General features: G+C 42.3%; 3 protein-coding genes across 7 annotated transcripts; all 3 read right to left on the bottom strand.

Annotated features, from left to right (window-relative positions):
• Positions 1-6,718: 6,718 nt before the first annotated feature.
• LOC306921656 (uncharacterized protein) lies at positions 6,719-8,511 on the bottom strand (the record flags this gene model as incomplete). The annotated part of the gene is made up of 2 exons (XM_079498888.1): positions 6,719-8,028; positions 8,355-8,511. The coding sequence occupies 2 exons, from the start codon at positions 8,509-8,511 to the stop codon at positions 6,719-6,721; spliced, it is 1,467 nt and encodes a 488-aa protein (XP_079355014.1).
• A 13,752-nt stretch (positions 8,512-22,263) lies between these two features.
• mogs (mannosyl-oligosaccharide glucosidase) lies at positions 22,264-33,726 on the bottom strand. Of its 4 annotated transcripts, none has more exons than XM_079499249.1 (6): positions 33,577-33,726; positions 32,806-32,863; positions 31,885-32,248; positions 31,235-31,458; positions 30,282-30,472; positions 22,264-24,938 (listed from the first exon to the last, which is right to left on the bottom strand). In XM_079499249.1, exons 3-6 carry the CDS (start codon positions 32,231-32,233, stop codon positions 23,168-23,170), a joined length of 2,535 nt encoding a protein of 844 aa, XP_079355375.1. In that variant the 5' UTR covers positions 32,234-32,248; positions 32,806-32,863; positions 33,577-33,726; the 3' UTR covers positions 22,264-23,167. The 4 variants fall into 4 exon arrangements, with proteins under 4 accessions (XP_079355375.1, XP_079355376.1, XP_079355377.1 ...); XM_079499250.1 differs by having other exon boundaries at positions 32,806-32,858; XM_079499251.1 differs by lacking the exons at positions 32,806-32,863; positions 33,577-33,726 and adding an exon at positions 33,234-33,486.
• Positions 33,727-34,341: 615 nt separating this feature from the next.
• pdcd4a (programmed cell death 4a) lies at positions 34,342-63,392 on the bottom strand. 2 transcript variants are annotated; one of them, XM_079498624.1, is made up of 11 exons: positions 62,957-63,392; positions 54,219-54,506; positions 53,035-53,132; positions 48,402-48,521; positions 47,675-47,896; positions 47,224-47,321; positions 46,759-46,873; positions 40,978-41,085; positions 39,192-39,302; positions 37,016-37,155; positions 34,342-36,529 (listed from the first exon to the last, which is right to left on the bottom strand). In XM_079498624.1, the coding sequence occupies exons 1-11, from the start codon at positions 63,000-63,002 to the stop codon at positions 36,478-36,480; spliced, it is 1,398 nt and encodes a 465-aa protein (XP_079354750.1). In that variant the 5' UTR covers positions 63,003-63,392; the 3' UTR covers positions 34,342-36,477. The 2 variants fall into 2 exon arrangements, with proteins under 2 accessions (XP_079354750.1, XP_079354751.1); XM_079498625.1 differs by lacking the exons at positions 34,342-36,529; positions 37,016-37,155 and adding an exon at positions 38,029-38,210.
• Positions 63,393-66,600: the final 3,208 nt, after the last annotated feature.

The following is a 66,600-nucleotide window of genomic DNA, read 5'->3' as shown; positions in this document are numbered from 1 at the left end:
GAGACGTCCTATTTACTGCAGCTATCCACAGGGAAATAGAAAGTGGTCCACAATATAGCCTATAGTATACCTGACATGACAGAGGTAAATTACCTGGTCTTCTCCAATGAACCTGTAGCCCTCAGCAGACCGTGTGCACACCAGAATTAGTTTTAAAAATCCAGTACAAAATAAAATGTAAATAGGCTAAAGTAAACAGCACAAACGCCAAACTTCATTCACGTGCTACGTATACTGCAATCCTATGTTTGTCTTTTCCAGAAACGTACATGTAAGGACACATCGTTCTGCTATGATGTTGATCCAACGGTTTCAAGCCCATCTAATCCCCTTCTCTGTTTCATTTAGAAGGATTCTTTTTTTATTTAATCCTGTGCCAAAAGCCTCATTTGGTACAGCAGATAAATAGACCCATTGACTTATCCAGATGCAATCCCAACTCATGCGATTAATTGGATGAGACAATAAAAGAGTCAAAATGCATTTTGGTTATAGCTTCCTGACTGGTAACGTGGAATACTTGAATCATATATAGAACCACTGAAGTGGGTGAAATACCAATGCAAACAGTCTAAGGTTAACATGTTTGCATTAGTAAAGTGATGGCAAAGGGTCTAATGGACTTGATGGGCTACTGTTCACAGCAGATGGACAGGGTCACACGTTCTGAGATATCATAGGTGCTTAGTAGGGGTCATGAGCCCTTCCAATACAATTACTTAATGGCCTCTACAATTACACACATTGTATAGTGGTCGCGCCTATAAATGTCAGTCAGTGGAAAGGAAGTGGGTTGTGGTGTGTTGGAGCGCGAGTATAAAAGCCTCATCTGGTCAAAGATGTTCAGTAAGGACGACACAGCTGACGAAAAGTCCAAACAGCACTTCATGTACAAATCTATCAAGAGCCATTTTATCAGTATGCAAATGAGAATTTCAGTCGCACCGATGCAGGATTCCATCAGCAGTCACAGTTCAATAACTCTTCACTCTTCAAGTGTCTGGATAATGGTGACTGCACAGCATGCAATTCAAAACCTCAACCATCCTTCACTGGACAATGCTAGCCAACTAACACAATGCATGAGGGATTATATGCCCCCCCTCCACACACACACACACACACACACACACACACACACACACACACACACACACACACACACACACACACACACACACACACACACACACACACACACACACACACACACACACACACACACACACACACACACACACACACACACACACACACACACACGCCATCATTGGACCCCTATTTCATTGTCAGTGATGATAACTAAGTGAGTGATGGACAGGAGAGAATGAATTCACAGCACACTATCCATTTGCATACATTTTCATACTGATACTGTACTACTGTATGTCAGCTGAAGACAACGCAAATGCTTACGCACTGCCGTGGGCAAGCAAGAAGGGTGTTATGCCAACCGGCTGCGTCACAACATCATAGGTGTGACTGTCCTACACATACCAGTGCCAAGGAGTCCCTGCTACTTCCCGTCTGCCGGCCACCCGCTTGCCTGCCTCACTATGACAGATTGCAAGAAACTGGAATGCATGCTAGCACATAGTTCTCAACAGGCCTGAAAAACACAGGAAAAACATAGCTCCTGTTCTGCTAAAGTTAGAGCCCTATTAAACAAGTATACCCGGATGCCTGAGCATTTGGATACCTATCAGAGTATCACGACCAGTGGACCAGATAGATACACTTTAGCAGTTCTTACAGATGGACATGGACGATGAAGATGATGGAAACAATGATGGTGATGAACAAAGGAAACCAAAATAAATACAAGGGAAGGCAACTTAAAGGAGCATTCCGTGATTTGGGTGATTTGGAAAACTCCCCGGTCTGCCCCGGTAACAAGATGTACACATGCACGCACTACAACTTGTAGTCTACAAGTGGGGTGAGACGCGACCGGCCAACAGCACACACACCAAGGCCCGCCCCCGCTCGATCATGATTGGTGGAAGGCCCCTCTCTATCCTGATTGGATGAAGGCTTTGCCACCTAGCCAAAAATGAAACCTAAGGTTTTTTGACCCTCAGGGGTTAACTGAGGACAGGGAGGAACTCCTTATATGGTCAGCACACTCTATAGTAGGGAGGATTATCACAACAAAACAAAAAAAGAAGTGATATTTGAATTAAGTGAAATCACTGAATATACCTTTAACTAACAACCAACCAACTAACAACACACAGATGATAAACAGTACTTACTCAAATATGCATCAAGATCACATTGAACTGATGAACATACAGGGGACCAGCAAACCAAACACGGATAGCTGCATCTCTAACACATGCTGAAGTGGGTGTCTTTTAAAGGCCTTCTGTAACCCGGTCAGGTGTGTTCCAATCACTCTTCTCAGTAAACTCAGTGCAGGGGTGTTACAAATTAGGCAAGTGCCGAGTCTGGCTCCTCCTACCCAAGGCTAGGCAGGAGGGCATTTTCTACAGATGTTTATGTAATAATGGTTGCTGTGGAAGATTTGCGGTCAAAACCAAAACACAGAACGCAAACGGTATCCTTTGATGGTTCACAGTTCAGAGTTGGTGCATACAGGTGAGGCTGGCAGCCAACACTATCAGTATGCTTTCACTCAACTCCCTCCCCATGCATGAGATCGGGAAATTCCAGCAGGACTACCATTTCAAAGAACAAAGACGAGCCGAGTGCTGCTGAGAATTCACAGGGTGATGACTCCAGTCAAGGTGGTGATGAGGTGCTCACAAAGTTAAAACAGGTTTATAAAGAATATAGAGGTCCCATTGAGACCAGCTTCAAGCACACTCGGACAAGGTTACATTTAAAAATCACAATTGTGTGAAGTGAGGGCACCCAATACATCATAGTAAAAAGTCCATAGATGTGGCTGCCACATGGCGTCACGGGGAGCATGCATAAAGGCAAACATAAAGATCCATAGACTTGGCTGCCACTGTGCCACATGAGAATGGAATCGGTCAAGAACTGAAGCTCACAGTCATTCGTCAAAGGACCTCTGACCTTTAGATCTCCAAATGAATTAATTACCGGTATATGATCTGCTCTATCGACTCTTGACGTCAAAAAAGCGACGTCAAAGATGTTCGTATTGCCTGGTTAACCACTCCCCCTTGAAATCGCATTTCCATGTGTGAAGTCCGGACACTCATGCTAATGCATAGTTGGTTGAGGAATAGACATATATAAAGGCTAGATGGCTCAAGGCGGAGTCTCTGACGTAGTTCACCTGGCAGCCATCTTGCTGAGGGACTACAGTATGTTCAATGGCAGCTCAAACAAAAATAGTCATAACTCCCTCAACTCTTGACAGATTTACAAACGGGTTGGTTTATTACAAACGTTGTCAACGTGGCTATGATACAGGACGCTTCTGCTTAATTTTGTTTTTTATATGAACGTCGTATAAAAGCATATAAGTATGCGGACGTCTCTGACAGAGCGCGGGTGAGCCATCTAGCTTTCTTATATATATCTATGGGTTGCGGGAGTACAGCGTTGACAGACAACCCCTGACGTCATCTCCAGTCTCCAATCAGTGAACGATACAAGCCCGGAACACGGACCCTGATTGGGTCCAAAAACTGGACCCTGCAAATGCATGGTTGATTTGTGGGCGTAACAAAAAAACAACCTAATTTGGAAGGCGGGTGCATGGTGGCTCAGACCATTAGTGCACATGCAGACCTCCCTTGTGAGTTCGAAGACCTGTCTCGAATATCCTCTGACCTTGCTTTCCTGCCTCTCTGAGTCTACACTGACCTATATGAAATAAAGCATAACAAAATGCTAAAAGAAAATATTATTTTAAAAATAAATAAAAAATGTTATGGTTAACAACTTTGGTGCCAGGCATTTGTCAGTGCCCTCCTTATCCAACATTAGACACAGCTCTCACCATTGGCTCAGGCTAATTTATTATCAGTTGGACAATTTTGTGCAACGATAATGCCCCAATCTGTGTCCTTAATTCATTCATTCCAGCAGTTCTCAACCTGGGGCTCACTCCCCACATGATTTTGTGGGTCACCAGATGACAATAAAGTGACAATTTAAGGACTTTTAAGACCTTTTTAATAGGCTACCTAAAACAATTATACTGCGTCAATAGTAATCAACAAACTGTACTATAAAAACATGGTCAAACATTGGCCAATTTGTCAAATAATAAACAAAAAATAAACATAGCGAGGCGTTGTGAAAACTAAATGTAATGCCTCAACTTCTACAATTCCAAAGTACTTGTCAGGGTGTGTGTGTGTGGGGGGGGGGGGGGGGGGGGGGAAACCAAAGAACACCTGGGGAAGGACAGTGATGATGGATGGAGCTGATGAAGGGGATGTGACTCTCCTGGGACAAAGTACAGTCCAAAGCATGAGACAGGGTTCAGTTGGCACTGTATGATTCAGAACAAAGTGTCACCTATAAAATAAAGGGTAGGCATCTATATACAACTCTATGGTAGGCCTATACAAGGCTGAGCCATTATGCTCTGCTTGCTTACTATATATAACGCCCCCTGTATAGGCTGACATTTGCCTACATTCTACATGTACAATTCACTTCATTTGTTTTGGTCAATGCAAATAGATTGTCTCAAGGTAGCATATTACCAAGTTATATGGTAGTTATATGTTTACTATATCATGTTTGGTTTCTATGGCACATAACATTTCAAGTGGATTTATAATTGTATCATGAATGATTTAACAGTCTTTTCTCCAAAAGTTAGTAGTTAAAAAATATAATTTGTTCTTCTACCCAGTGATTTTAATCTCAATAGGTCTATGGTTCATGAGAAATAGTAGAAATACCCCCCCCCCCCCCCCCCCCGCACACACACACGCACACGCACACACACACACACACACACACACACACACACACACACACAGTCACACACACACACACACACACACACACACACACACACACACACACAAAATTCTAAATGGACGAAAAACTTGACTCTGAATTAAAAATGAATGTGGGAGGTAGAGGAGTTCTTGACTTTCTCTACCTTTCGCTACGTTTTTAATTTACCAAAATGTGATGTTTGAATAAGCCGTGAGGAGCTTCAATGTGTTTGAGTCAAATGCCTATTGTGAGTCATCGGGACCGGGCTATGAAATGAGAAATGAGCTGAAGATAAAAAGAAAGGAGCAGTCGCTCGTTGGTTCAAGAAAACAATGACTTTTTATTCATAAACCTTTTTTCCTCTCATAAAAATAACAACATCAATATTCATTTAAGATAATGTAGAAACTGTTATGTACAAAAACTCTTTAAATAGTTAATATAACTTAATGCGAGTTCAGTCACTTTATTGGCAATACCCTGTTAGTGACAATTTCACCAAATTCTCACCATTTAGTTTTTTGCTAAGTGAAACATCACAATATATCTCCAGGGAAATAATACCCAGAGCCCCAACCACCCAAGGTAAAAAAAACCACAGCACAAACTCTCAGCAATGTGAGCTACTTGATTACTTCAAAGCAATGTTTGTATCCTCTAGTTCAGCTAGTTATCTCCAGCTTGATTATACATTACTTAATATACATAATATAAAGTAAAACCACATCATGAAGAAAACTAATAACACCAACTGTAGTCTATAAGTGTACTTTGTGTGTGGTCCCTTTCAGGTAGATAGTAGTTCAATGAAATAAGAATTTATCATATCAACAGAGAAGTGAACAGATATATATTTAATATATCAATTTCGTAATATTTAAAATACTCTGTTGTGCTGAACAGTAGCACCCATATTAGTAAGAATGCAATTTGTCCCTTTAAAAATGGAGTTCAAAAGTGTTTGATGTAAAATATACAGTTAGCTATAAAAATACAAAGAAGTACATTCCTACAAATATATTTATTTCCCATTTATGATAGGCTATATTTTTCAACAACTGTAATAATTCATACAATTGGAACACAACACAGGGGACTAAATGACGAAAAATATCAATGACAGCCAAATAATAAAAAGTTAAACAAACACCAAATCTTGGCAAAAGATTGACAGCTTATGGTCAAAGCCAATAAAATGTTCTCCTACAATCATGTCATAAACGTTGTCAGTCATACCGGCCTGTACGCCATTGAAAGAAAGAAGGAACATTGACATAAACATGCATTTTACAAACCATTTTTTCCAAATCATTGCTCTAAAAGTTCTAAAAGCACAAAATAAAATAATCTTATGTGGAAACGCAATAATATATATTTGTTTAGTGTTAAGTGCAATCCATCCTCTGTTTAACAAGGCGGATGGTAAAGGTTCTCTTGCTGAGGCTGGAGCTGTCCAGCTAAAGCGGTGCTGAACAGTATAGCCATGCAATGCCGCACGGCACGGGGGTTTGCTTTCTGTTCGCTGGAACAGCAACAAGTCACTGTTGATGTGCTGCTATTAACCCACTTTTTTAACAGTTTATGCATATTGCATAGAGTCAGCAGCATCAACAGCAGATCACAATAAAGACTGGACAGCAATGCCTTTACCCTCACTCTAACCCTCTCGCAAAACCTTCGCAAACGTGTCACACCACAAACGCTGAGACACTGACAAAGTGTTAGTGATTCAGCTCGCATTATCTTCCAAGACGGAAAGATTCTAATGTGGACACACATAGGGCTATTGTAGCCTACTGAGTGGACGTCATTAGGTTCCTCAGATTCCCTCGGGAAGAGTGAACGGCCACGTGTTGATCACTTGTGGCTTTAGTTCCATTTTCTCCTTCTGTTTCAGATGCACGCGCCCGTGTCGTTTCCTCTCGTCGCTCCTCGCGAACCGTTTACCACAAACATCGCAGGAAAACGGCTTCTCGCCCGTGTGAGTCCTGGTGTGGGTGGTCAGGTGGTCGCTCCGACTGAAGCTACGCAAACAGATGCGGCACTGAAAGGGTTTGTGGCCCGTGTGGATGCGGATGTGCCGGTTGAGCTCATCCGAGCGAGAGAAGCGCCGGTCGCAGTTCTCCATGGGGCAGGTGAACGGTTTCTCTTTGGCTTGGCCATTACCGGCGGCTGGGGCTTTTCTGGCGCGAGGGGCTTTCGGCACACGGGTGTAACTTTGGGCAAAGGAGTCTGGCAATAAGGAAGAATACAGGATGGAGTCTATGGTGCTTGGTACAGCAGATGGTGTGTATGAGGAATCACATTGATTATTGGGAAGTTGACGTTCAGTGGGGAACGGTTTCAGGTTAGATGACAGGCCCATTGGTGCTGGGTAGTTAGTGTATATAGGACTGGAGTAGCTCTGAGAACAAGTTTCAGAGAAACACGGCTCCTGTTTGATAACCCCTTCCACATTAAACTGCATCTCTGGGTTGGGGCAAATAGGAGAAAATGTGTCTAAGAGTTCCTTTACATCCATTTGCTGCTCGGGGGGGAAGTCACTCGACATCGGGAAAGACTCGGTTTGGAAGCCCGTTTCCATATACTCAGATTTGGGGAAAGTACCCCATTCGTAACAGCTGCTCTCAAACTCGTTCTTGACCACCACGGGGAAAGAAGCGGCTTCTGACTTCGGCTCCACAGTCTTGTGGTCTGGAAGCTGAGAGGCGCAAAAGTTCAGCTGTGAGCAGGCCGTATCTGGAGCCTCGTGGCCTGCGGTCTGCTCTGGGGAGTACACCACGGGAGGAGCGGTGGAGTTGAAGGACTGGTGCCTCTTGGCATCGGGGTCCCCAAAATCGTCATGACCGTTTTCACCTGGCGATGGTGATGGATACGTTCCACGGCTGCTGACAATATGCTGCAGACCCACTTCGGTGATTGGCACCGTAGATATGCCGACAATCTCTGTAATCATGTTGAGCAGCGTTTCTGTGCAGCACGACGCCCCTTGAGAAGCTTCCACATAGAAACTGCCGGAGTAGGCGACAGAAGAGGAGGGGGTGCTGTAGCTGTCTTTTGGGTTCTCGCAGGAGTTAAAAGCGAATTCTGAGTTGGATGCTTCGGTTTTGAGGGTGACGGGGGCTCCCTCTGTAGAATAAAGAAGGCAACTTTGTCATCATCATCATCATCATCATCATCACTAATGTTTTATTCTGATAACAATCAATCAGTGCGGCAGTGCATATATGAAACGAAAAAGGGTGCATGCACCGTTACATAAACATGCACGCGTGTGATCGCCTTATCACCCTTATTACAGCTGCCAAGTGAAGTAACAATTAAAGTGCTATGGCTGGTATTGAAATCCCCACACCTGACACAGTTTGATTTGATTCACTGCATGCATGCATGCACGCACGCACATTTTACATGCACTGCTTGTGCGCTGTTATTGCAGTATAATGCGAACTCACCATGGCCAAACTGAGCCGGTACCCCCCGCTCTGCATCCACGTAGACCTCCTTGCTATCTTTCCGCACGTTATTTTCCATTCCCATGGACGAACTGTTGCAACTGTCAAACTGTGGGTAGAAAGAATCCTTGGCATTCAAATCCATGTTGTTCAACATAATTGCGAGGTTAGAAGTCCGTATCTCCAATGTGGGTAAGTGTTAGAAAACTAAATAAAAAAAAAGCTAAATTCTTTCACAACGGATGCAATTTATCCAAGGAGTGTAGGCTAATATGTCAAAAGGTGTAAAAAACAACAACAACCACCCAAAACAATTCCTTGTCGTCCAGTTAATTTTGCTGGTTCTTCGATATCTGTTGCTGTGAATGTCAGATCAGCGACTACCGTTGTCTCTCCTTATATACACCTTGGCTGTTCTCTCGGCCCTCCTCCCCATTCATCACCTCCAGTGAGAGGATTCCCCGCTGCGTGTAAACTTCATGCCCATACATGGACAGAGGATGTGACAGGCTTCCCCCCGAAAAGGAGCGATGGTTTGCTTTGGCTGCTGCATGCTGCAACAAGTGGCCGCCTGGCCGGTGCAGGTAGAGCCGAGGGAAGAAGAGTGTTTATGTCTGAGCATCAGCGATTGAACAGTAACCATTTGTGATGTAAACAACATCACACATGCCATGCTGGCTTATGGTGCACATTTTGGTCAAAATTATATTTTTGCCATGGACATAATATTCAAAATGAGTAGGACAAACACAAGAGCTTTAATGACCTGCACTTGCAGGTCTAACTCTGAGTGTGCACAAATGGGTACACTGTGTACAATTGTTATGGGGTCCTTGGAAATAAAATGTTTGAGAACCACTAGTGGACTCACGCACGCACGCACGCACGCGCGCGCGCGCGCACGCACGCACGCACAGACAGACAGACAGACAGACAGACGTAATCATGTAATGGTTTGAAGAATCTCATAATGCCCTGCTGCAGTATACTGCCCATAACAAACCTGGGACTGGGGGGAACGGACAAATCAGACACATCTTCGTTGTCACATAACAATGCTTGCCAACGGGAACGCAAGGATTGAATAATGTATTGACTGAAAGACAGAGGAAGAGGGGATAGCCAGTGGCAAAAGTGCAGATTATATCAACATAACATGCTGCCATGCTGTGCCTGTGCATGATACCGTGGAACTTCACAAAATAGTAGGGCTATAGGATCCACTTAATTGAACCAACAATTTGTATATACATACACTTTGAAGACATGTTCTATATTTCAGGACTCAGGCAATTACGCTTTGGATGTAGGCGTCTTTTCGGCTATACAATTCGTATTACAATTTCTAGCCTATGCAACGGCTCTGTTTTTGTCACCCACTCAATATCGCTACCAGGTGCAGGGTCACTGCAGAACGTGATTGCTCACATTGCGGGCGAACCCCCTTTGTATTTCAGGAGTCTGTCGATAACCCCTGAGGTGTTCAATGGTTGACATTTGGGCCCAGGCAGAATCGTTTTTTATTTCATGTGCAGTTTCACACCTGTTTCCGGATGCACGCTGAAAGTGGTCGTATTTTGTGTAGTTCTGTGTGACAAGTTGCTCTTTCAGCACCACGGAGAGCGCCAGTGTGGTTGCGAGTGTGACTTGGGTTGTTGTGGGTGCATAAACCAAAGGAAGGTGTGTGTGTGTGTGTGTGTGTGTGTGTGTGTGTGTGTGTGTGTGTGTGTGTGTGTGTGTGTGTGTGTATGGCCTATAAATGGCCTACTAGTGCGCAAGCAGAGCGCGCAAGTACTGTCGACCGCTATACAAACTGTCAAATCTCAGCTTCTCTTTGAAAGAACGATTGAAATATTGAATTATTAGGTATATCTCGATCAGTGTCGGGTGGATTAAAGGAAATGCCTCTATGTATATGTATATGTAATTTGTAAGTTGATTAGCGGTATAATGTGGTTGCTTTTGATGCTTATGCACTGTCCCAGCATATGACGTCAGGGTATAACTGGTATAGCTAGCTCTCAATGATGACTAGCTCTCAATGATGACATAATAAAGATGTGGATTAAAGGACCCAATGCCTTCGATGGTGACGTATATCTCGATCAATGTCGGGTGGTTTACAGGAAATGCCTCTATGTATATGTATATGTAATTTGTAAGTTGATTAGTGGTATACTGTGGTTACTTTTGACGCGTATGCACCGTCCCAGCATATGACGTCAGGGTATAACTGGCGTCATATGCTAGCTCTCAATGATGACTAGCTCTCAATGATGACGTAATAAAGATGTGGATTAAAGGTCCCAATGCCAGAGTGTAATTGGTTTTCGATGGTGACGTAATGACGATATGTTTTAGTGTCGGGAGGATTAGAGGTAATGCTCCTACATGTATGTAGTCTGGCACCACTGCCGTATCAGGCACAAGTAGTCATTACGTCATTTGCTGGGACGGTGCATACGCATCGTCCTGGGCGAAACTAGTACTTGCCGCGCTCTGCTTGCGCAAGTAATTAGTCTTGTGGTTCTCAAACCTTTTCATTTCAAGGACACCCCCATAACTCTGAGTGTAGCTACAAATGGAACCAAATGGGATGCATTCAAGGAACTCTGAGGGTCCCTGCATGGACCCTTGAGAACCACCAGTCTACATCATTGTGCTGGTCTATAAGATCTATACAGTAGGCCTACAGTAATACTCAGCTCTAAATGAGCACCATTGAGTCATCTTTTTGAAGTTACCACCGTGTGATAATAGCATATACGCTCTTTCATTTACAGCGTTGACATTCTCCGGGAACAAATTGTTTTCACCTCTGATGTGCCCTCTAATTCTAGGGCCCCGAGATGTTTAGTCTGACGGAACTGCCTTTAAAGTAATTCAGCTCTATCAAAAACCAGCTGGATCACCGGGAGTTCACGTCACGAGACGCTATTATGATGACCGTGGCGCTGCAGCTTTCACCTCTCTTTCCTCCCATAAATGCCAGAGCACAGGACCAAAGTAAAAGCATTTATGTAATGTTACCACTTACTGACATTATAGCGCAAGGGCAACGGCATAGCACCTGTAAAAGTAAAAAGAATGCCTTTATTGTTTGTAATTTTATGTAAATTGCGCGAGTGGGGGGAGGGCAGGGGGGGGCGAGGAGGCACTTTAGTTTCTGGCACTTGAGATCTTGAGACAGTGAAACTAATGACTTACTCAGGCTACTTCCATGATAAGAACGTTGACTTCAAAAGTGTTGGCCATGGGAGGACGATGAAACATATATTGCCTAATGAAAGAAGGACTCATTTTGAATGGATAATTTAACAAACAAGTGAGACATACAGTATAGGCTATTGATATGATGGACTCAAGTAGGCTACTTACCGGTATTAATAAGCCAAAACCAATAGGCTATTCCTTTGAGCTCATAGAAGCCAATCATCTCTAAATGGTACAGTAATATGTGCAACAATGTAAGCCAGCAGTTATTATAGGCAAGGATTTCATTCTGTAATGGTGAATTAGTAATATCATATATTACATAAGTAATAAGTCTTATTCTACATAATCTCATGGTTATTATACCCCATCTATGTGGTGAAAAGCAATACAATTCAGTATGGATTAACAATACAGATGGCAGTACAAACTGTCATCTTACAAATGGTCTCTTAATGAATGTGCTTCTTGTTACTGTGTTAAACCTACTTAGTTCATTGATTGAGGAAATGCATTGGATTAGTATGTCAATTCCAATGCCAATGTCCAATACGAATAGATAATAGTAGCAGTTGCATTTGATGTAAATAATATAATTTTAGCTATATAATTCAGTACATCACATTTTTGAACAACCTTTTTGGTTGATCTTAACTGCGCATAATAATATCAGATGCCAATGCATAAAGAGAATAACAATATTCTACATAGATATGGGAACACACATTTACGACTTAAATGCTTTGCTGAACATTCCATATGGTAATGACATTCATTTCATATGCATATTAATTTAAATTCATCGTCAAGAGCTCGGGTATTCTCTTTCCATTATTGCTATTCCAACTTTCCAAGATACATGGCAGATTATTTTTTAGCAATCCTACGATAAAGCAAAGGGTGGTTGGTATAAGATAGGGAGAAATGTGTACCCTACCCCCTCCCAAAATTACAATGTGACAACATGTCACATCTTAAGCCCCCTCCCTCCCCAGGCAATAGATGAGGGAAACAGCTGCATTTTAAAGCCTGGACACAATGCAGCTGGTTAAGAAACCGCAAAAAAAGGGATTGAGAGTGCTAAGAGCAGAGAAACCTCTGCCGGAAACACAACTTGCTATAAATATAAGATACTCGCTTCAGCTGCCAAGATGCTCTCTCTCTCTCTCGCTCTCTCCCTCTCTCTCATTCTCTTTCATGTTGGGTAATGCAATGTTACAAATATATCATTTAAATGCTGGACAATCAAGAAATGCAGGAAGAAAGAGAGACAGAAAGAGAGAGAGAGAGTGCATGGAGCATACTTCTTTCTCTCTTTTGAAGAAACCATGCAGCATCTCTCGCATTCTCCCTTATCGCTCAATGTGGGAGTGCATGGGTTAGGGAAGCCCGGTACCTGGCCCCCTATTGGATCACTGTTGGCAGTGGCAGGTTTCCCATTGCGTTCCAAAAATACTTACCCACATCGCCCACCTCGGTCCCCAGCCGCCTGTACGCTCTGCTTCTCCAGCAGGGATAGGTTAGAATCATATATTCCGCTCTCCACTAATCGTGACTGCGGTTGAGGGCATCAGTGATTCTTCAGCCATGCCCCCAGACTCCCCCACACAGAGCACTGTTCTAACATGGCTCCCCCACCTTGGCCCTCTTCTCTGCAGGATCCATACAAATTCTGTAGGCATTTTTGACAGAGCTGTTCTTGGGCCTGAGCGACCTGCTGTTATCTGTTTTGAAATTATTAATAGATAAAAAGTGACATTTAAATCATAATCTCATGTCAGGTATTAAATGCCATAGGAAATATGTTGTTTAAAATACAAACTGTCCTGTCATACGTGTGCTTCAATGGTCAAGATGCAACACTCATGTTTCCTCTAGCTGAGAAATATAACCAATATTCAGTCTTTCAGTATATCTCTTTACTGCACTTCTCATCTTGTTTAGTAAAGCATTTTGTTTTGTGGCATGCTTTCATTCCACTTCAATTGAATAGGGAGTAGCACGTATGTGACAAAAATGCGAAGACTGTATTTTCAAGTAATAACATTTATAGGCCATTAAAATTCCAACATGGGACCAATCAAAGACACATTTTGCTAATTGTATTGCCATGATTTGTTTATTAGGATGCAACACTGCCAACTATTATATCACACATCATCCTCTTTCTCATTATGCAATGTGACTCTATATTTGTAAAAAAAAACAAAAAATGAATAAACAGAACATTAAAGGTATATTCAGTGATTTTACTTAATTCAAATATCACTTATTTTTTCTTTTTTTCTGGATAATCCTCCCTACTATAGAGTGTGCTGACCATATAAGGAGTTCCTCCCTGTCCCCAGTGAGCCCCTGGGGTCAAAAAACCCTAGTTTCAGTTTTGGTGGCGGGTGGCAAAGCCTTCATCCAATCAGGATGAGAGGGGCCTTCCTCCAATCATGATCGACTGGGGGCGGGCCTTGGTGCACATGCTGTTGGCCTGTTGCACTTCCCCCCACTGTAGAGCGTGCATGTGCACATTTTGTTACCGGGGCGGACTGGGTGGTTTTCCAAATCACCCAAATCACTGAATGCTCCTTTAAAAAAAAAGTAAAGAAAAAAACAATGTGACAAAATGTCAAGAAATACACAGTGAACACCGGGTCCTGAAAAGGTCCTGAAATACAGTGAACACCGGGTCCTGAAAAGGTCCTGAAATACACAGTGAACACCGGGTCCTGAAAAGGTCCTGAAATACACAGTGAACACCGGGTCCTGAAAAGGTCCTGAAATACACAGTGAACACCGGGTCCTGAAAAGGTCCTGAAATACACAGTGAACACCGGGTCCTGAAAAGGTCATGGAAAACCCAATGTTTCCTAGCTTAGCGTTTATTCATGACCCCCTGGAGGGAGACATAATAACAACCAATTTCAACATCTTAAAACAAACCAGGAAAGCCAGGAAACAGTTGAGGTGAGAAATTAAAGTAAAGACCAACATAAGGTGTCTTTGTAAGGTTTTGGGCCCACCACAAGCTGTGTTCAATAGGGTTACGATCTGGTCACTGCGAAGTCCATAGCATATGGCCTTCGGCATTATGCCATCTAATAAATCAATCAAATGGTAAATGGTGCATTTATATAGCGCCTTTATCCAAGGCGCTTTACATAGCTTGTGCATCAATTCACCCATTCACACACACATTCATACACCAATGGCGGCGGAAACCATGCAAGGCACTAGCCAGCACATCAGGAGCAATTTGGGGTTCAGTGTCTTGCTCAAGGACACTTCGACACTAACTCTGGGGGAGCCCAGGTTCGAACAGGCAACCTTGCAGTTACCATCCAGCCACTCTACCCCTGAGCCACCGCCATCGTGATTCACATAATTTTGATTATCATGAAACAATTCAGTGACGCCTCGTACCCTGTTGATGCCGGCAATTATATCCGGGATCCAATCAGGATGGAAGTGTTTCATCATGGCCCTTCCCTCTAGGGGACAGGTGAATCAAACCGAACACCCTCACTGAAGAGTAAATGAGTAAATGGTGCATATATATAGCACCTTTATCCAAGGCGCTTTACATAGATTGTGCATTACATTCACCCATTCATACATGGCGGCGGAAACCATGCAAGGCACCAACCTTACACCACACATGCACTCACCACTTGTGGAGAATATGGTGAAGGGTAACTAATCTGACCGTATCACATATTTCATTGAATGCAAACCCTATTTACTGATGTTTGTCCTATAGATGATTCAGATGCATGTAAATCACTACATGGTCCCATTGAAACACTATAGCCAGTTGAGTCTGTGACTAAACCTCCTGCCATCAATGCCCAGATTTATTTGGCAAATGCAAAGTCCTTGAGCCAAGCAATTGCCTCCTGGTCTGCAGTATGCAAAGGCGAGCTTCAATGCTCCATTGTTTTCTCCTCTCCACAAGCACACATTGCGCTTGGGCTACTGCCCCATTTATGACGGCTGGCCAAGCAGGGGCCATGTCTGGTCCTGAATCTATTCAGGGTAGACCACTGTCTCATTGCGAGGTTGATGCCAGGGACCTACTGGGTGGGGTCTGACACCAGGTGCTTGTTTAGGACATCCTTGGACACCCATTCCATTTCCCAAGCTGATTGGATGGGGACGTCAGCTGGTGGGGTATTCTTCCCAATTGGTCTTCTAGATGGAATGCGAGCAGTGTGTGGGTTGAGGATATCTGCATGGATTGGTTTTGTTGTTGCTGCTTTCGTCTTGTGGACTGTGACTAGGAATCTTTGACTTGGCTCTCAGGCATCATCTCTTAGACTTTAGTCTGCTGGAAGGATCATTTGCTTCCCTAGGTGAACCTGGATACTGACAGAGGACGCGACTTAAGTCTCGGTTCGCGTCCTGGCTGGCTGGACCATTTGATGCATGTCACTCCCCTACTCTCTCTCTCTCCATGTTTCCCGTCTCTACAATACCTATCAAGTAATCACTCCTGTATGTGTCACACAGACACACACACACACACACACACGCACACACGCACACGCACACGCACACGCACAGAAGTAAGACATAATGAACGAATGTTAGTGAGTGAATGTGAGTGAGTGTGTGAGAGAGTGCAGGGAGCTTGCAGCTAACAAAAGTAACTATGGTAACGGGCAGCTCTACATTGCACTAGCTTCCACAGCTCTGGCCAGAAATAAAAAATGTTGGTGCTAAGAGCGAATCAGGTAAAGACAAAAGATCCAGGGTGAGACTATTTATAGTGATCTTTACGTAACACACACAAGCACGCGCACACATGCATGCACGCAGGCGCACACACGCAGGCACGCACGTGCACGCACGCGCACACACACACACACACACACACACACACACACACACACACACACACACACACACACACACACACACACACACACACACACACACACACACACACACACACACACACACACACAGTAGTAAAGACAGAAGACACAGTAGTAAAGACAGAAGAGGAAGCAGGTTACATTGAGAACAAACAACAAGAATTGTGTGTCATTCATTTTGTGTCCATAATATTCAAGAACACAAGGACACAACTGTGCATGCTTCTACAGCCTGAAACCCTAGAGGAGAATGTACTTCCGGGGTCAGCGGGGGCTGAGCAACTTTTATTGAAATGAATGGGCGGGGATTTTCGGAGCTCTATGGGTGGAGGTAGCCATTTATTGTAACATGATGCAACATGATCATCATCATAATGAAACCATGGTAAATGGTTTGTCCATTTGTAAATGACCTCTGGTAGAGGCGTAGATCTACACAAGCCTAAACTGTGCTCACATGTTTGATAATGTCCACTTTTGTTTTGTTTCACAAATGAATGTAATGGATATTTTAAATGTTTTTTTTTGTGGCTTTCGCCTTTATTTTATATTTTTCATGGAGGGACAGACAGTAGGCTGACAGGAAATGGGGAGAGAGATGGGGGGAAGACATGCAGTAAAGGCCGTCGGGATCGGGAGTCGAACCCGCGGCACACTGCCAGACTGGATTACCAGCCAAGGTGCCTGGACCGCTGAGCCACGGCCCAGATGGATATGATTTTGATGTAAATATTACTAGTATATATTCCTTTTTCTCATACGTTTTTAGACTAAAGTGTTATCGTAATTTTTGAAAAGTCTCCTGTGGACAGAGAGAACTAGCACTCGTGCTAGTACTATAAGCAATGCATCTACAAATTGTACAATTATGTGTCAAATAAATAAACATACAATTTACAATTTAGGCATTTAGCAGATGCTCTTAATCCAGAGCGGTTTACAGTAAGCAAGAACAAAAAACATGGTAATACATCATATACATAAAAATAGTCATCATGAATCATACATAAGCTAAGAACCTAACAGTGGAATATCTATAAAATGAAACTATGCATATACTATAGTGCTATGTCTACATAAAATGCTATAATGCTATATACGGTAAGTTAGATAAGTTGAGCCTTTAATTGCATACACCTGTAAGGTCGTCAAGGCTAGGGCAAGTGCTACGGCAAGTGCTATGGGCTACAATGGAGTCTGACGAGGTGGGTTTTCAGCCTACGGCGGAAGATTGGGAGTGAGAATGCAGTTCTGATTGCAATGGGAAGTGCATTCCATAGTTTTGGAGCCAGAAGGGAGAGTTTGGGACGCGTGGAGCATTGTCCCAGCGTTTTTAGTGAAGGTACTCCCAGCTTCCCTGCGTTGGCTGATCTGAGCGTGCGGGAGGGTTTGTAGGGTTCGATCTGACTTGCAAGATATGGGGGTGCCATACCTTTGGTTGCTTTGAATGCCAGCATCAGAGTTTTGTACTCTGTGCGGGCAGCGACTGGGAGACAATGGAGGGAGCGGAAAAGGGGGATACGGATACATGTGAGAATTTTGGCTGGTTGAAGACCAAGCGAGCTGTGGCATTTTGGATTAATTGGAGAGGCTTAAGTGCGCATGCCGGTAGGCCAGTAAGGAGGGAGTTACAATAGTCAAGTTTTGACATGACTGATGTCTGGATAAGGAGTTGGGCTGACTCCTGGGTGAGGAAGGCTCTAATTCGCCGGATGTTATAGAGTGTAAACCTACAGGATTGAGTGACGGCTGTAATGTGTGCTTTGAACGAGAGCTGACTGTTCAGGATAACACCAAGGTTCCTGGCTCTTGGGCAGAGGTTACCAAGGCGTTGTCTATGGAAATAGTTAGCTCCCGCATGGGGCAGGACTTAGCTGGGAAGAAGAGAATCTCAGTCTTGTCTGGGTTCAGCTTGAGGTGGTTAGAAGACATCCAATGTGAGATGTCAGCCAGGCATGCAGTGATGCGCTCTTCCACCTGAGTAGCAGAGGGGGGGGGGGGGGGGGGGGGGGGGGGTTGAGTGTTGTGTAGATACATACATGTATCTATGTAAAGCGGTGCTATATAAATGCACCATTTACCATTTCGGGGGGATGACAGCGAACCTTTCCAAGAAACCTGTTAGGTCCAGTCGGTTAGGTAGGAGGAGAACCACTTTAGTGACTGCCGTCCCTGCCGTCCCGCCTCCTGGTGGCACTATAATAGGCCAATGTGAAATGGGTGCCGTTTCTTCTTACGCCTTGGATGGCAATTGGATGATTTGAGGCATTTTGTTCCAAAAATGTGTTATGCAAAAACCACCTGTTGGTGGTGCTATAACAGGCCAATGTGAAAAGGGTGGGATATATTCCTCTAAATTGCACGCTGCGTTCATTATTTGAGGCTTTTTGTTCAAAACGGGCCAATCCTGCCAACTTTGAAAGCCCATGTTAGCCAATTAGGATGGACAGATCCGGCTTGAACACATGACTATAGAGATAGTGTGTAACGATTTGTGGATTTTGGATTTTTGGACAGAATCTGGAGGAGTAATACCAAAAAATGTGTTTTTCAAAAGTAGGCCTTCTGGCCGTTCTGGAACATTTGGGGCAGAGGTTCATCGTTGGCATCCAGGGAGTGTGTATGCAAAATTTGGCATCGACCGGGTTAACGGTGCTGGAGATTAGCTGTACACAGACGGACAGACACACACACACACACACACACACACACACACACACACACACACACACACACACACACACACACACACAGACAGACACACGGACGGAGTGCAAAACACATACTCTCTCCCCATGCGTTCGGCCTGGTGGAGACAATGAAGTAGAACCAGAGGACAGTTTGCACGCACGCGCACATGCATGCATGCACACACACACACAACACACACACACACATGTACATACACAGAACCTGCGTGAGGAATGTGTAGAGATCATCCATGAACAGCAATTTCCTACAAATACAGCCTGCCATCATATCTTAAACTCCAAATGGAACTATTAACAAAATGATCCACTTACACCTCTGCAATGCTATGCAGCTCTCTATTGTCAGTGAAATGATAGCTGAGCTGTATTCAAATAAGGGCCCTATCAACCTTTCAAATGCCTTATTAATTAGCTCCCTCTAGCATAAGTTCTCAGTAATTACATGATAAAGTGTAGCCAGTGCTGAAGGACTCTTAATCCACTATTAAGGCAACTTCATGAACTGAAATGTCTTTTCTTTCTTTTTTCCCCCTATTTTTTAACCATATATATAACTCTTCAGGGCAATATTCTACAGCTGTATGTGTTGTATGTACAAGCCTGTTAGTTGTTACAGGGAAGTCGCAAAATAGCCAACATATTCCTCTAAGGAAAAGCTCTGATAGGATGAGATGATATGCAAATTGGAACCTCTCCCTGACTCATCTGTTTATTATGCAGTCACATTAGTTAGATCTGATGCCGCCTGGCTATTATCCCATCGCACCATGGAAAAAAGGGGTCTTGGGTGAGGGGGTTGGATTGTGGAGAGTGCTTTAGTCACACAGAACAGCCATACTCTTCAAAGGAATAAATGCATTTTTCCCTCTGACAGTGGTTTGCTTTGAGGGGATGCAGCATCCATTTCCTCAGAGAGAAACAGTAAAAAAGTCAGATGATATGGCTCACCAGCGCTCAAATCCCATGATGATGTGTTTTGTGTTAACAGGTCAAAGGTTGAACGATGGGCTGTGGGTCTCTGGGAGGTATTGATCGCACAGTCTTCTGATGGTAAACAACTTGTGAAGGCTCTGCTATCTTTCTGAAACCAAGTAGGCTATTTTGTTTAGGTTTTCTTTCTTTCTTTTACTATTTATATGCCATTGTTGTACGACAAATTGGGTATACTATTTAGTGACTACTACATTGGGTATAGTGACTACGTATTTAGTGACTGCAAAAAAAAAGGTACATGACATTTTCTTGGTCACATTGGTTCAGGAACTACTACAAAAAAAGTCTCACATCCATTGCAACTATGAAATGTGCAGGGCAACATTGGATAAACAATTTCAGCTATTTAACATTTTGATGGACAAAATAATGTCTGCGGATAGAGCTTGTTATATAAGCTACTGAGATTTTGTTTGCCAATCTGTGCCTTCACGATCACTACCAGAATGTAGTTAGTCGAGCACTATATTTAGCCCTGCTGCAGCATGCTGGACCTTAAACTAAGCTACTACATCTACTGTATCCTATTGAAAGGATTCATAAAAGACGGTGGAACTCAGTGGTCAACCAAAGCGCGCACGCGCACACGCGCACACACACACACACACACACACACACACACCTTTCTTTCTCTCTGAGAGCCAACATGCACCGCCACGAGACACTGGTTATGTCATGTCAAAGTATTAATAAGAAACCTGGCTACTTGTATGGCTCAGTGTGAGAATGTATGTCAACATGTCAGCGAGTGAAAAGAAAATGCCATCCCTCCGTGTTCCCTCCGTGTCTTTTGATGCAATCGAAGTGCTCACAACAATGATGTGCCATGGAAACCGTGCGGGTAAAAACAAATCACTTGCAGCAGATTGACGTCAACTAGTGACCTTCGGTTTGTGGCTCTGACAAAAGGAGAAAGAGCCAAGCTGCAGCGTTTAAGGTCACAGACAGTATGCTCAGGATGTTGATACGTCTTCCTCCTGGATGGTGGAAGACTTTCTGCAGAACACTAAGTTAAATAAGGGATCTTGTACCCATATATTGCTGCATGAGAGCCCTGCTATATAACAGGAATATGTAAACAACAATGAAAGTGTGCAAAACATAATCTTGGCCACACACACGGACAGGGTGTAAAACAGTCTCGTCGGCCATGCCTTTCGGCAGCCAGTTATAACCCAGTTATAACCCGACATTGAAACATATCTTAATTACGTCACCATCACCATCATATACCTCCGAGCATACGCACATTCGTACCAGCACGACCACAATACTTGCGCGCTCTGCTTGCGCTCTGCACTCTTGCGCTCTGCTTGCGCAAGTAATTAAGGTGCTTTGAATTGCAAGTATCATGGAAAGTCAATTACTGTGCAGTTAAATAAAAAAAATCCCACTCTTGTGAAGTGAGGGGCGCCCACTGTGACTGCCACATGCCTAATGTATTTATTTAATGTATTTATTTAGTCAATGCTCTGTCTGAATGTGCCTATTCTCAAACCTTTTTTGCTGGTTCAAGTGGGGAGGGAAGTCCTGGAAGGTCACTTTCCCAGGGCACCACTCCACTGGTGGGGTCCAGGATTTCTTTGTCAGGGGAGCTTGCAGGGCCTGGGGCCCCGCCTCTCATCTTGGCCACATCAGTTCCTCAATATCCTTCATTGCAGTTTCACTGCCACTATATACGTTACGAGACATGAATGCAGTGTTATTGTGTAAAACGAAATCAGTCACAAGTCGTCTCACATCGTCAATGGCTTGGCTGACTTGGCATAACGTAATTTCAAAGGCCAGGCATTGGAGGGGCTAGCGCCCCTCAAAAACAAGGATTATAACATTGGACTGTAGACTATGTGCTGGTATCCACTATCCAGTGCTGCACACATCACTTATTGCTATTTGCACTTGTTAAGTACAATGCTGATACTGTATGTATCCTCTCCTATATTAAAATTGGCTTAAGGGAGGACAAGCCGGCCAGAACTTTTGTATGGACATGAGAGCAATGCAGCAAGCCAAATTCTTGATATATAAACAAACATGATAGTACATTACTTGGACAATAAACAGATTCTCATTTTAAAATTTGCTGCACCAAGACTCACTGATTATTTCTCATTTTATTCTATGCTCAGTGAAGAAAAAAATCTGATTAAACAATTAATTAGATAATTTATTGTTTAACAAAACAATCCGTCAATGATATTTCATATTATTCCTTGGCACTCAACACACAAGTTGTGTCACACCAATTTCCTGGTGCTTCTCGAGACAATTCAGTCAAAGCTAACCAACACTGTACAGCAGTGGTTCTCAAAGTGGGGTCCAGGCACCCTCAGGGCTCCTTGATTGGGTTCCATTTGTACACTCTGAGTTATGGGCGTCCTTGGATTTAAAAACATTTGAGAACGGCTGCTGCACAGAACTGACAAACGGTAATATATAATACAAACGGTTTTCATTCCAAGATCATCAATCGGGAATGTATAGTTCAGACAGCATAAATACCAAAATTCACTAATTTGTCAAATAAGTTCATGGTCTGATCTGATGTCGAGTGTACTAGTCTTTCTGCACAGCTGTATGTAAATTGTATATCGTTGCTGTCGGGAGGAAACCTCTTAACAGTGCTAATGAACATCATGTTACACATTATGTTACCTTTATCCTTTCCTATTAAACAAAATGGCCATTTAAAAATGTATCACAATCCATATCATACACACTATTCAGAAATACCAGACTTTTCAAAACAAACATCTGCAAACAAAAACTGGTTGTCTACAATCATCGTTTAAATAAAAACAATATTTAATAAGATGCCTGCATGGAACCTGAGGGTCTCATTAGAGGTTAATACCAAATGAACAATGCTCTTGACAACATGATTCAGATGAGTCTGACTTTGGGGTTTGCTTTCATATCAAAGTGGTAGGAACATTTGACCAATGAGATACATTGTCTTAATCATAAACACTTTAATTTATGACAAATGAGAACCAATATTCTTTTATTGAGGTGAGATCTGAACGTATCAGTACTGTTCAGCCATCATTAAAACTGTCAGGGCTGACCAGCCTGTGAAAGGGTGGCTTCCTTGGCCTCTGCCAGTGCCATCATTGTATTGTTCCCAGATATACCCTGTCTCAGCATATTGTCTGTAAACATTGTTGATAATATTTGTCCTGAGTTCCTGATAAAGGACAGCTGCCTTCTCCTGATAGGGGCCTTCTTGGTTGCTGTAGTGGTGCAGGGCTCTCACGGTCAGGTAGTTGATGTTGATCCATATGGGGCCCCTCCAGTAAGGGGCGTCATGTTCTGTATTTCTCTTCATGTACATGGGGTCCGCCCTGGAGAGTGAGCGGAGGCCATAGGGAGTCCACAGCTTGTCAGAGTCCCTCATATCTCTCAGGATGTGTTCTAGCTGGGGCGAGTTTGGCTCGAGGATGTGCAGCAGGAAAGGGAACAAGCTAACATAACCAAAAGCGTTTACATATTGCGGTTTGGGGGCACGGCGGACAGAGCGCACTAGCCGCGCCACAGGGAACTGGTGCCGTGGCTGCCCAGGAGGCACGTATATCTTCTCCTGCTGTAAGGACACTGCCTGGGTGTGGTTGCCATAGTCACTGAAGGCACGGAGCTGCTCGGACCAGTAGTACTCATCGAGTAGGCTGTTGTCGCTCAGCACTCGGTGGGTGCGCTCAAATTCCTGGTGCGGTTCGCCCAGGAGCTGTGCAATGCTAGCCATGATACCCGATGCCAATGCCATCCAGCAGTGTAGATCCACATGCCGCTCGTCTGCCGAGGGATGGGAGGCTCGTGGATAATCATCGAGCCCAGAGGTCAGCGTCTTGGGGTTGAGGAAGAGATTAGTATCCTTGTCACGTCCGCGCCAGCGGTACGAGTTGGGCAGGAGCCCAGATTGTGTGGTATTGTACCACTCAAACCAAGTTTTGAGCCTTGGGTACAGCCTTTGGAGAAACGGAAAGGTCTGCTGAGATGACACAGCATCTGGGTTTGAAGAGAACTGCTCAATGAGCTCCTGAAGAACCAGGAAGAGGGTGGGTGGGTTGGCATTCTCATTTCGCTGGACCACAAACTCAGCAGGGACCTTACTTCGAGCCTCATCTCCGAGGATTTGCTCACGGGGGATCCAGCCCTCAATGTTAATAAGGTCCAGCCAATGAGAGATGGATTCACGGGATACCTGGGGGTCCCACTTGCTCAGCAACAGCTGGTGGAAACCCTCATCCCACAGAAACCCTCTTGGGAAGAATGAGCGGGAAGGTACAGCAGTGAACAATGAACCATCAGGGTAGAGAAGAGGGTATTCATTGTAGTGTGACTGGACCACCGACTGACCATAGAAATAGCCCATCCCACCAAGCATATTACTGAGGGCTGCCTTGCTGAATTTAACTTGAGCCTGACTGAAGTCTTTGCTCTCGAGGCCAAACGTCTTCTCAAACTTGGCATTAAAGGCATCTTTCCTGTTTTCCAGCTCATCTGTCATGGTGGCACCCACCAGCTGGTTAGGCCGGTTGTGAAAGCTTTCAGACTCAAACAGGACTTCAAATTGGAATGGAGTCTGGATGGTCACCTGGTGAACCACAAAGTCACTCTCCTTCCGGGTGTCAGTAGGTTTCTGTTGGTGCTGGTGGTGGGGCGGCTTATAGGAGTCCAGGCCAATGTAATGCCTCTTCTCACCAGAGGGGGGATTGTAGATAAACCTGCGGTTTAGACTGTTCTTCACAATGTCGGTCAGCTTCTCCAAACCAGGAGAGACCGTCTGAAGGTAGTTGTAACTGCAAAGAGAAAACAACAGTACACACTGTCACTTTCCTTGGACATTAATCATCTGTTTTCGCAGTATAATTCAGTATGCTTGCACAATGGACATGAAAGGAAAACAATACATAATGCTATATTTTTCAGTGACGCCAGCCCATCCTATTTGAGGGTTTGTGTAAACACAAACATTGTCTTAACACAAACTAATCAACAAATTGAATGTCATTGACATTGACAAAAGTGAGGACGCAAATTGTGATTGGCCGGAATGAGATTATGTATGATGATAAGAGCGCCCCTCACTTGTGTGAACATACAGTAGTTGTGTTTAGGCATTACATTGTAGAACATTACATTACAAATATAAGGTTGAACATATTTGTTTGGGGCATCCTGGTGGCATGGGGTAAAAATACCTGCCCACCACTGTGGAGACGGGTTCAATTCCACCATGGTGCCTCCGGCTTGGCCGGGTGCTTCAATGTAGACAATTGGCAGTTTTTCACAGGTGGGAAGCAAGTATGGGAGGGTGCTCTCTGTCGCAGCACTAGTAAGTGACTCTTATCAGGTTGGTCAGTGAGCCTGTTCAATAACAGGGAGCAGAACTGGAAGGGATAGCAGGTATCTCTGTATGCATTATGCCCTCCCGGTGAAACTCCTCACATTCAGGTAAAAAGAAGCAGTTGGCGACTCCATGTTTATCAGAGGAGACATGTGGTTGTCGACTCTACTCTCCACTCTCCACGGACCAAGAGTAGACTCCATGTTTATCAGAGGAGACATGTGGTTGTCGACTCTACTCTACACTCTCCACGGACCAAGAGTAGGGGAGGGAAATGACAGGACTATACAGTATAGAAAACTAGAGGTTCGAGCCACTACACCAGGGGTGGGCAACTGGCGGCCCGGGGGCCACATGCGGCCCCCACCTTCACTTAATGTGGCCCTCAGGTTAATGTCAGAATACTGAGATAATATTGGTTTCAGCTGTTTACAATTCCACAACATGCAAACATGACCCGCTTTAATTACTTACAGTCTAAATTAGTAGCTCAATGCTCAACACAAGTATAATTAAAGGCAGTATACATAAAAATGTTAATTTTCAGGATTCCAATTCAAAAATAGCAAAAATTCAGGATTTCAATTCGAATATAGCAAAAATAGCCGATCTACAAGTTCAAAACGCGTCGCAGCGCGACGCGTTTTGAACTTGTAGATCGGCTATTTTTGCTACGATAGTAATATATGGCCCTAGGGAGTGAGTGTGGAAATATAGTGGCCCTCTCCATCGTCAAAGTTGCCCACCCCTGCACTACACGGTCCTCACATCTAGAGTTTGAGCCCCAAGCACCGCAGAGTCTATACATACATTTATGGAAGGATGATTGTTATTGCTTAAAGATGTAATGTTTTGTGGGACATTATGTGCTAGTTATTAAAAACCACACCTGTGTGAAATGAGGGGCGCCCTTGTCATCGTACATCAATTTGTTAGCGGACATTTTACATTGCTACATAAAGGTGGTCCCTTATTGGCCAAGCACTCCCACCAACAAGTGATTGGTTAGCCGATTTGCTCGTTTACATAGATATGACGTAAGTATTCCCTCAATATCAATGGCGTTTAATGTTTTGATGTTTAATTTAAGTCATATTTAGCGGAATTCTGACCTAATATCTCCGTTCATTGTCAATAGCAAACATTGAGACTTGTGGGGACAAGATTTAGCGGACATTTGACCTGAATTCCCCTTTCATTGTCAATGGCAAATCTTGAGACGTGTGGGGACAAAAGCTGTTTATAGAAGGGGCTAGTGCCCCTTAAAAATCACACATGTGTGAAGTGAGGGCGCTCTTATCATTATACACATACATCTCATGAACAACTGAATTTATGTGATTGGTTAGCCGATTTGCTTGTGTACATACGACTTAAATTTTCCCATCATTGACAATGGCATTTAATGTTTGTGTTGCCACAAATTTACGTCATATTTGAGGCACATATGACCTAATTTCTCCTTTCATTGTCAATGGCAACTATGAGACGTGTGGGGACAAAGGCTGTATATAGGAGGGGCTAGCACCCCTCAAAGATCACACAAAGTGAAGGGTGCTCTTATCATACATCATCACATTGCGGCCAATCACTTTTGGCGATCTCCCTTTTCTGCCCTTTACTTTTTAAGCCCTCAGCCAATCAAATCATCGCTATGGGGTACACACACACAGACACACAAAGCTGGGCATATGATGGGGTAGCGCTCCTCAAAAGCTTACATAGTGCTGTTTCAGGGAGGGAGGTTAAGTTAGCCAGCAGTTAGCCAATGAGATTGCATGACCTCAAACTTGAGCAATTAGACTAGAGAGGTTGTAGAAATTGAGAACCAGCTCAATTCAATAGAAAAATAGAGGGGCGCTAATATATTAACGTCTAACTCATGTTGGTGATGTAATGGTGATGTAATACAAATGGTGAACACAAACATTAAACGCCATTAGCAATAAAGAGACAATATGACTTTTCCCTTCATTGTCAATGCGTTTACAAAACAAACATTGAACTAAAGACAAACATTATACCTGTGTATGAGGGGCTAGCGCCCCTCAAAAAAATCACACCTGTGTGAAGTGAGGGGCGCTCTTATCATCTTACATCAATTACAACAATGTTTGTTTAAGCAACGGGTGCTTTATTTATCTTTATTGTACGTAAGATTGACGTAAATTCTCCATTCATTGTCAATGGCATTTAATGTTTGTGTTAGGACAAATGTACCGATTTGCTCAGACACATATGACGTAAATTCTCCATTCATTGTCAATGGCAATTTAACAAAAATACTGATTTGCTCGTCTACATGTTGATGTAAAATAAATTCTCCATTCATTGTCAATGGTATTTAATGTTTGTTAGGACAAAAATACCAATTTGCTTAGAAACATATGACGTAAATTTAAGTCAATGGCATTTAAGTTAAATTAGGACAATAATCTACGTACACTATAGCTGAATATAGGAAAAATAACTATCAATGAATAAGGGAGATATGATTCAAATTGTGCCAGCCTGTTTCTGTTGAGAGCAAAGTCCCTCAAAGCTTACAGCAGGGTTCCCCAATTGGCGGCCCGCGGGCCATTTGCGGCCCGCCCCCTTGTGGTCCCTGGAAGAATTTCGAAAAAAATAAATAAAATAAAATAAAAATGTTTTTTGTTTTGTTTTGGGGGGTGTCCCAGATATACATGGCATTAAATGGGGGTCAGTAGCCTATGCATGTCAAACTGGGCACACCCTCAAGGACCACTGGTGGTCCCCGGACCACTGTTCGAGAACTATTTTTAATTAATTAATTGAAAAAATAAAAAACCCAATTTTTTGCACGTGCTGACTCGGCCCCCAGCCAGGTTCCCTAGTCAAAATATGGCCCTTGAGGAAACTTAATTGGGGAACCCTGGCTTACAGTATGTGTTAACTTTACTGCTATCAAACAAGTAGCTAATCTACTAGATGTATATTGATCCTTGATGTGCCTTGAGGCTAAAACCTGGCTCATGGTCTCATAACACGAAGTAGTACAGTTTTCACCAGCTATATCATGGCGGATAGCAAATATATTGCTAGTCCCTCTCCATTTCTTGCCAACGGTTGCATACTGTGCCTTTTCTCTTTGCAAGTCTGCTTTAGTCATGTCTTCCTCCACTTTGTATTCAGTCAAAGATATGATTCCATTTTCTTACTGTTAAATATTGGATGATCTCATATACCAATTTAAATGTTATCGTTCTAGAACAGGACCTATATGCAACATACACGTTTATTATTTGCATGTTCCTTTACCATCCTATTTTTGGATAAGCAGTTCAGGCAACATGCGATACACATTGTTTTTGTGCAAGGAACTTGCACTCATTACAATTTGACAGGCCATCTGTACTACACATACTTGAAAATGTCCTCTGTACTGCCTGTCATGCTGCTTCCACACATTGCCTTCCTGCTGTCGCTTCATTGCTTTTTATTAAAGCCCACAATTTTACACAATTCTGGTGAACACTCCTATTTCACATTACCCAATATCTTAACAGTTTTATTGCTCATTTGCTTTCATTTTGAATCTTTACAAGTTCTGTTTTATATATACAGTATATACACATTTCGAGTAGCCAATTATTTTTCCCCTTTTCCTTCCAATTTAGTCGTTATGCCAATTCCCCACACACTTGTATGTGTGGCCTTGTCACTGCTTTTTTCCACCTACTGGTTCAGCTGCCAGTGAGGAGCTTCACCAAGAGGACGTTAGCGTGAGCGGGTGAACACCCTATTCCTCACAGTTCAACATCCCCTGCTGACAGGCTCCCTGCCTAACCTGTAGGAGGAACTGGTGCAGCGACACATTTTCCTCCCCGTCCGGCTTCCCTCCCGCGAGCATGGCCAATTGTGCTCGTATGGGCGCCCAGAAGGCGCCGTGGCGGATTTAAACCCACAGTCTCTGGTGGTAGACAGGAACTTTACCCCTGTGCCTTTGACATTGACAAATAATATGTATTCAATTCCTGCCATTATAGCCATATCTATTTCCACAATCATTTTCTTTAGACGGATGCTCTATATTATTCAGTTATTCACTGTATGGCTTTGCCATTTTCTCAAATATGTATCCATATATATCAGAAGGAATATTATCTCATTAATTTTGCCTAATTGTTGACAAAATACACCTGGGAGGCAGGCGTGATTGCACGTCAATTTCAAGTCAATATAGCGTAGAGGAGATACTTTTACAACTACAAACTAGGTAACATTACAGTTGATTACTGATTGCTCTGAACAAAATTGATACGTTAGCTAAACAGAGAAGTTAGGCTATTGTTTGGCATTTCAAAAACAATAACCAGTTGTTAGAATCAAAATTCTATAATTTGTATTCATTCTAGACGGGCAAGGTTGTCACTTCTTTGTTTTCTTTTTATTTTAATGTCTCTTCTATTTGCAATCTGTGAAGCACATTGGGTTGCACTTGCTGTATGAAATGTGCTATACACATTTTGATTGATTGATTGACTTATTACCCACAACTACAGATCCCATAGCCCGCAAGGACAGTTCACAAAGGGCGGGTACCGTCCTAAAGTCGGCTCTTCGGTGCTACTGAAAATGTCTGACGACATCGGCACTACAGCGGTAAAATAGGAGTATGAATCGGCCCTAACGCTTTACAGTTCATATGATAATAGTTAATGCCCATGTAAAGATCAGATGAATTGCTCAACCCACTGAGGAAAAAAATGCGGATCAGCCAGAATGACGGACAGAGGTTTTCATTTTATATCAGCATACAGGATTATTATTATACCTGGCATATTTGACACTGGAGGACTCCCCGGTGACAGGCTTGCGGAAGGTAATCTTGTAGTTACCAAGTTCCTCAGAGAACCCAGTGATGGAACTCAGGCGACTTTTCTCTATGTGGGTCTCCAGGGAACCCTGTGTGTCTGCTGCTGCATAGAACATCAGAGAGATGACTGGCGCCTGAGGGGCAGAACTCTGATGGAGAAAAGGTCAAAGGAAACCTGTGATTATCATTTGTTTGAGAGGAAGCTCTGAATACCATCACAAAAAGCAATGAGTTTGGTCAATTTATAATAATAATGGATGTTATTTATAATGCACTTTACATTCCATGGAATCTCAAGGTGCTACAATAGAAATGCATGAACGAAGAAACATCACACGATTAAAAACATCACGCGATTGAGTGTTGAGCAGAGCTTTGAGATGTTAGTGAGGTGGAAAAAGGACGTTTTGCAAAGATGTCTGATGTGGGGCTCGAAATTTAGGGTCAATTTTTACTCCCAGGTTGGTGACAACCGGTGAGAGTGGGAGGTCCTGTCCGGAGAAAGTGATGCTGGTTATGGGGGAGTTTTGAATCTGGTGTGGGGTGCCTATTTGAATGATTATAGACACTTTATAGTGACACAAAACACACACACACACACACACGAAGTGAAGGGCACAGCCATGCATTGGAGGGGCTAGTGCCCCTAAAAAAAGCTAGTGTGAAAAATTACGTTCATACAGAAGAATAAAGATAATTTCCCATTCATGTTCTTACTCAATTATGCTCATTCGTGGACTGCATTCCTTTTCCACTTTCACACATTCTGTGTACAAACACTCGCCTCTGCCTGTACTGTACTTGCTGTCTAACTGGACAGTGTGATTGACAAGTAAATCTCAAAAGTCAACACATGCTTTGAACCTACTGTAAATTTGCAAAAACAGATTATTATCCTCCTGAATCCTCACATGCTGGTTGGCAGTGATCCTCCAGGTCCAGTCCCCACCATGGTCCCCGCCGGCCCTCTTTACAAATTCTGTGGTCAGGGTAAAGTCAATGTCTCGGATCTCCTGGACGCCGAAGCTGAGGCCATCGTGCATCAGCCAGCCATAGCCTGGTAGACGGTCTCCCTGTTCACAGGTGTGCCTCAGGTTCACATCCATGTCTGAGAACTGACGCATCCACATCAGACCTGGGAAGACAGATAAGTCTATGTAACTTTGGCATGGGATTTCAGATTAGCTATAGGGCTCTCTCTTGTGTAGCATTGTTTTCTATGCACACTCAACCTTTTAAGATAAAGTAATATAATTGGGTTCTCGGCATATATTGGCTGAAAGCTAAAATTTGAGTTTGTGTTGGGTTATTTGAATGTAAACAGGAAGCATTGTGCCCCAGTGAGAGACAGAGACAGAGACAGAGACAGAGACAGAGACAGAGACAGAGACAGACAGACAGACAGACAGACAGACAGACAGACAGACAGACAGACAGACACACACACACACACGTGCAAAAATGTACAGTGACAAATGCACCAAAAAACATATCCTGGTAGAAAGACACACCCAGACATCTGTCATAAAGGAAGAACACCAACAAAGAAGAGGCAAGCTACCTGTGACAGTAGACCTGGGACTTCTGGTTTTCATGCCAAAGTATACCTGAGGTCTATATGATCCCCAGAATCTTTCAGGGGAGACCTCAGCACTGGTGCTATTGGCATCAAGGACACGGGGTGAAGGGTGAAGGGTCACCACTCGTTTGGCCAGGGTCGATCTCATGTATAGAGCATAGAAGAACCAAATGAGGCTGAAGATGCAAAGGCCAATGGAGATGTTGATGAATACTTTGCCGATGTCAACCTTCTTCTTCTTTTCCTTGCGGTGCAACACAGTGGGCTTCTCATCTTTCCACGGTAGGGGAGCAGATTCGCCAGCCCCCACCCTCTTCCTCTGCTTGCCCATCCGGCCCTACTGGAGCTGAGAAAAAGGACAGATTTCAACTTGAATTAGTTCAGTTCCGATATGTCTGTGTGGACGCCAGTAAAAGATGATAAATAATATAATAATAATAATAATAATGATAATACTTTATTATTGCGTTACTGCCCTTCATATTTCAGTTCGGAATTGGGTTACATTTTTATAATGATGAATGTTGTGTCTATTACTGTACATTTGTTTGATTGTTTTCACGGGCATTTCTGTTACACAACCATGATGGGCTTTAAGGGGAAATCAGAACAGCCCCTCTGTTGATAATGTTAAAGATGGAGTGCCACGATTTTTTTCCACCCTAAAACATGATCATCAGGTATTATATTTATAATATAAGGAGGAAGAACTTTTTCCAAAAAGTTTACAGTATTTGTTAAAATCATGCTTTTATGTGGACACACCCACCAGTTCATTAAGTATTCCTGGTTTGCCTGGTGGGTGGTGATCCACCTGAACTGAAGCCGCACCCACAGCTGTAGTTGTATGATAAAGGGGGAAGGGTTAGGGGAGAGGCCGATAGTGTGGTGTCACTATATTACCGTTTATTTCATTGGCCCGGCCCGTTTGACTGTCAAGGGTTCAGCCTCCTAACCTAGCCTCCAGGAAGAAACCCAAAATACAAAGTTACACCATTGCACATCAAAATTACTCCAGGGTGTCTAATGAAGTATTGTCACCTCAGACACATGAAAAACTGGAAAAATGCAAAAATTGTGGCACTCTATCTTTAAATGTAAAGTCTGCTGGCTGCAAAAAAGTGCAAATAAACCCGTTTCCTGAGCTGTATTCGGATTCAGAAGAGCTTCCTCTGCCCAGTTATGTTTTGTATTTTCTATGAATTTGATTTGATAAAATATGATGGTGTTAACTATCCCTTGAGAAAGGCACCGCTTTAGTATCGGTATATAATGTTGTATACAGGCTATTCATGCAGAATAACGAAAATAATGTCTCTGGAATATCAAACCTTAGCGGCAGAGCGGGGCAGCGTTATGTGATTGGTCAGGTCAGCTAACCATCTGAGCGTTGTCTGGTACTCATTGTTGACACAGTAAGATATATTATAATGAATGAAATTTCAATCTGGAAGGATTTGGCCCGTAAACCGTGCTCATTGAAAAGACGCGCGGTACCAACTGGCGCCACGGTGACAAGCAGCCGTGACTGAGCCCTTACAAGTAGTAGCACGATGCATGCAACGTTTTCAGTGTCTTAAGTTTAATGAGGTCTGGTTTACGACTGACACGGCAGGTTAAGACATTATAGTGACGGAACGTTCACAGTTCATACAAATGTTGTTAGTTACTCACCTGTCCAATGTAATAGAATCTCAACTGCTCATTATAACCGTTGCTAGCAATGCACTATAGTTGCTACTTCCTGGTTGTAGTGTTGCCCCGCCTCCACTTCACCACCACTGACGTGTACTAGTCCCATGTGTTGTCTGCTGGCTGAGTGCGTTGGTTGGACGGTCATGATTCTAAACTACGTCCGTCTATAGACAAAGACCCGCCCAGAACTGATCAGCGGCATTTAATATTAACCACATATAAATCATCTATACACAGTCAACCAATGGTTCTCAAAGTGGGGTCCGGCGGGGAGGGGACACACAGGGTCATTGAGAGGGAGTCCCCAACCCCAACTAAATGATAGAAGCCACATGGACCCTTGGGTCTGTAAACTCAAAATTATCATTATCTTACAATATTAATTGGGGTCCCAGAGATAGAAATGCAATTAAATTGGGGCCCGTAGAAGATTATTAAATACATGTCAAACTGGGGGTTCTTAAAATGAAGATTCAGATGAAGGTTTGAGAACCACCGACTGCAGTAGACCTGCCCTAAACCTCACCTGGGTTTGGCACGCACGCACTACACAATACACACGATACACACGCACTACACAATACACATACACAATACACACGCACTACACAATACACACGGACTACACAATACACACGCACAATACACACGCACTACACAATACACACGCCCATATCAGAGCACGGGTGATGACAAGATAAAGACAGACAAGACGATACAAAATCACACAAATGTCATAAGTGGGGCGAATAAGTTGTTTTATTGAAATACAACTTCGAAATGAGCTTATGCGAGACAAAACGGGGAACAATCTGCTTAAATCGTGTGAAGGTTCTGTCAATAAAAAGATGTCTCTGTGTGTATGTACAGAAATGTACACCAAAAAAATGCCTCATATGACTTAAAAAATCGACAGCTGCGTGCATGAGGGTGTGGGTAGCTCTGGATATTTCTGAAACATTGTTACAAATCTACACATTTAGAAAGGATTTTCCCCCTAAATCAATTATTTACATTTGGTGGCATTACAGCTGTGCAATAACAGACATTGCCAGATATCCTATATGTTTTAACTTTTAAAGTCAATGAATGTACCATAAATGGGTTCAGGGTGTGTTCTTTAGAGGTCAAATCTAACAGTGAAACTATCACTATCAACTGTCACCATCACATCTTGTTATACCCACATTAACCATATCTGACATTGATACTGGGGGTAGAGTAAAGCAATACAGGTGCAGAACAACAAAAAAAGTCAGTAAATGTCGCAAATAAAATGCCTCACTGAATGAGGGGACTACTGAAACAGGGTTCTATTAAGATGTGGTGTGTATTTTCCTGGCATGGCTTACTTCATTTCCTGCATGCTTTACTTTGAGTCCTAGAATCCGTAAAGACTGAAAAACTGGTGACTGACGAGTGACCGAGGAGGCCACTCCAGTGACCACTCTCAACGCCTGGATTGACAGTGCCCATCACTGTCAATCTGAGGGAAAAAATAAAAACACCAATCCATCCATTCTCAACTGCCTCACTGTGACCCATTAAAACCAGGAAAGCATCTGTGTAATTTTTGCTATAGCAACATTTTTCTTAAAATCATTAAGAATATTGGTTCTCAAAAGTAGCAGATATATAAGGTCACTTTGTGACGCACTGCAAGCTTGTAGATGTGCTATTTTTGAAACATTTTGATAATGTTGAATAATTTGGATTCTTTTTTTAACACTAATTTTCTCTTCTGGGGGTCCCTGGCACAAGAAATCTTCAGATAGGGGTCTGCGGCTAAATACATATAATTTTGGGGGTTTGAGAACTACCGATTTAGAAGGCATTTGTAGAATCGGCCTCGGGTATTAATGGGTTAAAAAAAATGAAAGGTCGCTCTTAAAGTAAGGTAAATGCCAAAACCATTACTACATACACAACCATTATAAGAGGCTAAGTAGACCTAAACCATGGCAGGAATTCACATCAGTTTAGCAGAGGTTATAACCCACACCCAAATGTCAGCATTTGCTACTGTGTCACTAAGGAATTTGAAGAAAATGAATTTAAAAAAAAATGCAGTTTTCCCATGTTGTGTCTGCAAAACAAACAAAAACTAAAGCTCGATAGTCTCAGCTCTTAGAAACAGTTGGGCAATTCCGTACGGCCCTGAAGCCTGCTTAATTTGAGAACCTCTCAAAGACTTTTGCTTTGACTGCTGCACTTTACATGAATTAGGCTGAGAAGCTGAGGTGGCAAGAACAAAAACAAAGGAAATCAGCGCCAGAAAGAACACAAAGAACATTATCTTTGAATGAAATTTAAAAAAGAAAATCTGAGGCAGAAAATAAATTGCCATGGTCCTCGTTACTGATACATAACCAAGTGCTTGCTGAGAAACGGCAGAATGGTGTAATTTTCCACCTCATTTAAGTGTCATACTGTAGCTTAAGAGCTTATACATGCAAAAACTAAAAAAAACTGAGAGAAACGTGGTAAAAATGTGCAGCAGAAGCACAACCAAAGCAACCTTCATCCCCAGTGCCAAATATCAACCACATTCAACTCCCATTGAACCCTGTGAACCCCGACCCACTTCCTCTCAAGCTTCCACATGAATCACCTGTGACTGACAGGTACAAAGACAGAGGAAAGAGGCAGGTGGGGCTCAGAAATAAAGATTTACAAACCTTTCAATAAAACAAAAGAAAAACAGAGAGATGGGGAAACGTGAAGGCAACTTAGCACCCTGGTCTCTCTTAGGGCTGCTTTAAACTATGTGTGGCTTTGTGTTTACTGATGACACAAATCAGAACAGGGTGAAATTAGAGAGCCAGTTTGCTGAACTTCAGGAAGGCTGGCACCCTTTCGATATTCACGTCCTCATCTTCATTAGTCTTTAATCCTGCCGCCATCTCCCTCACTGACAAAGCGCTTCCGCCCTCTAGTGGAAAAATGAAAAAACTGTTAAGTGGCTGACAGAGACATTTCTGAGCATTAAATTGCAAAATAAAGGCCCAATCAGTGAAAAAAAACAAAAAACATAATGGATAGCCCCACAACCAAAACAGATTTGCTGTATTTTGGGCCTGTAATAGGTTTGTTTAGGTCGTTTGTAAACATTGACAGACCTTTAATCTTTTCTTTTAATGCAATAATAGACCAACATTGAACATATAAATGTTTCAATCAACCGATCAATCTGTTGCAGAATGTAAATATAGCCCTATGTTCAAAACAGTCATGGGATGGACCTTTAAAAAGTTCATGTTTATAATAGGTACATTTTCATATATTCACCATGTCCTTGACCTACAGTATACTATATACAAGTATATAGTAATAGTATATCTTGTAATATGTGTCCATCTGTGTCTTCGAGCAGTCATCATATCAGCAATATTGTATATACTTTGATGAAGGCTCCAACCTTGAGGGACAGGTATCTCTCAGCTGTTTGGTGATAACAGACTCCTGGTAGCAGAGGTCCACAAACGTCTCCATGATGGAGTGAGCGTGAGGTACATCTACGTTGATCTCTGGGAGTTCATCATACACACGCTGGAAGCCCTGGAGCACAAACAATGGGTTCATCAGATATATGCATGTAAGACATACAGTATGAATATGAACAGGGAAATATAATGTATATTTATAGATTGTAGACGTGGATACATTCTTATGTACGTTTAATTTGAATACTAATTGTATTGTCAAATGATATTTATTTATCAATCTACTTTCTGTTGGCGTTTTATTTAATTGACTAGACCGACACCGGCCTATTCGGAAATCATGCAATTTGGGAAAGATGCAAATAGGAAATGCATACCCCATCCTGTTATGCAATAACCATTATACCTGCAAGTACTCGCTGTAACCGTCTGTCTGTGACCCTTTTATGCCCATATGATATGGAGATCTCTGTATCTGTCTGTCTGCCAAAACTAAAACAGACGCCGACTATGTCGACGCCGACTATGTCCCTTCCCGTCCTCGTCCCTTCCCATTGCGGACGCCGACTCGGCGTCCAGAATGGGAAGGGACGAGGACAGGAAGGGACGAGGTCGGTGCAGGGCATCAGTAATCAGCAGAGACAAAAGCGTTAGCGCTCTCATGCCACATGTCCAGGGGATCTCCTCCAGGGTAAAAACAAAACAAAAAAAACAGCTAGTCGGGTGGAAACCTTGTGTCGCATTTTGAGCTTGTATATCTGCTACTTTTACTTGTACATACAGTATGTAGTATGATCAAGTAGGGTATTCATTTACAGAAAAATACAAAAAGTAAGAATATGGCAGCAACAATAAATTAATAATTTAAATTAAAATCCAATAAGCGTTCAAGAACAATTTAACACGCATCTCTTTATTTTAGAGCTGAGCCAAGGACAGGGAAAAAATTTAGAAAAGAAAGGGCTCACAACTTGCTTGTAATCTTCCAAACTTTATTGTGACACAATGTTTTGTCTTCTTCAGGTTAAGAGGCCTGGGCCGTAGCTCAGCGGTCCAGGCACCTTGGCCAGTAGCCCGAGTCTGGCAGTGTGCCGTGGGTTCGACTCCCAATCCCGACGGCCTTTACTGCATCTCACTGCCCCATTTCCTGTCAGCCTACTGTCTGTCTCTCTATAAAAAATATAAAATAAGGCGAAAGCCGCAAAAAAAAAACATTTAGAAAAAAAAAAGAAAAAAAAAAAAGTGAAAAGATAGTGAAGGTTGAATTGTTGTCACAATAAAGCCTGATTAAGACTTTGTCATAAGACAATTAAATATCACACATCTAAAATAGCAGACATACCACATGCTATTTTCCCATTTGATAGTCATGTGACAGAAAATACATTTGGCTTAAAGGACAACTTTAGTTTTTTTCAACCAAGGTTCATGTTTTAGGTTGTTATTAGAGAAAGTAAAAGGTGAGTGTAATTTTTTTTCATTTGCTGCTTTCTTTCGTTTTAGGGATTTTAGCTGTTTTTGACAGGGGGCGGGGGCATTCAAACATGGGGCTAAATATTCATTTCTTTACAAAATGTCATAGCGATTTCCTTTTTTATTATTTACTATAGTCCTACTAGACCCCAAGAAATTACATCTGGCCACAAAAGATCACGGGATCTACTGAATGTGTCAAACTGACATATTGAGCCTATGACAAACAGTGTGGCTTCCCCCCAGTAGGCTACCTTCACATTCAGTGAAAAAAAATACATATTTAGCCCCATGATCGAATGCCCCCGCCCCCCTGTCAAAAACAGCTAAAATCCCTAAAACGAAAGAAAGCAGCAAACGAAAAAAAATTAACACTCATCTTTTACTTTCTCTAATAACCTAAAACATGAACCTTGGTTGAAAAAAACTAAAGTTGTCCTTTAACCACTTTCAACCTGGCTATTTTGGTTATGTCATCATTGTCAAGATCTTTCACAATTTCTCAAACACCTTTCAAATTTTTGAATTTGTGAGCTTGCAGATCAGCTATTTTAGTTTATTTCTGTTAGTTTTTTAAGACATTTTGCCATTTGGAGATGGTTGGAATTGAACAGGTTGGGAACCCCTGCATTAACTGGTTGAGCCACCAAGCACAGAATGTTCTAGAGCGGCACTGACCCGGTTCATCTGGTCCACAGTGATGATGCCACTCTTTCCGAAGGTCTGAAGCAGCTTTACCATCATATGGACGGCAGTGTCTCCTTGAGACTCCAGGACCATCACCACAGCCTGTCAAATAAACACATCCACAACTTTACTTTAGTTTTTTCCACAATAGGGCATTATGCAATTCTGATTTTATAGAGGGTATGCGCATGACATCATCATCAAACCCTGAAGTTATGCAGGAACGCCTACTGAGTGGCAAAAAACTACTTTCTGGCCTTGACAGCCCATTCATCCAAACAGAAAAGTTGTATTTGATTGCATTAAACGACCTCGATTTGCCCTTCACTTTATGCATGTGCATACCCTCTATTCTCGAGTTTCATAAATGTGTCTTGACTTGACCCATGGTGCTATGTGCAACTCTGATGTCTTTCTTTTCAAATTCAATAAAAAAAAAGGTAGAGTTGATACTCGGGCCGATACCACCCTCAAGTACTCATACTCCGGCACGATACTTTGACCCGAGTATCAAAACATCCAATTAGCGAGTACTAAAAATTAAGTACTTGTACTCTTACTCAGGATTTTTAAAAAAATGGTATCGGGACAACTCTAGAACTGAGTGGTGCAACTCCCCTCTCCCCCTGCCCCCCTTCCCCCCTCTCTTTCTCTCTCTCTCTCATTAGCAGGCAACAGTGCAGCACTCTCTCTCTCATTAGCAGGCAACAGTGCAGCACTATCTCTCTCGCTCTGTTTCTGGCACAACAGCGCCACTTTTGCCCCTACTGCTACTCATAGACACATAGGTTAACACGGACATTGCTGTTCCTTGGAGTGGTTGCACCACTCAAAAAAAGGTCAACACAAGTGATCATAACACTAAAGTGTAAATATTTAATCAACTTAATTTTACTGTTTTACCATAAGGTGGCAGTGCTGCATCTTGGTTTGTTATAGAGCGTCGCAGTCCCACCCCTTTCAGAACGAGGGCACCAGAAAATAATTTCCCATTCATTTTTCCATTAGATGTTTCAAAATTTAAAGACCTGTAAGCCTCAGACAAAGCCAACAGCTGAGTTAACAAATCATGACAATAAACACTTTTTTTAGGCTGAACAAATAATAGAAAGAGGAGAAACTAAAAAATAAATAGTGTTGTACCCTGCCCTTCTAATTATTTGTTCGGCCCCCAAAAAAATGTTTATGGTTATGATTTGTCAACTCGGCTGTTGTCTGAGGCTTACAGGTCTTTAAATAAATCAGTTTTGAAAAGTCTATGGAAAAATGAATGGGATATTATCTTCCGGTGCCCTCGCAGGCACTGCGACACAGAGTTATGCGCGCTCTGTGCATAACTGTGGTCCAGAGTTTCAGAAGATGGCATACAAACACTTGTGTTGGTTCATTTTCCTATAGCTTAGTTCGGAAAGACATTATGAAGATGTCATATATGTCTTGCTTGTTCAAATCTGCTGCTGAGCCAAACAAACAAATCTATGAGAAAATTAACCGAAATGGGAAACATGTATCTTACGTTCTGTAAACCCGGGACTACATAATGCACACAGCATATTGTGCAAGTCCCAAGAAAGGTAATGAAAAATGGCCCCAAAGAGTTGGAAAGAATCTTTGGTTGAGCAAAATACCTTCCACTGATCTGAATAAGTTATGGAGGTCCAAGTCATTAACCAGTATGTCAGGCATACATTGAGGGCCAGTTGGATACAATATATACAGGACTAAACAAATAACATAAGTTCAAAATAATTGTACAGGAGGAAGACTGGGGTCATACCTCATACACCAACTCATGGTGAAAGTGTGGCACCTCCAAGTCACGTAGACAACGTTCTGCTTCCGACAGAACGCCTGATATCAGGTACTCCTTCAGCAGGAGATTCATCTGAAACACAGAATACAAACAAATATATACACAAAAGTGTGTTAAAGTTGAGTTAAAGTGCCAAAAATAGTAATAATACCAGTAAGACGCCTTGAGGGCGAGAAGTGACCTCGCCCTTTGACGATGTTGCGTGCACGCCTGGGTGACGGCAGACTTATCCATCTATAAATGCACCATGTCATGCACTGTCTGTACGTACGGCAGTAATGCACGTACATCTGTAATCCACGTAATTTGAGAACAGTTAGCCCGGTGTCGAGACGGTCAGATACACGGTTGTCCAGAACCACCACAAAAGGCTCTGGTCAGGCTTTGCCAGGGGACCTAATAAGCCTAAATCCCCTCACCTGTAGATTCCATGATGTCACATTGAGAATAGGCAACACACTTCATATTGGGCATGCCTGACACAGAACCCCATATATAGGAATAAAGGGACACAGAGAGACAGAGACAGAAATATCCATATATGGGCATATAAGGGACACAGACAGGTACGCCGGGTGGGGCATGGATCTCCAACTTCCATAGTTACCGACTCGGTGCTCTACAGCCGGACACCAGTCTAGTAACTTGAAAGTTATAAATTGTAAAATGTATGAATGCAGCAGTTTGCTTTGATAGTGAAGTTTATGGCGGAAGGGGAGGAGTCTGAACCAACAGGGTCTGTCAAGAGTCTCATCATGACCAGACAGTCACACACACACACACACACAGGCGTGCGTGCACAACGCATTGGGTGGCAGCAGCAACGTTCATACTGTGTGCCCTTTCAACATTTTCAAAATAGTGACCCAGGGTGCCCAAAGTTATTTGACATTTTATTTTTTATTAAAAAAAAAAGAAAAATACGTCCTGGGCACCGCATAGCGGTAATTACCAGGACGTCTGTGGACGTCTTTGGTACACAAATTGTTAAGTTCCTGTGTGCAGTGCCTGCACTCAAACGTTAATGTTCATCATGCATGACATGATGAAAGCATTTGTTTTCACATTGGTAGGTCAGGAAATTAGTCTTCATTAGAGTTATTAAAAACAACATTCAAATGGCAAATTGTATTCCACTTCCGAATTTTGTTCTTACACAACTTTTTCTCTCAACATGTTTGAGGCATGAAGTCTGTGCACCAAACTCTGGATAGTTTGCAGCAACAATGTTAAACAAACCGGGAACACATTGTGCTACTGTAGTTGAACTGAACAAATTTCCTGTTCATAAAAACATTTTATCCACTGTGTTTTACACAATGGAATTTTTTAACAGACCAGAGCATTTCAGTAAAGGAAATCAGCCTATAAAGTCCGTCGAGTGCAATCTCCTATGGAATTTTCTTGGAGCACTGTACTGAATGGCAACTTGGCAAGAGGTGCAAATGTGCACACAGATGCACACGCCTCAGCTGGGAGGAGCCACAACATAGCCCACCTCAATATCCAACCCTGTCCCAACCACACCATAACGTCAAGAAATTGTCTGTTCTCCAAGTCTAGTTTTCCAAAAGCCACTTACACAGATAAATGCACAATGTTTTAAGTGTGATTGTGATTTGTGATTAAAAATCACACCTGTGTGAAGTGAGGGGTGCTCTTATCATCTTAGTGATGTAATGATGATGTAAAATAAACGGTGACAAAACAAACATAACATTTCCCGTCATTGTCAATGACGGGAAAACAAACATTAAACAAACATTAAACCTGTATATAAAAACTATTTTTTTTGCTAAATCAGATGGGCACCCCACGTCACTATTTTGAAAGAATGAAAGGGCACATAATGTGTTAATATATTAGCGCCCTTCACTTCACACGGGTGTGATTTTTCTTCTTCTTGGGTGTGGTAATGAACTAAAGAAGAAGACCTGAAAAAACACAGCTAAGCCATAATTGGGATGGCTTTAATGTTACTGCCCTTTTTTAAGCAGAGCCACAGTATAATTTCAAGCCACTCAATGGGACCTTCAAACAGGCTATAACCCAAGCTTTCCCTTTTCATAATTTGAAAAAGGAGAGTGGGCAGTCTACTCACCAGCTAATTTGTACCTTTTCTTTAAATGAGAACAGCAGAGAAACAGTATGGGAAGCCAGGAGAGGGCCCGGAAAGAATTAGACCCTGTGCTAGCATGGGTGTATTGTATACATGCGAGTGCAGAAGGGGGGGCTCAAGTATCACTACTCAACGCTTGGGTGGTGCAGGGGAAATATTACCTGCCCACCACCAGAGTTTGAATTCACTGCATCCGGCCTGCCGAGCCTCTAAAAACGAACACAACTGGCCTTGTTCATGAGAAAGAAGAAAGAAGTCTTCCATTTTTTCTTCTTTTTGGTAATGTAAATACACCAACAGTTCTTAGAACACGGTAGGACTCTCCAAGCCCGAAAAATAGTTAAATATTCAACTCTTAGCTGTGCTTCAAGCATGATTTTCAATAGTCGCTTAGCAACGAGAGCTGTGGCCAGTACTTCCCACGGGCATCTGTTAGTGCTGTTGGCTAAAATCAAACTAACTTGTGAGGCTAAGGGATGCTGTGGGTCCTGCTCTGGTTTTCAACTCAGCTCAATTTAACAGAATATAGGAGGAAAATAATAGAAAACCTGACAGATTAGCAGGACAAAGATGTCACATACAGTGAAACATTAACCGTTTTTAAAGTTAAATTAACACTCCAGATCTGTGCATAGGATACAGAATGGGTGAGATCAAAGAGAGCAGTGAAGAATAACCATGCTCACTACAGCCCAATGCAAGCCCACTCTGCTCTGCCTAGAGGGCGGTTACATACAGCCAAGCAGGAAATCAAAACTGGACCGTGGTACGAGTTCTTCAGAGGGCTTATGTAACATTATAGATTAGCAGGGTGAGATCACACTTCCTTTCCTAAACAGTGTACACAAACGCATGCTATAATGCATGTACAACACACACAGCTACAGAAATGTACACAAACAAAGCATTATCTTTACAGCACGTACATATTACATTAACATGCGAAACCCAACTGTCTCTTCCAGGGAACAGCAATCCCACACAAAGTCATGCTAAGAGAGATCACGTCTCATCGGGGGTGTGGGGGCGTGTCATGAACATGAGTGTGGTTTGGCATTTGTTTGCACAATGGTAAAAACACAGAAGCACACTGATAAATAAGTTGTCATTACAATATGCAACTTTCTGATGCTAACATTTTATATGGATGTCCAACGTCTCCCTGCACAACAACCAGTAAGACGCCCTGAGTGCGAGAAGCGTGCACACATCCGCCTGGGTGACGGCAGACATTGGTTGATCTGACATGGGGGGTCAGATACTGGCCATATATGAAGTGTACAGGGTTTGATGAGGTCTGGCCATATATGGAGTGTGTCTTGAGTGTACAGGGTTTGTACAGGGTCTGTCTTGTCAGAACAGGTCAGCTCCATATATGGAGATCTAAGGGTGGCAGCAGGGCAGTGTCTTGAGTGTACAGGGTTTGATGAGGGCCCAGGTAGCGCCGGCCTTAATTTCCGGGCTTGTTGAGCCGGCAGCACTAATAACTTGGTGCGGGTCCGTCTCGAGTTTGAAAGGACAGGTATCAGTCAAATGGAGACATCGAAGAGGAAGGACGGGTGGAGGAAGTTCAACATATGGAATGTCGGAACAGGTCAGCTCCAAATATGGAGATCTAAGGGTTTGAGGTCAGATGTAGAGTTCCTAGCCAGCTCCATATATGCAGATCTAGGTGATGATCCAGTCTACTCCATGTATGGCTTCTCCATGTAGGGTTTGATGAGGTCAGTGTCGTCGTGATCTTCATATATGGAGACGGCCATATATGGAGTGTGTCACGAAGCATGACGGACTGATGACCATAAATGGTGGCGTGACGTGTCACAAGGCATGATGACTGACAACTATATATGGACGGATCGACTGACGGACGGACGGACTGACAGGTTTTCATAGTAATCTGCGACCTATGGTCACAATCAAATCAAAGCAAGAATTAAACCCCCAGCAAGTTGCAAGACCAGCTGCACAGTGCACACATTAGGTCATGACCGGACTTCCGTACCGACAGATATCGGTCCCTTCTTTTTCAAATACAAATTCTCAGAGGGGAAGGTTGCTCTGCCAACACAGCAAGCAAGTACAGGGCTGGCCTGTGGCTCTTTACCCAGTGTTCAGCCGTCTGTTTATGTTATGTAAGAGCAGAGAAAGGCTGGTTTGCAGGTAGTACTACATGGTGATCTTTATCTGAACATTGGCCCATCACCATCACACATTCTTCCATCCTTTTACAATATGGAAGCACATGGATTGCATATTGTACTGTGCATTGCAATTATTCAATAGCAATATGATTTTTTTAAATTGACGTTCTATAAATGGACTGCATTTATATAGCACTTCTTTCCAAAGCGCTTTACATTGCAAATTTGCAATGTACTTCCCATTCACACACCGATGGCACAAACCTGCTCATCGGGAGCAGTTAGGGGTTCAGTGTCTTGCTCAAGGACACTTTGACAGTTTGCCACGAGTTGAGAATCAAACCTGGAACCTTCGGATTTCCAAGACGGCCACTCTACCGCCTGAGCCACTGCCGCCCTATACTATATACTTACTTGAGCAGGTAGGGATTAAGTGTCTATTACAGAGGGAACTTTTATTGTCTCCACCAGGCCAAGTATGTTTTGCACTCCGTGTGTGTGTGTGTGTGTGTGTGTGTGTGTGTGTGTGTGTCCGTCCGTCCGTCCGTCCGTCCGTCCGTCCGTCCGTGTGTGTGTGTGTGTGTGTGTGTGTGTGTACAGCTAATCTCCGGCACAGTTAACCCGGTCGATGCCAAATTTTGCACACACACTCCCTGGATGCCAACGATGAATTTTCCAGAACGGCCGACTTTTGAAAGCTCGCAAATCGTTACACACTATCTCTATAGTCATGTGTTCAAGCCGGATCTTTCCGATATTTCATATTCCATCCTAATTGGCTTTCAAAGTTTGCAGGATTGGCCCGTTTAACAAAAAGCCTCAAATCATGAACGCAGCATGCAATTTACGTGAAATATTTCACAGACTTTCCTACTAGGCTGAGGAGTATATCCCACCCTTTTCACATTGGCCTGTTATAGCGCCACCAACAGGTGGATTTTTGGATCAAAATGCCTCAAATCATGCAAACGCAGCGTGCAATTTACGTGAAATCTTTCACGGACTTTCCTACTAGGCTGAGGAATATATCACACCCTTTTCAAATTTGGCCTGTTATAGCGCCACCAACATGTGGATTTTTGCAAAACACGTTTTTGGAACAAAATGCCTCAAATCATCCAATTGCCATCCAAGGCATAAGAAGAAATGGCACCCTTTTCACATTGGCCTATTATATCGCCACAAGGAGGCCACAACCTGACCTGCCCTGGTGGAGACCTGTCCCCCGAGGGGCACTTTATCTAGTTTGTTTATAAATCTCTACATGGGCCCCTCATACTTATCTGACCTCTTGGATGATTATACTCCAGCGAGTCCAGCCAGACCCTGAGGTCTGCCGGCCAGCTGCTTTTGACTGTTCCTCCATCCAAATTTAAGATCTAGAGGTGGCAGTCGAGACTGACCACTGAGCCACACTATATAGCTTTGTTTACATTTTTTGATCTATATAATAGTGTTATGCCCAATGTGGTTGGAGCTTACCTCTTTGACAAGGTGTTTGACAGGTCTGAGTCCGCCCCCCACGCCCCACACGTTGTCTAGCCTGACTATCTCCTTCTTCATGGAGAGGAGCACAGCGGCACGGTCCAGCGCCGCTCTGCAGTGAGAGAACAATGAGAGAGAGAACATACACCATGGACAATTGTTTTTGTAAACATTGATGAAGGCATGGTGAACCTAAAGGATTGGTTCTTACTTGCATGGGAGGCAGAGTGAATTCATCATCATTTTGGGGGTTTAAACTCAGGATGTTCTAATACTTTTGATTGCAAAACTCCAAATTTTGTAATCTGCATTTGCAAGATTGTGAATGACCAAACAGTTTCTATAAATCTTTTAACTTCATTGTTCAGTTCAACATGGCCCGCCATTAAATTACAATCTTAGGGAAGTTTGCAAAACAACTGCATTTAAGTCTCAAATTTGCATCAATCTACTTGTGCTCACCTAGCGTAGTCACAGTCCACTTTGCCCTTGTAGCGGTCCAAGAATGACATGGGGAGGGCATGGTCTGCTATAGCTCTGGCAATAAACTGACCCAACATCTGAGGATGACAGAAGGGTTGTTGTGTCACACAACAATTTCCTCATCTAAATGTAATATGGTGGTATGGACATGGAGCAGCATAACACGACTAAAAAAATCTAAATTATTTTTGTTGGATATTGTGATTAAATACTTTAACTAAATGAGTAATACATAATAGCACATCTTCATTTTCTTTATTTAGCCAATATTGTATGCTTACATAATGATCACCAACTAGCATGGCAAACTACTTTATGGGGAAAAGATCTTGGATGGAACAAGTATTTGACCTGTGTGGGTGCTTGCTTGGAGCTACCTGTAATTTAGGATTCCACATGGACAGAGAGAGAGCCAGTTAGTCAGGCCTACCTGTGGAGCTTCTGGTGTGTCAAGAATGAGGTCTGGTAGGTCTCGGATTATCTTGTCAAAGGCTCGGGCCATGTCTGACTCGGACATCACTTTGCCGGACAGGTCAGAAAGCAGGCGGGAGGTAAGCTCTCTGTGGCTGGCCTTCCCCTCAAGGGACAGGGAGACAGCCAGCGAGGAGAACTCATACTTATTGGAGCCCAGGTTCAGTTCCTTCAGCAACATCTAAACAAAGGCAACATTGTTGTACAAATGTCAATTAATGTGGGAAGGTCATGAGTAAAACAGTGATGCCCTTAATAGCAACGCCTAGCTTTCCAAAAATGGATAAAAAAGGAAAAGATGGATCATGGATGTGGGGTATTATTTACAGTTGGGATCTCCTGTTTTTTTACAGACCGCTATGATGATCAAAACGTTAATATACATAAGCGCTAAACTACATATCTGAAATGTAAAAATGCAAGTTGTCCTGGATAACCACACAAGCGAAAAGATTAAAATGTGAAAAGTCTTAACTGACCTGAGAAGATAGTATATTTTCTATAAATTTTGCAATAATGGTAGGTTATTAAATGTGAAATTAAGCTGTAAAATACATGCAGAACCATCAAATATAATTGCTATAGCAAATATTCTCAGTTAATTCAATGCACACAAGATATTTTCCTAAAGAAGAGAGATGGGTGTGGGGCTACCAGTGCATCTCAGATTTTGTTGTCTCACTTACCTGGACTTCTTTTGTGTCTCCGTGTTCAAAGAATTCCTTTACAATCGGGTTGACCGTTTTCTCAAGCTCCTTTTCATTCAAGTCCAACTCTGGCTTCACTGTGGCATAAACTGTGTCCCCCTGTCAAAGGACAAACAATTTCACATCATCTGAAATAGAAACAGCACTGCTAGGATTTGAACTTACAGTATGGCTTACACACACTCTGAATGTACTGCTACAATTGACCATATTTCCACAGTGGCCATGTACCCTAAATAGTCCTCCTGTATTAATAGTTCTTGTTTGGTTGCAATACACCTAACGTAAAGGAATATTCATATGTACCTCATACTTGACAATTCTCATTCTGAAAAGGAACGACACAGCAAGAACACTTGCATGTCACTTGCATCAGAGGTTGTTATTTTTACCTTGCCATTTAACTTCTATCAAATGCTCAAGTCAATATCCAACATTCATTACTTAAATACCATAGCTTGGACAAATACTATCTGGAACATAATTATGCATTATTTATATGTAAATTGAAACTTCAATTCCTGTGTACATTTGTTGCCAAGAGTACCAGAGAGTGCTTGAGCGCTTTTCAGGTGTGAGGAGAAACATAGTAGGCTTAGAGAACAATTGTCAACTTTCAGTTGTCTTGACACCAACTAGAAGGGAGAAAAAGTCATCTTTCTCTAGTTTGTTTCAGCAAGTAAGAATAGTAAGTTCTATTGTTCTGAAAGTCTCCCTCTCTCTCGGGGGGTTTTTCTTTTTACTGAAGGGAGTCAAAACAAGACCTTTCAGAACACATGCATGGTATACAGTACGTCCTTCAAATTCATTCAAACAACTTATTTGGTCACCTGTTGCCCTTGCCCATGTCTCCTCAGTAAACAGTTGATAAATCAAAAGGGCATCACATACCATTTGACTAAAGATATGGTAGCCATATGACAAAGGCATTCAGAAACTATACAGATCTTCTGACCATACCACACCAGGGCCAAAAGACATGACTGGGGTCTGTTTAAGCTCTTCAGAGTCTATTATCAAGTGCCAAGTGGGCCATTCTCCTTGACAGATGCTCCATTCCCACTACGTCGGTCCCATGTTAGACTGACCAGAAAACAAATACAACAGGCCTTGAGCATCGTGTTGAACGTTTTCTTGATAACGGGGTTAAAGATTGACAATACAGTGTGATTGGGGTGGGCTGGGGACAGAGCAATACGTGTTCAATGATAGTCATGAGTAGTCTAGTTTTTATGTATATGGAGATCTAAGGGTTTGAGGTCAGATGTAGAGCTGCTGGTCGGCTCCATATATGCAGATCTAGGTGAAGATCCAGTCTTCTCCATGTGTGGTTATCCAGGGTTAGATGAGGTCAGTGTCGCGATCTTCATATATGGTGATGGCCATATATGGTGGCGTGACGCGTCACGAGGCACAATATATGGAGATCTAAGGGTCTTCATGATGTCACGTGATGTCACGAGGCATGACCATATATGGAGATGTGATGTCACGAGGCGTGACCATATATGGAGACGTGATGTCACGAGGCATGCCCATATATGGAGGCACGGATGGGAGATGCACGTTTTCATAGTAAATGCGACCTATGGTCGCAAAATATTCTTACGGACTTTGGCCTTTAACTGCAAAAAAAAATCTAGCATGAAGGAAGCGCAGATCATATGATACCACAGCTAATGCCATTTGTTGTCATGGACATACAACATGAATTAAACTGTCAGTGCCATTCACAGCAGCAACAACAGAGGGCATTAATCATGTCATCCCACACTGTGCCATCGTTTTCACCGACACATTGTGGGATTTATTAGAGTCTAATGAATCCCACAAGCATATGCACACCTGTCCGTCTAATCAGATTAGACGGACAGGTGTGCATATGCTTGTTGTCTGTATGTGGACAATTACTGTCTTGTGTGAGGACACTTTTATTCACCAGTGTGTCGTTTCCCCACTAGGGATGTATACCGGTTCTCGGTGCCAATACGTTGACTGCCAAGTTATTTGTGTCCAAAGTGGCCACTGATACTCAAAACTATATAGTGCGACTGGACTTAATGGCATTGACTCTTTTTTTCATGGAAAAGTATCGGTTCTGGTACCGGTACCATTTTTTTTAAAGTATTGGCTTAGCACCGGTATCGAATAAAACCTTATGGTACTCATAACTATTCCCCAGCAGCAGCCCTTCATTTTGTTCGGAAAGCCCCATGAAAGGTGTGATCTAAACACACATCAGCTTTGTGATGAGTGGGCTGTTTGGGAACAAAAGACACACACACACACACACACACACACACACACAGCACTCAGCACACTTTTCTGGTGTTTTTTTTATTCACTGGCAACTGGGGAAAACAAATGTTGCACCATCATTCTGTATAAAGGGTGGGGACACGGAGCTGGCAGCGGAGGTCACAGTGCCAAATGAACATCTGTGTAAAAAAAATCTTATCATCATACATCGTGCTCAGCCAATCAAATAATCACATTCTGTGGTACAAACACACAAAGCTGTGCATAGAAGGGGGTAGCATACCTCAAAAACCCAGTGCCCACCCAGAGCATCCTAGTGTTGCCAACAACCACTGCCAACCACATGCCACCCTAAACCCCAGACAGTGGGGGGCAGTTAGTAGCAGTATGCCACTTGGACACAGCGTGTGGTCTGATAAGCCTTGGCCGGGTCCCCTGGAGGAGGGTATCTGTTGCAAGACCCAAAACACCCAGTGACTCCAGGAAACAACACTGATGAGGTGTCCACGTTTTTGCATCAGTAGATGTTTTGTTAACATTTACTTAATGAAAAAAGTATAAATCCAGAGATGACACGGACATTGCTCGTCTTTCGGTGCCTGGGCTGAAAAGCCTGATCGCACCAGGTGTTAAGGTGAATTTTAGGAACTACTAAGAGGGCCTTATCTGAAGCTCAAGGCTAAGGTTCATATGGGACCAGCATTTCTAAAATGTAACTAGGATCCTGTTTAGGCGATAGTTGTAAATGTATTAAAAATCTACGGATAACAGCTGCCAAACAGCACAGTTTAACAGCATCTAAATGACGGAGCGGTTGCGCAAAGACCCGCCCGGCAGCACTGTTTAATGCAATTTATTTGTGCAAGTATTTTTTGTTGAATTATTCATGACAAAGTTGTATAATATGTATATCCATAACAAACAAGCAGCACGCTCGCAAACAATTCACTAGTTTTGTTTCAATAATTTTATTATTATTTTTCACAATTATATTACCTGATCATCTTCTTCTAAAATACACTAGTTTGAAACTATACCGTCATGCATACATCTGTCACGCGAATTATCAAAACATTAGTTTGAAACTATACCGTCATGCATACATCTGTCGTGCAAATTATCAAAACATTAGAAAGTAGGCTAGCCGGCGTTGTATCAGATTGTGAAAATATAATAAAATGATTGAAAGAAAGAACTAGTGTATTGTCTGCGCGTGCTGCTTGCTTATTTTATGGATATACATACTGTGACTTTTACAACTTTGTCATGAGTAATTCAACAAAAAATACTTGTACAAATAAATTGCATTAAACAGTGCTGCCGGGTGGATCTTTGCACAACCGCATGTATGCTCCTTTTACTTACAATAACATTATCCATATGATGTAACCGTCACTGCTCACATACAGTACTTCCATGTGTCCTTTATGTTGATTTAAAGCAATACTTCCACTAGGGGGCAGTTCAGAGTCAAAACCTTCTCTTCTGACAACTAGTCAGAAACAACTTTTACTTGTTACAGAGCTCTCAATGGTCTCCCACCTTCCTACATACACGACTGCCAGTGCTTGCCTAGATATGTCCCAAACAGCCCCCTCAGGTCTTCCACTGCTGGCCTAAGTCACACCTGTGTGAACTGAGTGGTGCAACTCCCCTCTACATTATATATTATTATTAACTAATAGCAATGGCTACCAATTAGCCCTCAAGTGAGGGCAAGATTCAACGTCGGTGCCATATAGAGTAAAGTAACGAAAAGAAGGGACTTGAGTCACGGCGGCTACACACGCACTCACCTCTGCGTGTTACAGGCGAAAGTCAACAAATAGGAAACAAATGGTGTTACATTGTGTAACCCAACGGCCCAGAGAACTGACACATGTGGAGTTACAGCCGGAAGTCAACAAAATTCAATAGGAACAGAAGTCAACAAAAATCAATAGGAAACTAATAATGGTATAACGCAATGGCGAAAACTGTGCTCATTAAAGGCTGATAAACAGTGTATACTTTGATGAAAAAGGGCTTCGTTAAGACCTCCATAAAGGTAATGGTCAATGCCTGTGTGCAAATTGGCCATTTGTACAGCGACATGTGCCTCAGACAGAATTCCTTTGTACAGACATACAGACTTGTTTATAGGTAGACTACCATCCACATTGGTTGATATACGTATGAGCAGTTGAGATGAATAACAGTCTAAGTCCACACTAAATATCCATAATGTATAAATGATGGATACGGGTCAGGACAGATAGGCCTTTTCGGGTTCAGAATTATGGACTTAGACCGTTATTCGTCTCAACTGCATTATAACAAGAGCCACAAACATGCGCCCCCATTAGGCCCATACCTGTTTAGCTTCATCGTAGTTTGGGTCTCGTGCGTCGGGTTCCTCAACTTCATAAACCTGTCCTGCTGCCCCCCACACTCCTTTACCACCAGCACCACCTGACCAACAAATACCACTGTTAGCATAGCACGAGTCATAGTCAGAGCTAGCATAAGCCTTGATCGGGTGCCATAATTAATTTACCCGTAGGTTTTTTCATATTTAGTTCTACCTTGACCACATTACCCCTGGCATTTCTTTAAAAATGTAAAAAAAAACAGATCTACAAGCTCACATCAGTTGCAATGTGACACTAGCCTGGGTTCCAGCCTGATTGGCTGCGTTCTGTGGATTTGTATTGTCACTCGCTACTCAGTCTGGCCAGCAGGAAGCAGACTCGCATTTCATAACGTCACCCATTACGTAGCCTCGATACCCAGGCTTTCATTTCGTCTGCGCGAAAAATGAAAGCCTGGATTTACGCATGGGCTGCACTGGCCTAAACGTGGGAGTCAACCCTTCCGCGTAGGCGTCACTTCAAATGATGGGGAGAGACCGGGGCTGAAGGAAAGATCGGTGAACCAATCAGGGTGTGCGCAAATCTGAGCCACGGCCCTCCCATCTAGGCCAGAAATGTCTAGCGTTAGCTCAGGCTACCCATTACGTAGCCACGTTGTTGCTAATACGTCAGCCTGTGCCACTCAATCCATGCTTCTCACTGTTGAAAGAAATAGCTCCAGTTTGAGACTAAACCTACAGTAAAAAATAATTTGATTCAGTAGTCCACAGATGTAATAGTACAAAAACAGCTGTGTCGAGTGAGTTTAGTGAATGATAAGTTCACCCAACCCGCACCACAGACCAATCAGAAGCCACGGGTCCATTTCACCCTTTTACATGTCCCGACCCTTTCCAGACTGAGTGACAAAACAAATCCACGGAACGCAGCGAATCAGGCTGGAACCAGGGCTAATGTGACAAACTAAGAGCTTGTTGATCGACTATTTTAGTTATGTTATATGATTGTTGCCGATATGTAATGTATTGTATGTCTTGCGAAGGAATTGAGTACAATAACTCACAATGGAAACAAGTCCCCCGGGATTATTGTGTCATGCTTTAAACTGATCTTTATCAATAAAGTCTAATAAAGTAATCAATCAATTAGTGGACAGATTCACGATGAAGAAACGAGGAGCCCTTACCTTTCTTAGGCAGGCCCCGGCCTTTGCCGGTGCGTGACTTGCGGTCATTGGTGTTGGCTTTGCCTTTAGGGCTGTTGGGGTCGCTACCCGCCAAGTCACCCGACTCAGAGAACGACTCACTGTTTGAGTTTCGGGACGAGGACTTGCGCAGACGACGTTTAGCTTTGGCCTTGAGCCGGGCCTCGTGGAGAGCCTTCTCCTGGGGCGTCCAGTTACCATTGACCTCCACTTCATTCAGCCCATCGTCTTCATCGCCATTTGCTAGATCACCTTCCATGGAGAATACTCCTGTGTACAGCCAGAGGGGAAATGGTGGCCAGAGTCAGTAAAGCTTGATTTATATCCATTCGTGCAACAGAGTATAAAATTTGTCTTTCTACTTTGACAGGATGTGCAGATAACCTTGGAGGTGTTATACTGCAATAGCTACAGTAGTACTGTCAACAATGGATACCACAGATCCAGTTGAGTTTGAACCTTAATAGTCTTGACTCTCACACGCACGTGCACACAAGAATGGGGACATACGTTTTAATGACTGTAACTTAGCTTATCGGTTATCTATGTGCATGTTGACTTCAGAATGATACAATGTTTACAACCTCTGGCACTATATTATAAATAATATGTGTTAAAAAAAAAAAGAAGATACACAGAGACATGGCTATACTTATAACAGTTGTTACAGTTAAGTACTCACAGTACTATTGTGCACCCATTGCTACAATATTTTTTCCATAGGCTGATGTACTGGAGTAAAGCCAATGGCTTAGTGAATTGCCCTTACAAAGCCTCTCTCTCTCTCTCTCTCTCTCTCTCTGAGTGGGTTATCAGACAAAGAAAAAAAAATACTGTGCAAACACAACAGCTGTTGGATATGGTCTGTTTAGTGCCACCTCTCTCCATGCAAGAAATGCAGTCTAGTGAGAAGTCTAAAAACAATGATCCTGTTCAACCTATACCGTCTCATGTCTGTGTCGCTTGTGTTTTGAAGCTTGAAAATAAGTTATTTCAGATGAGCAACACTGCAATGAGAGTCTGCGACAGTATAAATTTAGTGTGTGTGCCCTCTGAAAGCATGCAGAACATGCCGTTTCACAGAATGGCGCCAGAAACTGGTGAGACTCTAATGAGACACTTGCAGCTGTTGGGATGCTTGGTTAAAGGGGAATTTCACCAATATAATACATCTGAACTGCATTGTTCCAGCCCTTCATGTAATTCTCTCCAAGGGTTTTCAGGAGGTTATGCATTACATTAGGCCAACCACACTAGACTGCTAAAAAATGCTACCTTATAATTTGAGAACTATCTGCTACCAGCAGCGATTCCTAGAAGTTTTAGGCCACCAGCATTTTACTACGCTGATGTGTCTTTAGTTCAATGTTTGTTTTGTAAACGCCATTGACAATGAAGGGAAATTTTACATCATATTGTCTCTGTATTGTTAATGGCGTTTGTGTTGGCACCGTTTGTTTTACATCACCATTACATCACCTAATCAACATGAGTTAGACTTTAATATATTAGCGCCACTCACTTCACACAGGTGTGATTATTCAGTTGTGTTCAACTTCAAACATCCCCTGAGTGAGCTTTAAATTGTAGTTGCACAAATCCCATCCATTGGCCCATTCTGAATGCAAACTGCAAATTTAAGTCCATATGGTCCATTTATAACAACACAGTCTAAGCTGAGCTCTGCATGCCTGCTAAAGGTCATGCAACACCCCAGAAATGTCTGTGCACAGTCACACAACACCTGAGACACTCACCTAACCTTTCCAAATGCAGGGGATTGGATTGGCAGCGACATGAAAAACGCATGCACAAGTAGCTACATCACAGCAGGACAATATTAAAAGAAATAATCAGATTGCAATGATTTGGCACAGCAGAACATTGCATTGCAACTGTAGTAGAAATTGAACTTATGTGTTCATGTTCAGTGTTTGTGTTGTACTTGTACTATGCTATCATCTGAACATGTATTCAAACAGTATGTTGGTTTTGTATGCAATTCAAGGATTTCTCAAAAAACAAATGAATTAATTAATTACAAATTACTTGAGACTAATATTGCTAAATTTGCTGATTCTTGAAACTGACTTAACTTTTTTAAGCACCAAAATACATAACAACTTGTATACTCTTCCAGTGATCTTCTGCCATTCAACTCTATCAAGTGTTTGTAAACAAGGATAAGTTGTGATGGTAAATAAAAGTGGTAAGAAAATGGCTGATTGGCTGTAGAAGTAGAACTCTGCAGAAAACAACAACAACAACAAGGATCCGAGTGTTACTGTAGTGTTGGCAATTGACATAGTAGGCGTGCTGCTGTTGGCATAGGACGACGGAGGGAGGTAGCACATGGTGGAGAAATGCTGACACCAGCTTCTCTTTCGGTGTCTCATGGCACTGTCTAGAGCAGCACAGCGTGGGTCTGACTACATATGGCAGTGTTGTTGGGCTTACTACTGGTCACATGACCCAACTGTGGGAGATAGGGCAATGAACATTGGAGGGGTGTAATAGATACCCCAGAGTCCTTCTGCTGTACAGACGAGCCCTCTACTCTACCAAATGTCAGTCAGTGAGTATGAGAAGTTATGGTGGTCCTGACAACATTATGTTCCTATAGATTACAGGACATGTAGTGGGAGGGGCAAGGGAGGAGAGCGGGAAATTGGCCAAACCACAAACCCAAACCAACCGTTGGGCTACTCCTTGCTCTTACTCAGGAGCCTGTACTTTCCTAGTATACTACAAACCAACTACGAGTCCTCACTCTCATACAGATGCATGTATATCCCACTATTAGGCTAGTGCTCGCTCTTATGCTGCATTCACACTAGAGCTGAGCTGAAATAAACTGAACTGACAAACTTGAAAATGACTGCCTGCCTGGTAACTTTGTTACCATTAGCAGTGTGAATGCAGCATTATACAGCCTATAGTACATACTCAGTGAATACTAGAAAGTTATAGATCTCGTGTCCAACATGCACACCAAGTACCATGGTACTGCATACCAAGTACAATACGTAATGTTTATTTAACTCAGACTACATGTTACCGTCTTTTTGGGAACATGTTTTACACTTTCAGAGAATTTTACTGTGTATTATGTGGTTTAGTACGATTTGATTTATGGGATAACATTTTAAGCATATAAAATGAAGGGCCCACACATGATCTATGCCTACAAAATCTTTGCCAGGCTTAAAAGTACTTAAATCTCAGTCATCAACATCCCATTATGTTCCTTTTTTCCTTTCACAAGTTAAAGTATGCAGTGCAGACTGCAGACAAAATGTGTGTATTGAACAATTTTGCAAATGATTGCTAATATCATGCATGATATTAAAAAAACTCAAGGCAGAAAGTTTTTTCAAAGCAGAATAAAGTTTTTTAACTGACTTTTACAGAGGACCACATCCTGTTTGCAAGTACTGTATATGTCACACCGTTTCAAACTGCTGCAGAACAGGTAGAGCACTACTGTCAGACGCTCCCTGGGCCTGCAAAAACGAGTAAACAACTGACCACGTGTCATCTTCTCCTCTTTCGCTCATACAGACCACACGCCCTGCCAGGACTGTAAATCAACAAACCAATGTCAGCCAGCCAGAAACACACCCAGTCAGACAAAAAAGGAAGGGCAGAAGTAAATTGGCCTGCAACCAAGACAGCCATCATAAAAGGACCAAAATTGCAATGTTACCTAGTAATAAGTATCTATGGGCAACTTGAAACCAATACGAGACTATATGTCTTTGGGCATCTGTAATGCAGATCTCATCCTCAAGATCCAATAGTTAGGTTCCAAATTTGGAATTAAAAAAAAAAAAAAGGGACAAAGGGTTTGCTTTTCTTCGCCTTGCTTGCTGTATCTTCTGTTTTCATATTGTCACCATGTTATGTTCTTCTTTCATGCAGATCCTATCGATGCCGTTTGTTTTGCCGAGTTTTCTGTATTGTATTGTGAGATGTTTTTGCCTTGTATCACTTCTCACAGCTCACTTCCCCTTCTCCAATTAGAGCAATAAATGAGCAACATTCGCCTGCTGCCAAAAACGTACCCAGTCCTGCCGGGGTGCATACTTAGTTTAGACTAGTCATTGGTTAGACATGGGTTACGGTTAGGTTTAGGTGTGCTGCCCCGTGGGAGGTTAGGTTTTGAGATAGGTTGTAGATGTAGGACTAATGACTGGTCTAACCATTTGGTTAGACTTAGTACTTAGTCTAAACTAAGTACTGTCTAAACCAAGTACTGCACCCGTACTGTCTTCCACCTGCACACTGACCAGACAGAAGGCATACCGATCCAATACAGTACCACAGAGAAGACAGGCAAGTGATGCTCCATTTGCTCTACCAATCAATCCACCAACCTCACCACAGACCACAAGGTCAACCAACCTTCAACCTACCACCACAGTGACTGGAGGACTGACCCAAACACAAGTGTTAAACCCTCATGACAGCTGTTTAACTATTCTAACCCTGACATGACATCCCAATTCTAGCCATTTCATTATAGGCAATTTTGTCAAATAGGTTTTTATTGAGAACAGATTATAAATTGTTGTAGATTAAACATTGTGATATGAATTACATGGCAATCATTATTTTAATTCACAATTTTCGAAAAACAGCAGAAATACTGTTTGTGGGCTAGTACTATTATGGGGGAAATGTCCCTGTGTAGCAGTCAGCCGCAAGAAGAGAGGGTATGACATTGGCTGACTGATTTGCAAGGGGGTCAGTACTCAGTATAGTGCAAAGAGGTTTTTTTTTCCAGAGCCCTCACAAGATTGCCCTAGTTTTTTTTTTATGTAAATGGCTGCCTGGTCTAAGATGACCACACTCAACAGATTGTCACTAACACCTGTCCCACACACCTCAGGGTAATGGTAGCAGAGGTAAACTGCACAAAGTCAAATAAACAGCCACATTATGATATGGCCCAAGTAATCGATACAAGACTCAACAGTGGTTAAGTACAGAGGGAGAGAAGGGTGCGGTGGGCGGTGCGTTTGGCTCAAGGGGTTCAACTGTCATTTCTTACAGACATGAATGTGGAGGAAGCTTTACATGCCACAAGCTCAACTCTTGACATTTCAGTAGGTTTGTCAAATGTGTATTTGCGATTTACCACCACCAGATGCAAGGTAAGACAGGGTAAATGTTCAAGTAAATAGAGTGCCTAATAAGATTGTTGGTTTCATTTGAACCAAATCACAACACAAGACGACTTGTGGTGGTCAAACACAAGTGAATGCTTGTTCATGCCTGTTGCATGAACAAAATATATGAATATATAGCCACACCGCTTCCACTGTGATTGTTTCTGTAACATTTAGGGTCTACATTTTAGACCACCCCGCCCAACAATACACCACACTAGTCTAGACCCATTATGTTACAGTTCAAAAACGGACTTCTGCTCTACATTGAATTAGGTTAGGCCTATTTGACTTTGGCCGTCTGACAGCTGCAGTGCAACAACACTGATAACTAGTTGTATACAAAAGATTAGAGCAAGAATAATAAACGGTCAAGATTCAGATAATGACTTATCAACAAAGCAAAAATGCTGATCAATGTACTGTTGCTGCCAATTCAAGTTCAAGACTTTATTGCATTAGTATACCTGCCCACAATTAAACGAACCGTACAGTACAAACATTAACCACTTTTATCCCTATATACACTTCATCAACAAAAAAAATTGTGAAATAGCAATAACAACAACACGTTGTGAGCTTGTAGATATGCCATTTTAAACGCTTAGATTTTTTGTTTTTGGAAAGCTTTTGAAATCTCCCCAAAACAGGGACTCCAGCATCCCTATGGTCAAAGCCAGTCTCACTGTCAACATGCAAAAGCATGTAGTAGAGTTGGCAGGTCAGGGCGTGTGTTTATATATTAGGGTTGCGAGGAGGAAGGGAGGAGGCAGGAGTTGACAAAAGAACAAGAGTGAGACCTCAACATACATTATGTGTATTCAGCAGGCCATGAACAAATCAGGCTTGACATCTGTGGCAGAGTATGTTCCAGTTTTCCTCCGTTTACAACAGCAGTCACAGAAATGACCAGACAGGTAAAGAGTAGACGTTGCAATGGTGTTAATAACGATCCTATTACATGATCTTTGTGCTACGGTATAATATTAATCAGTGCCATTGGTCAGAGGATAGACCTGCCTAGTACCTACTGTATGTCACCCAAAATATTTCTATATTTGGGGTTTAGTGCATTTTAGTTTTACTTTAAATTGCATTGAATTGAGAGATAGAGGATAGTTGTTTAGAGTTTACACTAGATGAAGTAGGAATGCTAAAGTTTAAACACCAAAGTACCGAAACAATGTAATTAATTAGTAAACAATATCCTGAATTAGTAGGTCTACTATGGTATTCACATACTCAACTTTGTATCATTATCTAGCTGATCATTTAATTGCACAATATAATTTGATCACTTTGGAAATTAACTATAACATCTGTGGGGTTGACATACTACACTGATGAAGAGCATGTTTGCATAACGATGAAGAATTTTCGCTGTGGCGAGTTGGTTAACTGGTGAGTTCTCCGTTATCCCATTGGGTCACATGTTTGTCTTACTATAAGCACTACTAGACTCACTCCACTAGATCCCATTCCCTATAGTCAAAAATATCCAAGTGAAAGGTAAAACGGACACATCGATCGATGAGGACTGCATGGAGGTATTAAATGTCACCTGGCTTCTCTAAGCTTGGTCTCAAAGCTACATTGATATTCCAATAGAGTTGTGCACTGTAATTATCGTGGCATTTGTCGCCTTTTGTTCATTTGCAGTGGCTTGGCAACCATTCGCCTGTTGTGTATTGCATTACAACAGTATTTATTAATGTTGTTGTGTGTAGGGGGGCATGAATACGTGTGCAATAATGTCTGTCTTGTCCTATTTTTATACTTATGATTAATTATTGAATAAATAGCACTGGTCTGCTTGACCAGTAAAAAAAGCGTTGCTTGCTCACTCTCATTTGCGTAAGCACATATTGATACACTTGTAGACATCTGCATTATCAAATAAACTGACATCTGTGCACACTGCACAATGATACGAGACGCATGTTGTTTGTTTGCATGTGGTGTGTGTGTGTGTGTGTGTGTGTGTGCAATTCATTTTAGAATGTGTGTGACGCTGCCAGCCTCATCTTGAACCATCAAATTCACAATACTAAACTTATTGTCAAATTACAAACAAATAGTGGGTTATTATTATGACCACAACGTAACTTATTAATCTCCGATCTTAAACACAAATCAATTTCCTGTCCGTGCAGTAATAATTCCATGTATGGTTTACTCATTTCCAATTCTTGATATAAGCCAACTAGCAGAAGTGTAAGACTGTGTGTGTGTGTGTGTGTGTGTGTGTGTGTTCAACTCACACAATAGAGTCTTTGAATGTGTGACCAACACATCAACTGAGCTGCTTTATGAAGCATGACTGATTTTCCCTGAGAAGTTAACGGAGTTCCATACATATAGTCAAGGAGGTCAACATAATCTATCCATTGTGTGATATTTTAGCATAGGGGCAGGCGTCATTTGTAGTAATTAAACTATATCTCAGTCTAATTGCAGTGCTGCTCTCAAATCTATTTCTTATATAACATCAAATGCAAGGCAACTGAGATTATGTAAGGTGGTCCTATGTCCTAGTAGTAAGATATACGCTCAGCGTCACTGTTACACTAGGTGGCGTCACGTCAAAGACTGACATTGACAGTCAGACTGATCACTTAAAATGACTTTACACGTGCTATTCATATTAACACACCACGTCCGTTTGCGCATGTAAAATTAAGGTATATCGGTTCAACTACTCTGTTACAATATGGTTATGGGTGGATCGAAATCTTGATGCGCGTCCGGTAAGTTAATGACATCTAAGTAATCGAAGTGAAAAGGTTGCATAAGAAAGAATGTGGCTTGTGTTGAGATGACAACACGCCCCCACGAAAGGGGGCGTGTGGTTTCCAAAGCAACATGTACACTCCGTAGTACGACGGTGTCGCATGCCCAAAAAAAGAACTTGTCTTGTGGTCTACCGCACATGTTAATAATTAATACCAATATGAATATGATAACTATATGGTTAACACATGCATGTTTAACACATGTACATATTATGTACAATAACACAATGTAGACCATCGTGTGTAGATCACGTATCGTGTAGGGATCCTGGTGCAGATTAGGCTAAACAAAACAAGCACAAGACACAAACAAGGCTTCGTAAAGCGGAAGTAGGCGCTGACTATGGGGGTGGGTTGAGCCAATCACGAGAGTGAACGGGTTAAACGTTAACGTGTTCGGGCCAGACGACGTCGAACGACTGAAAACGAAAACAAACCAGTCAAAACATAACACGAAGCTCCGAACATCACACAGACACACCATGCCATGTCAAACAGAGTGAGACGGAGGTCAAAAATGTGTGCAGCACAATGGCTGTGAATCGCAGTGCTGTGTGTGTTCGAGAGAGCACATGGTGGTGGTGTAGCATATGCTGGTGCTACTCCACTCCACTGCAGCCCATCCCTTCCAACCACAGGACAATGGAATGGATCAGGGGGTGCACGCAATGTCCTCCCTCCAGATTACCCCCCAAATGCATTGCACACTGCACAGTACCACTCAAATCACTTGTCGATGCATTTTGCGTTGACTCACCGTCGTGTTGTTGAGCGATGGTCCATGCCTCCACTTCTGTCGCCATGGCGCTCTTAAAAAATGCCTGTATTATTCTTTTGTCTCTATTTTAGCGTGAAACCGAAATACTCACTGTGCGCGAGCTCTTCCAAATCGCTACGGAACCCAAAACAGAGTGCAAAAACGAGCAAAAATAATGTCAATAAAATGGGAAAAGTCGTGTGACTTGAAAGAACACCACGTTCGCTCACCTTAAAATACAATCTGCTAATCAAATGCACACAAAATAATACAAACGCAAAAATAAATCACAATGAATCGACTATGCAAAAAAAGGCTATTAATTGTATCCCTCGCAGAGGTCTGCAAAGAGTTAAGTCAAGATATCAAAATACAGTGAGAAGTGAGTTAGCTTGTGTGTTCAGAATCAGACGAGCAGTGTGCAAGATACTGATAGATAAACAAAGTGTGTTTTTAACTTTGGAAGGCTGTCTCTCGGAGTCACGTGGAGAAAACGCGGACGGGGAGTGGTCAGTAGAGGGGGGCAGGTACAGACCCGTTCTGACCAATCACAGATGAGGAAAACAACGTTGTCCCATAATGCATGTACAATCCAGCTCTGGTACAATCTGTTACGAGTAATGTACAATCTTTAGAGTACAAGTGTACAATACATCCATCTCACTCATTCACACAAACCACAATACCGCACTAGTTCAGTGGTTTTCAACCAGCTAGTGGTCCACTTGAGGAGGTTTCAGGTGGTCCCCTCAAATGATGGAGAGTTGGTAACCAAATGGACCCTAATCCCTTATAGATCTTTATCTTCAGAGTGTAAAATAAAACCAAATGGACCCTTATGGTTATGGATCCATTTGGTTTCATTTTACGCTTTCAATTGATTGATTGATTTAAATTTGTATTCACAGTATGTAGAATGGGTACATTTAAAAAGAAAGAACAAGTGCTAAACATCTGCATCAATTTAGTATCTACACAATTAGAGAATGTAGAAGAATTGTTCTTTAGATCAACGTTTGCCTGTTATCTCCTATAATGGTACCAACATCAATACAGCATGGAATTGTGGACAACATGTTATCCAACAATAACAACATATTCGTATGTTTTGGGTCTGCAAGGCTAAATGTCATCAAATGGTGGTTCGTGGCTCAAATGCTGAATAAATGGTCTAGTTTATTCAAAGGGTGCTACACGAAACATTACAATTATAAGTTTGCAAAAAACTTAATATACATTTTACCCCTCATCAAGCAGCTCTGTCAGTCCTTCAGGCTATTAGACCAGAGAGCACTTATCAGCCACTATAGAGTAATGTGGTGGTAGCCTACCTGCAGAAAAATGGATAGAAACACTCTGGCTCTGCTGATAGACAACATTAAGGCATATACATTTTAATTTGAATACAGTTACAAATAAGATATTAAAAGAGAATAAGATTGCCGTTCAGAAGAAATTATTAAAACATCTTGCTTTGATTGAATACTTTTTAATACATTAATAGTTTAATACATTTATTGACAATAATGCTTTTAAAAAGGATACAGAAAGCCCTGGCTGGGGGCTTGTTTCCATTGTGGTCCTATAAAGACGTGTACAATACATGAAATCATCAATACTAGGAGTAATAAAGGTAGGCCTATATTTACAGAAAAACAGTGTGTGTGTGTGTGTGTGTGTGTGTGTGTGTGTGTGTGTGTGTGTGTGGGGGGGGGGGGGTCCAGTTGTAAATTTCAGACAGGTTCTCTTTTACGGTGGTTAGGTAGCTTTTACTGAGGGTTCATTTCAGTTTATAACTTTTTGATGGTTGCTGGTGGTAGGGCATTCTACATTTTGGTGGTGGAGCTGTTGCCCCCGCGACCCGGCCGTCTAAGGATGTAGTCAGCCGGGTGAATTCATCCTCAAGTTTGTGCTGAATCTGGAGGGAACAAGATCAGTGGATCGGTTTCTCACTCTAGTGAAGCAGTTTAACTGTTTGGCAGGTATACTGTATGGGCACTGGTCGCTTGAGTATCTTGAAAACCAGGTCCATTGCAAGAAATTGTTGTACTACTTAGCCATCCCACCGTATAATGAGCAGCTGGGTTAGGTGAGTCCTAGGTCGCTAGGTGTGTGGTCTAGTAGTAGTCTGATTTTGTTTTGACTTTGAGAGGTGTGTAATTTTGATTTTAGTGCCTTTGAGAGTACCATGAGGTGCATGCATAGACAAAATGCCAATGGATGAGTGCTCCTGGCCATCAATCAAAGCCCAAAGGAAGCAGCAAACATGAAAGTTAGGCAAAGGGCATTATAGAGCCCAACCTCAACACCTCCAAGAAAGTCCAGTGTCCAGCTGCACAGGCTGGGCTTGAATCCTATCCTGTAGGTACCTAAGTTTGATGTCAAGTCTGGAGAGGACTGAGATCTATATTGGCATGAAATTCTGCCACTGTCTGTGTTTAAGTTGATTTTAAAATTCTTTTACTTGTTTATAAAGCTCTCAATGGTCTCGCACCTTCCTACCTACATGACTGCCTGCCGAAATATGTCCCAAACCGCCCCCTAAGGTCTTCCACTGCTGGCCTGCTCGCTTTGCCTAAAAAAATGGCAACTAAAAAATACGGGGAAGCAGCTTTTTGCTTCTACGGGCCGACGGCGTGGAACAAACTCCCACTGTACCTTCGACAGGCAGCCTCTGTAGACATTTTTAAAGCTCAGCTCAAGACCCACTTTTACACCCTTGCTTTTAATTGATTTATCTGTCTTTTAAAAAAAATGTTATTCATGTCCTCACTGTATTGTTTATGCCCTGCTTTTCTTTTCTTTTTTGTGTAAAGCACTTTGAGCTGCATTTCATGTCATGAAAGGTGCTATACAAATAAAGTTTTATTATTATTATTATTATTATTATTATTAAGTCCATGTCGACCTTAACAAGAGCAGTCTAGAGCTGTGTTGAGGTTGAAATTCTGACTTAAACATATTAAAGCAGTTGTTTTTTAGTATTAGCACTAAGAATTTATTTAGTTCTTTCAATGATTTTTAAAGATTTTGGAGGTTTGATATATGGGCCTAATTGTTAGTGTCGTGTCTACATTATTCTGTTTTAAGAGTGGCTTGATCTGACTGTAGTTTCCAGGGCCTTGGAGAAACCCTGAGAGAATTAAGAGGCATGATGACATGCAAGAGAAAAGCAAGAGGAAGATTTCAGATGTTATATAATGTCCTCCAAGTTTTTATGATTGATCAGATAAAATTGTGTGTCACGGTAGCCTATTTCAATTAGTTTTAAGTGTAAAAACTAAAATAAAATCCTCTTTGTTATGTGAGAGTATACAAATTGAATCAAATGAATCAATAGTTTTGTCAGATTAACTAAATGTAATGTGTTTTCTTTTAATATATATAACACTTCTCCGTTGAACTCAATGCCATGTTCTTTTCGGTTGCCCTATTATTACTTTGAATGTGTCCATGTTCCCAATAAGCTTTTTCTGAGTGATGACAGTGAATGAATAAATATTTGGTTGTGGGACATCAAAAAGAACTGTTGAACAACCACGTTTAACTTAATTCAGCCAAACATTTGGGATCGGATTTGTACAAAACGGGTACAAAGCGGGCTACTCCTGAAAAGTTTAGAAGCCAATCGTAGCCAATGAGGG

This window comes from Electrona antarctica (genome assembly GCF_951216825.1).
Source record: "Electrona antarctica genome assembly, chromosome: 4".
Lineage (NCBI taxonomy): Eukaryota > Metazoa > Chordata > Actinopteri > Myctophiformes > Myctophidae > Electrona > Electrona antarctica.
The sequence above is the reverse complement of the archived record's forward strand: the minus strand, read 5'-3'. Positions and strand labels throughout refer to the sequence as shown.

Coding starts and splice junctions, on each gene's coding strand:
- mogs (XM_079499249.1), bottom strand. CDS start 32,233: ATGGGCAAGCAGAGGAAGAGGGTGGGGGCTGGCGAATCTGCTCCCCTA. Junction 31,459..31,884: donor TCCCAGGTCTACTGTCACAG/GTAGCTTGCCTC, acceptor CTGTCTTCCCAG/GTCTGATGTGGATGCGTCAG. Junction 24,939..30,281: donor TCCAGTGTCAAATATGCCAG/GTATAATAATAA, acceptor TTCTCTTTGCAG/TTACAACTACCTTCAGACGG.
- pdcd4a (XM_079498624.1), bottom strand. CDS start 63,002: ATGGCGACAGAAGTGGAGGCATGGACCATCGCTCAACAACACGACG. Junction 47,897..48,401: donor GAGACACAAAAGAAGTCCAG/GTAAGTGAGACA, acceptor GCCTTTGTTTAG/ATGTTGCTGAAGGAACTGAA. Junction 47,322..47,674: donor ACACACCAGAAGCTCCACAG/GTAGGCCTGACT, acceptor TGTCATCCTCAG/ATGTTGGGTCAGTTTATTGC.